Source organism: Bufo gargarizans, chromosome 3 (assembly GCF_014858855.1).
Source record: "Bufo gargarizans isolate SCDJY-AF-19 chromosome 3, ASM1485885v1, whole genome shotgun sequence".
Taxonomy (NCBI): Eukaryota; Metazoa; Chordata; class Amphibia; order Anura; family Bufonidae; genus Bufo; species Bufo gargarizans.
In genome coordinates, this window is record NC_058082.1 from 313626740 (window position 1) to 313698828 (window position 72089).

At 42.8% G+C, this 72089-nt stretch overlaps 1 pseudogene; it reads left to right on the forward strand.

Moving 5' to 3' along the window:
• The first annotated feature begins 43023 nt into the window (after window positions 1-43023).
• On the forward strand, window positions 43024-43931 carry LOC122931561 (annotated as a pseudogene).
• The last annotated feature ends 28158 nt before the right edge of the window (window positions 43932-72089 follow it).

The following is a 72089-nucleotide window of genomic DNA, read 5'->3' on the forward strand; positions in this document are numbered from 1 at the left end:
AAGACTGTCAGGCTTCATTGCATGTTTTTTTTTCGATGCAAAAATTCCTCCTAGAAGTCAGTGGAGGCTAAAAAATTGAATGAGGGTCTCTGGACCCATGAGAAGATCCAGGACAGATACCATATCAGAAGGGTCAGACTCGCCCACCAGAAGAACCAGAGGATCCTCTGTTGGGCCCATTCTCAGAAGCCATAGTGGGACCCAAAAGGTCCAGAAGAAAAATTCCATTTGAAGCTGCTTTTGGATCTAATCACTTGCTACTAGGGTCTATTTCTTTCATTCAAAACCTATTAGACCTTATTAATTATATAGAGCTTGGGGTCAGAGAATAATTTCTTCAGGGCGCAAGGAGCCCCAGTCCATCACTGCATATTAGTGCTGTTTCTTATTTTGAAGCTTCAGGTGCATTCATTGGAAAACTGTTGCCTGTCTTCATATGGTACACATACAGAAGTCATAGGACACTTCCAGAATGTGGCATATCATTTCTGATACAAAATTTGTCACAAATCTGCTGCAGATCTGCAACAAATCCATTGAAAATCCACAGCCTGCTCCAATTTCTGTGTAGAATTTTTTGACTACATGAGGATAAGGTTTTGAACATTGTACTGTTACTTGCTGCAGACCTTTGGTACTAAGTTCACAGTGCGAATCACAAACACTGACCCATTAAGGTCAATGGGTTAATTCACATGAGCAGTTTTCTACATGGACCATTGGTCACAGTATGCGCTATCCTGCTCTGATTTTACAGCAAGACTCATTCCCTCAAATGAATGAGTCTATAAGAAAAACAGACCACATGGGGACACCGCCCATGTGCAGTCTGTTTAAAAGCACATCCTATCCTTTGTCTGAATTCAGTCTAACAGAGAACTTCAGTGGAAAAGTTTGTATATGCTCGGGGTGCCTGTTGGTTGTGTACACGAAGTCCAAGGGTATGGACTTGTGATTAGGTTTCCTGATGCAGTTTTGGGAGCCAAAATTAGGAGTGGATCATAAAAGGAGAGAAAGTGTAAAGGATAGATACGACTTCTCTTTTTTTTTTTATTTTTTTTTTTTATTCACTCCTGATTTAGACTTCCAAAACTGCATCAGGATACCTGAACATGTGGCCATACCCTATGTGTATAGGGGAACAGAGGATCAGAAAGAAAGAAAAAGGTTAATCGCTATATTATAGAAATGGTAAATTGTACAAAAATGATCCTTTTTAAAAAAACACTTTTTTGCTGTTTTCTAAATAAACAACCACTATAATAATGAAATGTGTGATACTGCCCAAGCTTGCCCAGCTCTCTGCTTACAGATACACAGATGCATAGTAATTGGGTCCTTTTTCATAAAATGTATTCCAGTATTCTATAGTGAAAATATAAAGAACATAAAGGGCTGTTTGGCTATGTTGAGCTTTAAAAATAGACATTGCCTTATTTTGCATGCCTACATTTTTAAATGATGTTCAAGACATTGTCCTAGATTTTTAAACTGGTATAGAAAGTGGGTGGCTGATTTATATGGCAGGTGGCTTTTCTCAAGTACAAATTTTGATAAATGTAGGTCACTATTATAGCAAACACTTCTAATGTGCATTGTAACCCATAAAATACTTGCATGCACACTCCATTTAAAGTTTAGACACATTTTTAACCCACTTTGAGGAAAGATGATTAGTTCTTGTCTTGAACAAAAGATGACTATCTCCATAGGGTTCATGGCACAATCAGTAATGTCATGGAAACTGTTTATATATTGCAATTTTTAAGGCAATATGGCTGCTGTGTAAAACTATTTGCCCATTACAATTTTCTTTTGTTTTTGCACATTTGTCACACTTAAATGTTTCAGATTGTCAAACAAAGATAACCTGAGTAAATACAAAAAGCAGTTTTTAATTGATGATTTCATTTATTCAGGGAAAAAAGCTATTTTTGGAAAGCTGAGTTCAATTTTACTAGCCACACCAGGCCTCATTACTGTCTGACCCGTAGAATCAAGAAATCACTTAAGTAGAACCTGACAACATGAAGTAGGCTAAAAGATCTCAAAAAGCAACATATCATGCCCGATCTGAAGAAATTCTAGAACAGATGAGAAAGAAAATCATTGACATCATCAGTCTGGAAAGGTTGAAAAGCCATTTGCAAGGCTTTGGGACTGCAGCGAACTACAGTGAGAGCTTTTATCCACAAATGGAAAAAAAAATGGAACAGTGGTAAAGCTTCCCAGGAGTTTCCAGCCTACCAAAATTAGTCCAAGAGCACATCCACTACTCATCCAGGAGGTCACACAAGAACCCAGAACAACAGTCAGTGTTCATGATTACACAATAATAAAGAGACTGGGCAAAAATGGTATCCATGGGAGAGTTCCAAGGTGAAAACCACTGCTGACCAAAATTAACACAAAGGCCCATCTCACATTTGCCCAAAAACATCTTGATAATCCCCAAGCCTTTTGGAAAAATATTCTTTGGACTGACAAGACAAAAGTGGAACTTTTTAGAAGGTATGTGTCCTGTAACATCTGGCCTAAAACTAACACAGTATTTCAGAACATCATACTGGCAATCAAAGATGGTGGTGGTAGTGTGATGGCCTGGGCATGCTTTGTTGCTTCAGGACCTGGACGACTTGCTATAATTGATAGAACCATGAATTCTGGTCTTTACCAGAAAATCATGAATGTGAATGTCCAGCCATAAGTTCGTCAAGGGTATTTAGGTTCTGCAGCAGGACAATGATCCAAAGCACACCAGCAAGCCCACCTCTAAATGGCTGGAGAAAAAACAAAATGAAGGTTTTGAAGTGGCCTAGTCTAAGTCCAAAGTCCTATTAAGATGCTGTGGCATGACCTTAAACAGGCCGTTCATGCTTGAAAACTCTCCAATGTGGCTGAATTAAAACAATTATGCAAAGTGTGGGCCTATATTCATCCATAGACATGTCAAAGACTCATGGCATGTTGTGGCAAATGCTTAATTGCAGTTGTTGCCCCCAAGGGTGGCAAAGCAGTTATTAGGTTAAGAAGGCAATTGCTTTTTCACATAGGGCCAGGTTGGTTTGGATAGCTTTTTTCCTGAATAAATAAATTCATAATTTTAAAAACTACATTATTGTATTTACTTAGGTTATCTTTTACTGACATTCAAATTAGTTTGATAATCTGAAACATTTGAAGGGGTTATGACACTTGGCAGATGGCATTTATCATGTAGAGAAAGTTAATACAAGGCACTTACTAATGTATTGTTATTATACATATTGCTTCCTTTGCTGACTGGATTAATTTTTCCATTGCATTATACCATGCTCATTTCCGACCCTGCAATCCATCAGCGGTGGCCGTGCTTGTACAATATAGAAGAAAGCACCAGCCTATGTGTGCTCCAATGGTCCCAGCAACTTTTTCCTATAGTGTGCAAGCAGGGCCACCGCTGCAGGGTTGCAGGGTGGTCGTAACCATAGAAACAAACAGTATATAATGCGATGGAAGAATGAATCCAGCCAGCAAAGTAGTCAATGTGGTCAATCACAATACATTAGTAAGTGCCTTGTATTTACTTTGTGGTCGGGGCACTCACGAAAGAAGGACTCCTACCTGCTGGCTAGCTAAAGCGGTTAGAGTTATGCCGGAACCGCGACGTTGAAGGAATAGCTGAAGGAGGCCATCCCCTTGGTGTGAAGCTGAGAATGAGGGTGGGTAGGGTGGGAGAGTTTGACACGTCGTTCATTGAAGGAGGGGCAGAGGTGCCATGATATAGGCAACCGTGCCCCTCCCACAAATACAGGCCAATGAATCGGCCTTAACACTTGTGGTCGGGGCACTCACGAAAGAAGGACTCCTACCTGCTGGCTAGCTAAAGCGGTTAGAGTTATGCCGGAACCGCGACGTTGAAGGAATAGCTGAAGGAGGCCAAAAAGAGCAACAATTCCTATCATATCGGAACGCTACAAACATTTATTCATAACACCAAATTCTGACAAGCAAGACTCATTTCAGTATATGGACAAGGAATGTAGCGGCTGAAACATGACGAACGCCAACGACCTAGTCTTATGATTATATGTGCTGGAACCCGATTCCGAACCCGCATATTGAGGACGGGTCTACTGCCAGATTAGTCAGTAAAACGCGAATATGAGTTATGAATTGGGTACAGGTAAGGTGAGTATTATGGAATGGTAGCAAAGGACTGTCGGGCGGTTTGTTTGGCAGAGAGGACAGAAGCTGTTGCAGCACGCGCACGGGGCCCCATTGATGAGAGGTCGGGAAGAAACACCTGGGTCGGGGTGCCTACCTGAGAGGTCTTGGTGATGAGTAGCGAGAGTATGTAACCATCTCTGGAAGCCGAGAGCTGACCGAGAGTGACGTATCTGCTACTGTTAGCCAGGGAGGTAAACTCGGCCGGTCTCAACCCGTAAAAGGCCAGGTACATGGCAGCTTAATTATCAACTATGCAGTGCACCGAATGGTTTTGTCTAGCAGGTCGGAAAGGTCGCGGAAAAGCTGGCCAGTGACGGGTAGCCGGCGAGTGCGTGTCTCGCAGTCGCTTCTCTCGAGACCCCTCAGAGTAGCTTTAATGGCATGGATTGAAAACAACGAACCTGGCTGGGTGAAACTCATGGCTCTAAAATGTTGCACCCCTGCGAGGTAGGACTTGACCGCGGCGTGGGATAGTTTCAGATTGGGGTGACAGTAACCTATAAACGCCAGGATGTACGGAACGAACTCAGTGTCACCTTGCGGACAGGAGTCCTGAAATCTCTGGAAGGCTCTCCAACCTGTCTGGTAGGCTCTGGCTGTATTGGGTGAGAGGGACTTGTCTAACAGTGACCGAGCGGTGGCGAGATGAGCGTCTATGGAAGGAATAGAGCAGCGTATGGCGGGACTGGACTCCCGATGACATCGGCTTCTGGACAGATCTGTGAAAAGAGGGTAATAAACGAGATAATGCGTCGTCTGCTGCGTTGTGGTTACCGGCTATGTGAAGCTATGTAACGAAACTGGTGTTGTAATGACAGAAGGACCAGGCGCCTAAGAAATAACATGACATACAGACTTAGAAGAACCACTATTGAGAAACTCGATGACGGCTGCATTATCGGACGCGAAGGACGTTGTCTGACCTGACCAACTTTGACCCCAGGTATGGGATGCTGCCACTAAGGGCTAGAGTACAAAACTGCTGAGGTACGGAAAACCCAGGAATGGAACTGACTTCGATTGGCCATCTGTCTGCTAACCAATGATTGCCAAAAATAGCTGCGAAACCTGTATTGGCAGCGGCGTCGGACAAAATTACGGGGGAGTTGCCGGATATTGTGGGAACAAAGAGCGAGATGCCATTCCATTGCGTGAGAAATGATTCCACATGTTCAAGTCAGCTATGACCATATCGCCCAGACCTATGCTGCTATCCTGGGAAGGGGCTGTAGGAAGGAGTGAAAGTAACGAGATACGAATGCCCTACCTTGCGGAATTGTACGCATGGCAAAGTTCAACATACCTAACAGGGACTGAAGCTGAACTTTATAATCACTCTAGTGGATGTGAAACTATGAACGACTTCCCTGATTCTCTGTAATTTGTCCCTTGGCAACCATGTTCTGGGTGTCCAATACTATACCAAGGAATGTGATGACTGCGGAGGGACCTTCCACTTTCTTGGGAGAGACAGGAACCCCTAATTGTCTGAAACACTCCAGTAGCAACGAAGGTCTTTGGGGGGAGCGTCAGGACGCTCAGTAATTAAAAACTATTCAGGAAGTGAATAACATAGCTACAGTGGAATTCATGGACTAAATCCAGTGGAGAGCCTTGGCTAATTGGTCAAATAACCACAGGCTACTCTTAGACCCGAATGTGAGATTGAAAGCAAAATAATAAAGGTCCCTCCATTTGATGCCATGCCATTGCCAGAGGGATGGTTTGATCGGTAGTAATTTGAAGGCGTCTGCAATATCAGCTTTAGAAAGGATGGTGCTGGGACCTAACTGTAAGATAAGAGCGATGGCTTGATCTATGGTGACATATCTCATGCTAACCTCTTCTGATGGGACGAGAGTTGATGTTAAGTATGGGAACTGCTGCAACCGAACTATATTGACAACACACATGTAATTATTATCTTCTTTTAATGAACAGACTACTTAGGGTGGGCTCTGAAGCAGTTAGTACATATGTGTAGCAAGCGGCACTGACTGAAGTTACAGGACGCATGGTTGAAATTATTACAATTTGTGACCTGCCGAGTAGTTTGATGGGTCTACCCAGCTTGTCACCTAAACCAGAGGATCTGTGTGAATCGGACGGGCCGGAAACAGGACCTGTAGAACTAGACCCCTCACTCTGGGCAGCCTTATGACACCACACCGTAGAATGGTCAATTGACTGGCACAGGGAGCATGATAGTGCTTTAAGCCCGGCGAAATGCCTACAAATCTCTGAATCAATATTGGCCCAGTTAGTAAGAAACTGGAACTGACTTGAGGTGGCAGCTGCCTTGACCGAGAAGAACAATGGTAGTCGTAGAAGGAACTCCCACCGTACTTGTAGCCCAACTCTGTTATCCTGAACAAGTATAAATCCAGTTCAACCCTTCTCTCGGGACGAACTGAACAGACTACGTCTCTGTACAAACTAAAAACGAGCACAAACTCAGGTACCGTGAGCTTGCGGTTCAGCCTGTGGTCCCGGCCTTCCAGGACCACTGACACATCCCGACAGGCAATTACCCTACTGTTTTCAACAACAGATGGATCTGTGTCAGCGAGTTCTGAACAGTGACCACTGAGACTTCTACCTGCTGCTGAGGGCCTTAGTTAATGACAATAACCGGTATAACTTAGCCTTCCCAGCAGAAGCGGGATGCGAAACACCCCGTCTGGACATCTCCGTCATCAGCCTAGGGACGGTCCAAGTGCGAGGAGACGACACATTGCCCCCTTCTGACATCCTGGCGGGGTTCTTGTCGACCGAAGCCTCCACTATGTCTGAAGCGCGTGACATATCCTGTAAATACAGCATGCACAAATCAATTTCTGACTGCCAACCGACACCGGGATCATGTGACGTAAGCTGTGGGAAGGTCGAGACCCATGCAACTGTGAAGAATACGAGTGAAAAGGGACGAGAGGACCTGAGCCGAGGAGAAGCGATAGCTGAACCTAGAACACCCCAGTGATTGATGAGTCTGACGGTGGCACAACTGACCCACCACCAGAAGGAGAGAAGAGGAATAGTGACACGACACAGCTACTGCCATACTGTACCCTGATGGTTGAACAACGTGCAGAATATATTGGAAGAAGGACGACACAGATCCTGGAATAATTCATATGTAAGATCCCTGCGTACGACATACCGCCAAGCGTAGAGGCGTGTGCCCAACAATACGGAGATCCTCTAACTAGCACTGAACAAGTATATCGCCCCTTCCTTAAACTCCATCAGTGAAGCATGGGTAACACTCTATAATGATTCTTTTCTCCCCCTTTTTTTTTTTCTTAAATGTATATGTATATATATATATATATATATATATATATATACACACACACACACACCATTTCTCAACACTCCCTTTTTTTTTTTTTGTGGTCATAACCCCTGGTGGCCACTAGATGGAGCCAACACAGGGCACAGCACCATGGACTGTACAGCCGGCAGACGCCACCAGAGGGAGCCTGTGACAACCAACACTGCTCCATGGACTGCATTGACTCCGGCGGCCACCAGGGGGAGCTCACACAGCGCCGGCCACCTGCAGCACGGGCAGACAGCGGAGGAGACAGCAAGCAGGACGCTGAGGTGAGTGTGCGGCTGACATGACAAGGGCCAGAGCGGACATGGGGGACATGAGGGGCATGAGGGGAAAGAATTAACTACAGCTACCGAGAGCCCTACCTAGCTAATGGCACAGCGGCCCGTGCCAGACATTAGGGGAGGAGAGACGTATGAATCGGGATCGCGCTGATCCCTGCACCCTACGATTCATGCCACGTGGGAGTCGGGGCTCCTGGCAGACGCTCCGGTGCAGTGTGGCCCCCTCTTACCTAAGGGAGCCGGCACTGCCGGCCGGACTTGTGAGCCGAGACTGCAATTGTGGCAGCCACTTACCTGATCTAGTAGCTTGCTTTGCGTGGAAACGAACTTCCAGGACCAGACGCAACTTCACGCACCGAACGAGGCCAGCGTTTGACACGTCGTTCATTGAAGGAGGGGCAGAGGTGCCATGATATAGGCAACCGTGCCCCTCCCACAAATACAGGCCAATGAATCGGCCTTAACACTTGTCTACGTGATAAATGCAACTTGTGGAAGTGAGACAACCCCTTTCCTTCCTACTTTCACACTAGTGGCAGCCTGCCAGATCCGTGCTGCTGCTAGTGCACCATGCCGCCGGAAGTCCGCTCCGACCCCATTCACTATAAGGGGGGTGGGCCGGAGGTCCGACCACAGCACGGCAAACATGCTGAGAGGCGGCCGGAGTAAAACTACGACATGTTGTAGCATTTCTAGACAAAAGTGTTAGGTTTAAAGATAAGCAAAGTTTAATAAAGAATGTGCAACACTGGATACATTTGGTGCAAAGTACGCCAACACAGTCAAATAAAACGTAAAAAATTACGCTCATGATACATATTTTCCCCATGGTCCTCTGAACAGGGGTAGCCACCAACTGCAGAGCGCCTCCATGCAAGCACAGATTATTAACCTAATACTATTGAATAGCTTGTCATAGGAAAAAACTCTTTAAGGGCTCATGCACACAAACGTATATTCTTTCCGTGTCCGTTCCGGTTTTTTCAATGGGTCCGCAAAAAAATGGAAGTTACTCTGTGTGCATTCTCTTTCCATATGTCCATATTTCCGTTCCGCAAAAAAATACAACATGTCCTATTATTGTCCCCATTACGGACAAGGATAGAACTGTTCTATCAGGGGCCAGCTGCTCCGTTCCGCAAAATACAGAATGCACACGGATGTCATCCGTATTTTTTGCGGATCTGTTTTTTTCGGACCGCAAAATACATATGGTCGTGTGCATGAGCCCTAAAGCAGTTATGTCTTGATTGATGTAAAAATAAAAACCAGGCAGTACACAACAGTGTCTTTCTAATAAGCTACCACCAGACCTGTATCTCGCATGGATACAGAGATCTCCCCTTTTATTACTCCAGCTTAGCTGCTCGGGGGGTGTCCTTTCTGCTGCAGCTCTCTCCCTGTAACTGCCACAGCTTCTAACAGAACATATGGCTGGTGACAAATGAAGATTTAAACTGAGCACGTTCAACCAGCTCAGTGAGACGGACAAAATAAATAAGGAAAATAACAAACAGCAGGTGGCGCTATACAGATAGATTTTATTGAATAGATCACTGGTTATACAAAATTTTTAATTACATGCAATTGCAAAAGAATTCAGATCCAAGTGCTGGTATGAAAAATGTAGGAACATGCTTCATGACACAACCCCTTTAAACAGGACCTAACAGCGATCCTTTTATTTCTCTTTTAATGAATACCTGTATTATGAAATAACAATTCTGGAGAATTGTTCCATTCCTCTGTTATTCTTATTATAAATGTTTAAATAAATTGACAAATAATAACAAATTAGTCAATTTACAACTGTTTGGAATGTGTTCCTACACAGTTTGGCACTGCCCAATCAGACACATTACTTTGACCAAGTTGTCACCTTCTTTTTCATTTCTACAAGAAATAATAGAGAAACGGCACAGCAGCTTAAGGGCTCGTTTCTTGCGTTCTGTATAGGGTCCGTTTTTTGCGTTCCGTATACGGTCTGTATATGGAACCATTCATTTCTATGGGTCCGCAAAAAAAACAACTAAATGTACTCCGTGAGCATTCCGTTTCCGTATGTCCGCATTTCCGTCCCGCTACATTTTGAGTCTTGTCCTAATATTGTCCACAAATCACGTTCTGTGGCTCCATTCAAGTCAATGGGTCCGCAAAAAAACGAAACACATTCGGAAATGCATCCGTATGTCTTCCGTATCTGTTCCGTTTTTGCGGAACCATCTATTGAAAATGTTATGCCCAGCCCAATTTTTTCTATGTAATTACTCTATACTGTGCAACTACATGGTGTACAGTATGTCTGCTCTGCATTGGCTTTAGATACAGAGCAATTTAATAATAAAAAACTGATTTTTATGGTAAAATAAATGCCTAGATAAGAGGGTTTCTGGGTGCATTCAACTGATGGCCCAAAACAGCGAGGGTTTCTTTTATAGTTTAGGACCATTGCTAGTAATTAACCTCTATCTGCCTCCTGCAAATTACAGCATGAGAACACATATGTGACTGGTTTCGATGGGTAACTTCAAATTCACACCTTTGAGCCCTGAGCCTGCATTTCTGTATAGCAGGCGCAGGCATAACACTACCATTTTGTAGTTAGTTTTGCTTGAGCGGTAGCACAGCTCTTAACAGTCGCCACCGAGGTGGCTCATTTTGGAATTAAATCTAGATTAAACATTTTTTTTATAATCAGTGATGTCATTTGTGGGCAGCAAACCTGCAAACAGAGTTTTAGAGGCATGTGTTGTGCCCTCGAAACACTTGCAACTATTCAAATTCAAAGGCTTCCCTTCAAGTTGTAATCATTTGCTAGGTGGATAGAGAAACCACTCGGTAAACTGCCAGTCGTTGTGATTGTATCAGCCTGTGCCCTGGTGCTTGTAATTAGGCTATTGAATGAGTACAATACTGGAGAAGAAAAAAAATAAAAAAATATTGCAGGACAATCTTCTACAACAAAGTCGAGATTCTTAGTACATATTACAGGGCTCTTCTTCTCCCGGAAAGCTTTTCGCTAAGAGCATTCTGATGCCACAATGAAACGTAAAATAGCAAGAATCAGACAGCTTCCGAAGGCTATTTATATGCTAATGCAAATTCCCCAAGCTGATGCAGGCACCTTAGTCCTACAGCGTCTACTAATGATGATTATGCTTTAACCTCTGCGGAAGAAAGAAAAGTATTTTCCGTAAGAAAACAACTCATTCGCTTGAAGATGAAATGTAATTATCTATTATCTGATGTCCCTTAAGCTGTATGGGCTATTAAACCTGCTAAAAATATTGAAGCCCTAATTTCTCCATAATAGCATTTTAATTTCAGCAAATCATCATTTCATTGTTAAGGAGCGTCTTGTTTGAAGGTGTGTGTGAAAGGTCCAGCATTGTGCTTTTCTTCTTCTCTTTCACAGCTCACTCATATAACACTTTCTATTCTCTGTGAAGTGCTATTAAGTTATTTTCTGACTTTTTTTCTTGCATTTTTTCAGCAATCACCTAAACTCTCCTGACATCATTTTTTTACTCCTGAAAAACAAGCAGTATTTGCATATTAATGATTTGTTTTTTAAGGTGGCAAAAGTTTGCTTAGCCTCGGAATGATATCAGACTGCAAAAAAGACAGGGTGAAACGACAAGGATATATGTTTTGTTATAAATAGATGATGATGTTAGGAGTGCATTATGGCACATGATATTCTGTAGAATTCACTGACCCCGAACAGTGGCTTTCCTAAGGATGGTTACGCACATAGATTTTTTTTTAAAAAAAAAAAATTGTGGTCGGACGTTACAGATTTTGAGGCAGTTTTTGATGCAGTTTTTTGAGCTAATGTCAGAAGTGGATTCGAAAAAAAAATAAAAAATATAAAGGAAGGACTTTCCCTTTCCTCTCTGCTGGATCCACTCCTGGCTTTGCCTAAAAACTACAGTTTCTTTTTCCAATAAAAGCTGTGTGTGAAACCACTGTAAAAGGTAGTTGCCCAGGAGCATTTATTTTTATATCTTCCCCCAGCTAGCTGAATCGGTGAAAAATCCCCACCTGCTCCTAGCTGCTACATTTCAGCTCTGTGACTCCCTGTCTCTCTTCACTGGTCTTCCTGCTCCTGTCTGCAACTTCACGTGCGTCACTGCAACCAATGACTGGCCTCGGTGGTGACATGTCCCCGTGTGGAAGTTGACAGAAACCAAGGACTGAGGAATGTGCTTTGAAGTGAAGGCTTTTGGAGGATGGTATGGTGTCAAGAAGCCACTTCTCACCAAGAACAACATCAGACTTACATTCTGCAGAAAGTACAAGGATTGGTCTGCAGAGTACTGGGGTAAAGTTATCTTCTCTGATGAAGGTCACTTCACACTGTTTGGGGCCTGTGGAAAAATGATTGGAGAAGAAAAGGTGAGCACCACTATGAGCCCTGTGTCATGCCAGCAGTAAAGCATCGTAAGACCTCTAATGTGAGTGGTTCCTTCTCTTCTAAGAGAGTAGGCTCACTCACAATTTTGCCTAAGAACACTGCCACAAGTAAAGAATTGTATGAGCAATTTGGTGCCGAATAATGTTTTTTCCAGCATAATGGACCACCATGTCACAAGGTAAAAAATGATAACTAAGTGGCTTGGTGAATAAAACATTTTGTTCCATGGCCAGGAAAGTCCCCAGATCTCAATCCCATTGAGAACCTATGGTCAATTCTAAAAAAGCTAATGGACAAGCAAAAGCAGTGATTAGGCATGAGTAGGGTGCTATCCAGGGCCGGCGTCAGCACCCCACTGCTCCTGGGGGGGGGGGGGGGGGGGGTCATTGTGCCCGCTCACTCCTGCAGCTGTGTCCTGGTCTTCATTAAACTGCCTGTTCTGAATTCTAGGGCAGCTTACCCCAGCAATGCAGACAATTTTCGCCATGTGCACTGCAGGAGTGGGCGGCCCCAGGACTCAGAACAAGGTAGATGGAGTTTCCTACAGGGCTAAAGGACCTTCCTGAAGTTCCTAAAGTTATCCTCCCATGTGACCAGTGGGGTAGGAGCCGGAGGAGCAGAGAGCTGTGTTCCTGGACAGAGAAGAGCAAGGCTGGAATGTGGTGAGTCCTAGCTGTGTGTGTACTCCATACCACAGTCTAGCCAGTTCCTAATGGATAACAGTTTAGACCACCTTCTGGTATATGTTAATTCCTTTTTAAACCCCAGTCCATGTCCCCTCAGTACTGGGAATCAGTGGGAGTTATATTAGAAGGTAACAAAAGATTGGAGCATAACAAAGGTGGAATTCCCTTTTAATGCCCCCTAAAGTAGGTTCATGATTTCACCATCACATGAGTGTCTGTCCATATGTATCTGTCTGTTCCTGTGTGTGTGTCTGTCCCTGTGTGTGTGTGTCTGTCCCTGTGTGTATGTGTCCCCCTGTGTATCTGTTCCTGTGTGTGTATCTGTCCCTGTGTGTATTTGACCATCCCAGTGTATATGTCCTTGTGTGTGTCCCTGTGTGTTTTTCCCTGTGTGTGTGTGTCTGTCCCTGTGTATGTTTCTATCCCTGTGTATGTGTCTCTCCCTGTGTGCGTGTGTGTGTCCTTGTGTGTGTGCGTGTGTCTGTCCCCAGTGGCGTAGCGTGGGTTGCCAGCACCCAGGGCAAGCCAAAAATTGCACCCCCCTACCCCGGGCATGCCCCTTTTTTAACAGATAATGTAGTAGATCACTTGCAGTCACACGTAACACCACAGATAACACAGTGATAACTCTCTGACTACAGTGAATGTAGTAGATGGGTGTGAGGCCCCAGAATTCAGAACACACACAGTGTGACCTGAAGTCTGGGGCCAGGATGCGGCAGGGTGGGCCAAATTCCCAATCTCCTTCCCCCAAACCTACAATGAAACAGATATGTGCATAGAATACAGCACCATACCTGTTATATCCAGTGACGTCTCCTGTGATGTAGACTTTCCTCAACGTCTTCATTCAGAGATAAGACCGCCATGATACCTTCTTTCAGCCGCTTCTCGCCTCTGCAGAGTTTCACATAATTTTTTTTAGGTTCCTCACTTTACTTTCATCCTCTCCTTACTGGCGTCTCAACAACTCATCCTGCTGTCCTCCAATATTGTGCTAGAGCCAAACAGATAGTCCCCCATTCCCCATAATATTATTCCCCCTGTATATTATAATGGCCCCTTCTGTATTATTATAATGGCCCCCTCTGTATTAGTATTATTAATGTAATGGCCCCCTCTTTATTATTAATGTATTGGACCCCTCTTTATTATTAATATAAATGGACCCCTCTTTATTAATGTAATGGCCCCCTCTTTATTATTAATATAATGGCCCCTCTTTATTAATATATTGGCCCCCTCTTTATTATTAATATAATGGCCCCCTCTTTATTATTAATGTGATGGCCCCCTCTTTGTTATTAATATATTGGCCCCTCGTTATTATTAATATAATGGCCCCCTCTTTGTTATTAATGTGATGGCCCCTCTTTATTATTAATGTAATGGCCCCTTTTTATTATTAATATATTGGGCCCCTCTTTATTATTAATGTAATGGCCCTTTTTTATTATTAATATATTGGCCCCCTCTTTGTTATTAATATATTGGCCCCTCTTTATTATTAATGTAATGGCCCCCTCTTTATTATTAATACAGGGAGTGCAGAATTATTAGGCAAGTTGTATTTTTGAGGATTAATTTTATTATTGAACAACAACCATGTTCTCAATGAACCCAAAAAACTCATTAATATCAAAGCTGAATATTTTTGGAAGTAGTTTTTAGTTTGTTTTTAGTTTTAGCTATTTTAGGGGGATATCTGTGTGTGCAGGTGACTATTACTGTACATAATTATTAGGCAACTTAACAAAAAACAAATATATACCCATTTCAATTATTTATTTTTACCAGTGAAACCAATATAACATCTAAACATTCACAAATATACATTTCTGACATTCAAAAACAAAACAAAAACAAATCAGTGACCAATATAGCCACCTTTCTTTGCAAGGACACTCAAAAGCCTGCCATCCATGGATTCTGTCAGTGTTTTGATCTGTTCACCATCAACATTGCGTGCAGCAGCAACCACAGCCTCCTAGACACTGTTCAGAGAGGTGTACTGTTTTCCCTCCTTGTAAATCTCACATTTGATGATGGACCACAGGTTCTCAATGGGGTTCAGATCAGGTGAACAAGGAGGCCATGTCATTAGATTTTCTTCTTTTATACCCTTTCTTGCCAGCCACGTTGTGGAGTACTTGGACGCGTGTGATGGAGCATTGTCCTGCATGAAAATCATGTTTTTCTTACCTTGCAGACTTCTTCCTGTACCACTGCTTGAAGAAGGTGTCTTCCAGAAACTGGCAGTAGGACTGGGAGTTGAGCTTGACTCCATCCTCAACCCAAAAAGGTCCCACAAGCTCATCTTTGATGATACCAGCCCAAACCAGTACTCCACCTCCACCTTGCTGGCGTCTGAGTCGGACTGGAGCTCTCTGCCCTTTACCAATCCAGCCATCTGGCCCATCAAGACTCACTCTCATTTCATCAGTCCATAAAACCTTAGAAAAATCAGTCTTGTGATATTTCTTGGCCCAGTATTGACTTTTTAGCTTGTGTGTCTTGTTCAGTGGTGGTCGTCTTTCAGCCTTTCTTACCTTGGCCATGTCTCTGAGTATTGCACACCTTGTGCTTTTGGGCACTCCAGTGATGTTGCAGCTCTGAAATATGGCCAAACTGGTGGCAAGTGGCATCTTGGCAGCTGCACGCTTGACTTTTCTCAGTTCATGGGCAGTTATTTTGCGCCTTGGTTTTTCCACACGCTTCTTGCGACCCTGTTGACTATTTTGAATGAAACGCTTGATTGTTCGATGATCACGCTTCAGAAGCTTTGCAATTTTAAGAGTGCTGCATCCCATTGCAAGATATCTCACTATTTTTGACTTTTCTGAGCCTGTCAAGTCCTTCTTTTGACCCATTTTGCCAAAGGAAAGGAAGTTGCCTAATAATTATGTACACCTGATATAGGGTGTTGATGTCATTAGACCACACCCCTTCTCATTACAGAGATGCACATCACCTAATATGCTTAATTGGTAGTAGGCTTTCGAGCCTATACAGCTTGGAGTAAGACAACATGCATAAAGAGGATGATGTGGTCAAAATACTCATTTGCCTAATAATTCTGCACGTAGTGTATAATGGTTCCCTCTTTATTATTAATATAATGGCCCCCTCTTTGTTATTAATATATTGGCCCCTCTTTATTATTAATGTAATGGCCCCCTCTTTGTTAAAAATGTGATGGCCCCTCTTTATTATTAATATAATGGCCCCCTCTTTATTATTAATATAATGGCCCCTCTTTATTATTAATATAATGGTCCCCTCTTTGTTATTAATGTGATGGCCCCTCTTTAATAACAATAAGGGGGCCATTATAATAATAATAAAGAGGGGTCATTATATTAATAATAAAGAGGGGCCATTATATTAATAATAATATAATGTCCCCCTCTTTGTTATTAATGTCCCCCTCTTTATTATTAATGTAATGGCCGCCTCTCCACCCTTATTACTATGATGTCCAGTCAGTGGTCCTCCTCTTTCTGCTCCTCCCCCACCCCCATAGTGCCCCCAGTACCTCTGCAATTAGGGTAGGGTACAAAAAAAAAAAGAATACTTACCTCTCTCCATCACAGCTTGTGACGTCCCGGCGCAGGCAGTCACGAACGCCTCACTGTGCCTTCCCGCGCCGCGTAATCTCGCAAGATCCAATGCAGGAGGTCACAGTGAAGTAATTGATTCGTGACCGAGTCTTGCGTCGCTCTACTGCCTAGTGGCCTGAAGCCTATGAGGCATAACGGAGGGGACGGGAGCCATAGGCTCATTGAAATTTCAGCTGCCTGACGCCCCCTGCAATTTGGCGCCCGGGGCAACCGTCCCCCCCCCAGCCACCACCCACGCTACGCCCCTGTCTGTCCCTGTGTACGTGTCTATCCCTGTGTGTGTGTGTGTGTCACCATCACCATGCCCACAGTGTTCCTATGCCTTGATGCAGCTGCATCAGGACGTTCTGTGTGGGGCAAGAAGATGGAAGAGGAGGCAGTGCTGCCAGCATGGAGTCCGTGGGAGAGACACAGGAAAACACACTAAGGACATACAGTGCTACCCCTGGCAAATTTTGACTTAAAGTTACTTTTATTCAACCAGCAAGTAATTTTGTGACGGGAAATGACATAGGTGTCTCCCAAAAGATAATAAGACGATGTATAAGAGGCATTATTGTGGAAAAAACATTTCTCAGCTTTTATTTACATTTGAGCAAAAAATACAAGATGTTCCGCACGGTGGAAAATCTCAGAGGACGTGGTCGGAAGCCAAAAGTGACACCTGTGCTGGCCAGGAGGATAGTTAGAGAGGTAAAAAAGAATCTAAGGATCACCACCAAGGCCATCCTGGTATATCTGGGCTCTGTTGGTGGCAATGTCTCAAGGCAGACAATCCAACGGACACTGCACAATGCAGACCAAGGAGGACGCCACTTCTCCAGATATGGCACACAAAAGCTCGCTTGGCCTTTGCAAAAGCTCATCTGGACAAAGAAGAAGACTTCTGGTCTTCTGTGTTATGGTCAGATGAAACAAAAATTTTATTGTTTGGTCACAATAATGTTTCCTTCATTTGGCGTAAAAAAGGAGAAGCCTTCAACCTAAAGAACACATCCCCACTGTCAAACATGGTGGTGGGAACATTATGCTTTGGGGATGTTTTTCAGCCAATGGACCAGGGAACCTAATCACAGTAAACGGCACCATGAAAAAAAAGCAATACATGAGGATTCTCAACGACAACATCAGGCAGTCTGCAGAGAAACTTGGCCTTGGGCACCAGTGGACATTTCAGCATGACAATGATCCAAAACACAGCAAAAGTGGTGAAGAAATGGTTAGCAGACAACAACATTAAAGTTTTGGAGTGGCCCAGCCAGAGTCCAGACTTGAATCCAATTGAGAATCTGTGGAGGGAGCTAAAGATCAGGGTGATGGCAAGAAGACCCTCCAACCTGAAAGATTTGGAGCTCATTGCTAAAGATGAATGGGCAAAAATACCTGTGGAGACATGCAAACAAAAAGCTGGTCTGCAATTATGGGAAGCGTTTGATTGCTGTTATAGCCAATAAAGGCTTTTCTATTGATTATTGAGAAGGGTATGAATAATTTTGGACTGGACACTTTTTGCTCAAATGTAAATAAAAGCTGAAAATATTTTTTTCCCCCCACAATAATGCATCTTGTACATCGTCTTATTATCTTTTGTCATTTCCCGTCAAAAAATTACTTGCTGGTTGAATAAAAGTAACTTTAAGTCAAAATTTGCCTGGGGTATGAATAATTATGGGCAGCACTGTAAGTAACACTACCACATGATCTACACTAGTGTTAGGCTACTTTTACACTTGCGTTTTGTGCGGCTCCATCATGGACGGATCCGTTCAGATATTACAACCGTTTGCATCTGTTCAGAATGGATCCGTTTGTATTATCTGTAACATAGGCAAGACGGATCCGTTTTGAACACCATTGAAAGTCATTGGAGGACGGATCCGTTTTCTATTGCACCAGATTGTGTCAGTGAAAACGGATCCGTCCCCATTGACTTACATTGTGTGTCAGAACGGATCCATTTGGCTCAGTTTCATCAGACAGACAGCAAAACGCTGAAAGCAGCGTTTTGGTGTCCGTCTCCAAAGTGGAAGGGTGACTGAACGGAGGCAAACTGAAGCATTCTGAGCGGATCCTTTTCTATTCAGAATGCATTAGAATGCAAATGATCCGTTTTGGACCGCTTGTGAGAGCCCTGAACGGACATCACAAACGGAAAGCCAAATCGCGAGTGTGAAAGTAGAGTTATCTGTGGTTTTACATAGGACTGCAGATAACGCCACCACATTATCAGCACTAGTGTTATCTGTTATTTTTACATAGGACTGCAGGTAAAACTCCCACATTATCAGCACTAGTGTTATCTGTGGTTTTACATAGGACTGCAGGTAACATTACCACATTATCAGCACAAGTGTTTTCTGTGGTTTTACATAGGACTGCAGGTGACACTAACACATTATTAGCACAAGTGTTATCTGTGGTTTTACATAGGACTGCAGGTAACACTACTACATTTTCTGTACTCTACTATGTTATCACTGGGTAAGGTGGCCCACTGAGACTTTATCGCTCAAGGGCCCACATGAACCTGAAGCCGGCCCTGATGCCATCAGTCAGAATTTGGCACAGAAGCTTATATTCAGCATGCCTGGGCAATTCTTAAAAAAGAAGGGTCAACAATAGAAAGATGGGTCTTTACATAAACTCGATGTATTTGTCAATAAAGGTTTAAAAAAAAGATATAAAAACACTGACTCACTGCATCAAACGTTGTGAAAACCAATATTTGTTTCAGTCTCAAAACTTTTGGCCACAACTATATATGTGGGACACAATCCAAACGTTCCAGATCTTGGTGGATGGGTATAATGCCAAGATCAAACTATTTATATGATCCCTTTATATAAATTGATATGATCTGAAATATATGATTCATATATTATGCCTATATTGGACTTTTGATAGGTTAGTGGTTGTATTATTGTTGTAATTCACAATGTGGCTAACCTGGCAAGAAAGTGTGCCATTATAGAGATTTATTGTATGACATTGTACCAATAAATTAGGTGACAGCCTTTATGCTGACCTTGGTAATGTGATTTATATTGTAGTATAGGAAGTATAAAATCTGCTTAAAATGTCTGGGGTGTATACTCTATGTATTGTCTGCCATGGTTTGTATGGCTGTATGCCTAGCCCTTTAAAAAACAAGCACATTTACTATCACAATACTATAAGAAAATTGATTCATTTAATAAGGAACTTTTTTATTGCCTCCAAATTGTTAACAAATTACTCACCAAAGAATTATTTGCTAGAAATTATAACTCATAACATACAAAAATAGATTCCCTCACCAACATAAACATATACCTTAACTTATTTTTTGCATTCTTCAAAGTAGTGGTTTGTAAAATAACACACAGCTCACATAGCACAATTGCATGAGTGACAGTAATTGTGTGCGTTACACTAATAGTCCCATGTAACGTTCAATTACATATATGCCTACTCTCTATCTACTTTCTCACTTTAACTGTCATTTTCATGTTTTGTGTAATTTTTCCTTCTGCTAATAATGTGCATTTTAACCAATTTGATTCTGAAATGAGTTGGAGAAGTTCTATTCTGTCTTCCTTGTCATTGGGCACATTGTAGCTGAAATTAACTATACAAGGGTCAACAATTATCAAGGTTTGTTGTACAGCTTTCTCCATATCTTTGGATGCTTCAGAACTGTATTACAATTTTGGAAATACAAAGGCGATTTGTAATTTTGGTGTTTTCTGTCATATAATTAAAAAATATCAGAAGATCTCAGAACAGACCTACATCCCAAAAATAAGTGTTGAAAAGCCCCAATATAGTGAATAAAATATATATTTAATTCTATATTAAAACAATGTTATAAGGAATAGAAAGCGAGCCCCACAGTAATAAACAAGGCAACATCAAACGGTCAGTATAGGTATATTATAGCTTAGTAGCTAGAATTATAACTAGTAGGAAGAGAGAGATTGTAATCCTACGGTATAAAATGCTAGTGAGACCACATCTGGTAGAAACCCCCATCAAATGTGGTTAGGAAATCTACAGTAAACACATGTCTATCCTAAGATAAATAAGAAGTAGAGTTGAGCGAACACCTGGATGTTCGGGTTCGAGAAGTTCGGCCGAACATCCCGGAAATGTTCGGGTTCGGGATCCGAACCCGATCCGAACTTCGTCCCGAACCCGAACCCCATTGAAGTCAATGGGGACCCGAACTTTTCGGCACTAAAAAGGCTGTAAAACAGCCCAGGAAAGAGCTAGAGGGCTGCAAAAGGCAGCAACATGTAGGTAAATCCCCTGCAAACAAATGTGGATAGGGAAATGAATTAAAATAAAAATTAAATAAATAAAAATTAACCAAAATCAATTGGAGAGAGGTTCCATAGCAGAGAATCTGGCTTCCCGTCACCCACCACTGGAACAGTCCATTCTCAGATATTTAGGCCCCGGCACCCAGGCAGAGGAGAGAGGTCCCGTAACAGAGAATCTGTCTTCATGTCAGCAGAGAATTAGTCTGCATGTCATAGCAGAGAATGAGGCTTCACGTCAGCCACCACTGCAACAGTCCATTGGCATATATTTAGGCCCAGCACACACACAGGCAGAGGAGAGAGGTCCCGTAACAGAGAATCTGGCTTCATGTCAGCAGAGAATCAGTCTGCATGTCATAGCAGAGAATCAGGCTTCACGTCAGCCACCACTGCAACAGTCCATTGTCATAAATTTAGGCCCAGCACCCAGGCAGAGGAGAGAGGTCCCGTAACAGAGAATCTGGCTTCATGTCAGCAGAGAATCAGTCTTCATATCATAGCAGAGAATCAGGCTTCACGTCACCCACCACTGTAAGAGTCAATTTTCATAAATTTAGGCCCAGAACCCAGGCAGAGGAGAAAGGTCCCGTAACAGACAATCTGGCTTCATGTCAGCAGAGAATCAGTCTTCATATCATAGCAGAGAATCAGGCTTCACGTCACCCACCACTGTAAGAGTCAATTTTCATAAATTTAGGCCCAGAACCCAGGCAGAGGAGAAAGGTCCCGTAACAGACAATCTGGCTTCATGTCAGCAGAGAATCAGTCTTCATATCATAGCAGAGAATCAGGCTTCACGTCACCCACCACTGTAAGAGTCAATTTTCATAAATTTAGGCCCAGAACCCAGGCAGAGGAGAAAGGTCCCGTAACAGACAATCTGGCTTCATGTCAGCAGAGAATCAGTCTTCATATCATAGCAGAGAATCAGGCTTCACGTCACCCACCACTGTAAGAGTCAATTTTCATAAATTTAGGCCCAGAACCCAGGCAGAGGAGAAAGGTCCCGTAACAGACAATCTGGCTTCATGTCAGCAGAGAATCAGTCTTCATATCATAGCAGAGAATCAGGCTTCACGTCACCCACCACTGTAAGAGTCAATTTTCATAAATTTAGGCCCAGAACCCAGGCAGAGGAGAAAGGTCCCGTAACAGACAATCTGGCTTCATGTCAGCAGAGAATCAGTCTTCATATCATAGCAGAGAATCAGGCTTCACGTCACCCACCACTGTAAGAGTCAATTTTCATAAATTTAGGCCCAGAACCCAGGCAGAGGAGAAAGGTCCCGTAACAGACAATCTGGCTTCATGTCAGCAGAGAATCAGTCTTCATATCATAGCAGAGAATCAGGCTTCACGTCACCCACCACTGTAAGAGTCAATTTTCATAAATTTAGGCCCAGAACCCAGGTAGAGGAGAAAGGTCCCGTAACAGACAATCTGGCTTCATGACAGCAGAGAATCAGTCTGCATGTCATAGCAGAGAATCAGGCTTCACGTCAGCCACCACTGCAACAGTCCATTGTCATAAATTTAGGCCCAGCACCCAGGCAGAGGAGAGAGGTCCCGTAAAAGAGGATCTGGCTTCATGTCAGCAGAGAATCAGTCTGCATGTCATAGCAGAGAATCAGGCTTCACGTCAGCCACCACTGCAACAGTCCATTGTCATAAATTTAGGCCCAGCACCCAGGCAGAGGAGAGAGGTCCCGTAACAGAGGATCTGGCTTCATGTCAGCAGAGAATCAGTCTGCATGTCATAGCAGAGAATCAGGCTTCACGTCAGCCACCACTGCAACAGTCCATTGTCATAAATTTAGGCCCAGCACCCAGGCAGAGGAGAGAGGTCCCGTAACAGACAATCTGGCTTCATGTCAGCAGAGAATTAGTCTGCATGTCATAGCAGAGAATCAGGCTTCATGTCAGCCACCACTGCAACAGTCCATTGGCATATATTTAGGCCTAGCACACAGGCAGAGGAGAGGTTCATTCAACTTTGGGTAGCATCGCAATATAATGGTAAAATGAAAATAAAAATAGGATTGAATGAGGAAGTGCCCTGGAGTCCAATAATATATGGTTATGGGGAGGTAGTTAATGTCTAATCTGGACAAGGGACGGACAGGTCCTGTGGGATCCATGCCTGGTTCATTTTTATGAACGTCAGCTTGTCCACATTGGCTGTAGACAGGCGGCTGCGTTTGTCTGTAATGACGCCCCCTGCCGTGCTGAATACACGTTCAGACAAAACGCTGGCTGCCGGGCAGGCCAGCACCTCCAAGGCATAAAAGGCTAGCTCTGGCCACGTGGACAATTTAGAGACCCAGAAGTTGAATGGGGCCGAACCATCAGTCAGTACGTGGAGGGGTGTGCACACGTACTGTTCCACCATGTTAGTGAAATGTTGCCTCCTGCTAACACGTTGCGTATCAGGTGGTGGTGCAGTTAGCTGTGGCGTGTTGACAAAAGTTTTCCACATCTCTGCCATGCTAACCCTGCCCTCAGAGGAGCTGGCCGTGACACAGCTGCCTTGGCGACCTCTTGCTCCTCCTCTGCCTTGGCCTTGGGCTTCCACTTGTTCCCCTGTGACATTTGGGAATGCTCTCAGTAGCGCGTCTACCAACGTGCGCTTGTACTCGCGCATCTTCCTATCACGCTCCAGTGCAGGAAGTAAGGTGGGCACATTGTCTTTGTAGCGTGGATCCAGCAGGGTGGCAACCCAGTAGTCCGCACAGGTTAAAATGTGGGCAACTCTGCTGTCGTTGCGCAGGCACTGCAGCATGTAGTCGCTCATGTGTGCCAGGCTGCCCAGGGGTAAGGACAAGCTGTCCTCTGTGGGAGGCGTATCGTCATCGTCCTGCCTTTCCCCCCAGCCACGCACCAGTGATGGACCCGAGCTGCGTTGGGTGCCACCCCGCTGTGACCATGCTTCATCCTCATCCTCCTCCACCTCCTCCTCATCCTCGTCCTCCTCGTCCTCCAGTAGTGGGCCCTGGCTGGCCACATTTGTACCTGGCCTCTGCTGTTGCAAAAAACCTCCCTCTGAGTCACTTCGAAGAGACTGGCCTGAAAGTGCTAAAAATGACCCCTCTTCCTCATCCTCCTCCTCCTCCTCCTGGGCCACCTCCTGTTCCATCATCGCCCTAAGTGTTTTCTCAAGGAGACATAGAAGTGGTATTGTAACGCTGATAACGGTGTCATCGCCACTGGCCATGTTGGTGGAGTACTCGAAACAGCGCAACAGGGCACACAGGTCTCGCATGGAGGCCCAGTCATTGGTGGTGAAGTGGTGCTGTTCTGTAGTGCGACTGACCCGTGCGTGCTGCAGCTGAAACTCCACTATGGCCTGCTGCTGCTCGCACAGTCTGTCCAGCATGTGCAAGGTGGAGTTCCACCTGGTGGGCACGTCGCATATGAGGCGGTGAGCGGGAAGGCCGAAGTTACGCTGTAGCGCAGACAGGCGAGCAGCGGCAGGATGTGAACGCCGGAAGCGCGAACAGACGGCCCGCACTTTATGCAGCAGCTCTGACATGTCGGGGTAGTTGTGAATGAACTTCTGCACCACCAAATTCAGCACATGCGCCAAGCAAGGGATGTGCGTCAAATTGGCTAGTCCCAGAGCTGCAACGAGATTTCGCCCATTATCACACACCACCAGGCCGGGCTTGAGGCTCACCGGCAGCAACCACTCGTCGGTCTGTTGTTCAATACCCCGCCACAACTCCTGTGCGGTGTGGGGCCTGTCCCCCAAACATATGAGTTTCAGAATGGCCTGCTGACGTTTACCCCGGGCTGTGCTGAAGTTGGTGGTGAAGGTGTGTGGCTGACTGGATGAGCAGGTGGAAGAAGAGGAGGAGGAAGCCGAGAAGGAGGAGGTGGCAACAGGAGGCAAAGAATGTTGCCCTGCGATCCTTGGCGGCGGCAGGACGTGCGCCAAACAGCTCTCCGCCTGGGGCCCAGCTGCCACTACATTTACCCAGTGTGCAGTTAGGGAGATATAGCGTCCCTGGCCGTGCTTACTGGTCCACGTATCTGTGGTTAGGTGGACCTTGCTACAGATGGCGTTGCGCAGTGCACACTTGATTTTATCGGATACTTGGTTGTGCAGGGAAGGCACGGCTCTCTTGGAGAAGTAGTGCCGGCTGGGAACAACATACTGTGGGACAGCAAGCGACATGAGCTGTTTGAAGCTGTCTGTGTCCACCAGCCTAAATGACAGCATTTCATAGGCCAGTAGTTTAGAAATGCTGGCATTCAGGGCCAGGGATCGAGGGTGGCTAGGTGGGAATTTACGCTTTCTATCAAATGTTTGTGAGATGGAGAGCTGAACGCTGGCGTGTGACATGGTTGAGACGCTTGGTGACGGAGGTGGTGGTGGTGGTGTTGGTGGTACATCCCCTGTTTGCTGGGCGGCAGGTGCCAACGTTCCTCCAGAGGCGGAGGAAGAGGCCGAGGCGGCAGCAGCAGAATAGGCCGAGGCGGCAGCAGCAGAAGAGGTAGCAGGGGGAGCCTGAGTGACTTCCTTGGTTTTAAGGTGTTTACTCCACTGCAGTTCATGCTTTGCATGCAGGTGCCTGGTCATGCAGGTTGTGCTCAGGTTCAGAACGTTAATGCCTCGCTTCAGGCTCTGATGGCACAGCGTGCAAACCACTCGGGTCTTGTCGTCAGCACATTGTTTGAAGAAGTGCCATGCCAGGGAACTCCTTGAAGCTGCCTTTGGGGTGCTCGGTCCCAGATGGCGGCGGTCAGTAGCAGGCGGAGTCTCTTGGCGGCGGGTGTTCTGCTTTTGCCCACTGCTCCCTCTTTTGCTACGCTGTTGGCTCGGTCTCACCACTGCCTCTTCCTCCGAACTGTGAAAGTCAGTGGCACGACCTTCATTCCATGTGGGGTCTAGGACCTCATCGTCCCCTGCATCGTCTTCCACCCAGTCTTGATCCCTGACCTCCTGTTCAGTCTGCACACTGCAGAAAGACGCAGCAGTTGGCACCTGTGTTTCGTCATCATCAGAGACATGCTGAGGTGGTATTCCCATGTCCTCATCATCAGGAAACATAAGTGGTTGTGCGTCAGTGCATTCTATGTCTTTCACCGCTGGGGAAGGGCTAGGTGGATGCCCTTGGGAAACCCTGCCAGCGGAGTCTTCAAACAGCATAAGAGACTGCTGCATAACTTGAGGCTGAGACAGTTTCCCTGGTATGCATGGGGGTGATGTGACAGACTGATGGGGTTGGTTTTCAGGCGCCATCTGTGCGCTTTCTGCAGAAGACTGGGTGGGAGATAATGTGAACGTGCTGGATCCACTGTCGGCCACCCAATTGACTAATGCCTGTACCTGCTCAGGCCTTACCATCCTTAGAACGGCATTGGGCCCCACCATATATCGCTGTAAATTCTGGCGGCTACTGGGACCTGAGGTAGTTGGTACACTAGGACGTGTGGATGTGGCAGAACGGCCACGTCCTCTCCCAGCACCAGAGGGTCCACTAACACCACCACGACCATGTCCACGTCCGCGTCCCTTACTAGATGTTTTTCTCATTGTTATGGTTCACCACAACAACAAATATATTATTTGGCCCAATGTATTGTATTCAAATTCAGCGGGATATAAATTTGAGGCCTAGTATTTAGGCGCTGGGTGACCGGTATGGATTTAGTGACAGAATTAGACTTGGAAATGCACAGAAGCGTGTGTGTGAAGTTATTCTGAATGACCCAATGTGCACCTTGAATATTATATACCCTTTTTGGGATAGATTTCAAATAGCTCTGATATAGCAGGAACCACTAAATTATGAAATTGCTAAATTGGGAATTGTACTTCAACCCAGAACAAAAAATGTGCTTTGACGGGCACTAAATAACTTTCCCAGCTACAACAGGACAGCGGTAACGAGAGATTTAGAGGGATTTAAATTTGAGGCCTAGTATTTAGGCGCTGGGTGACAGGTATGGGTTTAGTGACAGAATTAGACTTGGAAATACACAGTAGCGGGTGTGTGTGAAGTTATTCTGAATGACCCAATGTGCACCTTCAATATTATATACCCTTTTTGGGATAGATTTCAAATAGCTCTGATATAGCAGGAACCACTAAATTATGAAATTGCTAAATTGGGAATTGTACTTCAACCCAGAACAAAAAATGTGCTTTGACGGACACTAAATATCTTGCCCAGCAACAACAGTACAGCGGTAACGAGAGATTTAGAGGGATATAAATTTGAGGCCTAGTATTTAGGCGCTGGGTCACCGGTATGGATTTAGTGACAGAATTAGACTTGGAAATGCACAGAAGCGTGTGTGTGAAGTTATTCTGAATGACCCTATGTGCACCTTCAATATTATATACCCTTTTAGGGATAGATTTCAAATAGCTCTGATATAGCAGAAACCACTAAATTATGAAACTGCTAAATTGGGAATTGTACTTCAACCCAGAACAAAAAATGTGCTTTGACGGACACTAAATATCTTGCCCAGCAACAACAGTACAGCGGTGGGTAACGAGAGATTTAGAGGGATTTAAATTTGAGGCCTAGTATTTAGGCGCTGGGTCACCGGTATGGATTTAGTGACAGAATTAGACTTGGAAATGCACAGAAGCGTGTGTGTGAAGTTATTCTGAATGACCCTATGTGCACCTTCAATATTATATACCCTTTTAGGGATAGATTTCAAATAGCTCTGATATAGCAGAAACCACTAAATTATGAAATTGCTAAATTGGGAATTGTACTTCAACCCAGAACAAAAAATGTGCTTTGACGGACACTAAATATCTTGCCCAGCAACAACAGTACAGCGGTGGGTAACGAGAGATTTAGAGGGATTTAAATTTGAGGCCTAGTATTTAGGCGCTGGGTCACCGGTATGGATTTAGTGACAGAATTAGACTTGGAAATGCACAGAAGCGTGTGTGTGAAGTTATTCTGAATGACCCTATGTGCACCTTCAATATTATATACCCTTTTAGGGATAGATTTCAAATAGCTCTGATATAGCAGAAACCACTAAATTATGAAATTGCTAAATTGGGAATTGTACTTCAACCCAGAACAAAAAATGTGCTTTGACGGACACTAAATATCTTGCCCAGCAACAACAGTACAGCGGTGGGTAACGAGAGATTTAGAGGGATTTAAATTTGAGGCCTAGTATTTAGGCGCTGGGTCACCGGTATGGATTTAGTGACAGAATTAGACTTGGAAATGCACAGAAGCGTGTGTGTGAAGTTATTCTGAATGACCCAATGTGCACCTTCAATATTATATACCCTTTTAGGGATAGATTTCAAATAGCTCTGATATAGCAGAAACCACTAAATTATGAAATTGCTAAATTGGGAATTGTACTTCAACCCAGAACAAAAAATGTGCTTTGACGGACACTAAATATCTTGCCCAGCAACAACAGTACAGCGGTGGGTAACGAGAGATTTAGAGGGATTTAAATTTGAGGCCTAGTATTTAGGCGCTGGGTGACAGGTATGGGTTTAGTGACAGAATTAGACTTGGAAATACACAGTAGCGGGTGTGTGTGAAGTTATTCTGAATGACCCTATGTGCACCTTCAATATTATATACCCTTTTAGGGATAGATTTCAAATAGCTCTGATATAGCAGAAACCACTAAATTATGAAATTGCTAAATTGGGAATTGTACTTCAACCCAGAACAAAAAATGTGCTTTGACGGACACTAAATATCTTGCCCAGCAACAACAGTACAGCGGTGGGTAACGAGAGATTTAGAGGGATTTAAATTTGAGGCCTAGTATTTAGGCGCTGGGTGACAGGTATGGGTTTAGTGACAGAATTAGACTTGGAAATACACAGTAGCGGGTGTGTGTGAAGTTATTCTGAATGACCCAATGTGCACCTTCAATATTATATACCCTTTTAGGGATAGATTCCAAATAGCTCTGATATAGCAGGAACCACTAAATTATGAAATTGCTAAATTGGGAATTGTACTTCAACCCAGAACAAAAAATGTGCTTTGACGGACACTAAATATCTTGCCCAGCAACAACAGTACAGCGGTAACGAGAGATTTAGAGGGATTTAAATTTGAGGCCTAGTATTTAGGCGCTGGGTGACAGGTATGGGTTTAGTGACAGAATTAGACTTGGAAATACACAGTAGCGGGTGTGTGTGAAGTTATTCTGAATGACCCAATGTGCACCTTCAATATTATATACCCTTTTTGGGATAGATTTCAAATAGCTCTGATATAGCAGGAACCACTAAATTATGAAATTGCTAAATTGGGAATTGTATTTCAACCCAGAACAAGAAATGTGCTTGAACGGACACTAAATAACTCGCCCAGCTACAGCACTAGGGACAGATTTAGCTGGATATAAATTTGAGGCCTAGTATTTAGGCGCTGGGTGACCGGTATGGATTTAGTGACAGAATTAGACTGGGATATGGCCAAAAAATAAACAGACTATTGCTGGTTAAATGCACTTGGTGTGACAGCTTCACCCTGATGTAGGCTTTAGCCAAAAAACAACCACACCATTGAGGGTTAAATGCACTTGGTGACAGGCGCAGCTTGCCCCTGATTTTGTATATGGCCAAAAAATGAACAGACTATTGCTGGTTAAATGCACTTGGTGTGACAGCTTCACCCTGATGTAGGCTTTAGCCAAAAAACAACCACACCATTGAGGGTTAAATGCACTTGGTGACAGGCGCAGCTTGCCCCTGATTTTGTATATGGCCAAAAAATGAACAGACTATTGCTGGTTAAATGCACTTGGTGTCACAGCTTCACCCTGATGTAGGCTTTAGCCAAAAAACAACCACACCATTGAGGGTTAAATGCACTTGGTGACAGGCGCAGCTTGCCCCTGATTTTGTATATGGCCAAAAAATGAACAGACTATTGCTGGTTAAATGCACTTGGTGTGACAGCTTCACCCTGATGTAGGCTTTAGCCAAAAAACAACCACACCATTGAGGGTTAAATGCACTTGGTCGCAGCTTGTGCTGGCGCACCACAAGACACAAAATGGCCGCCGATCACCCCAGAAAAATGAGACTGACAAACGGTCTGTGCAGCCTAAAAACAGTGAGCAATTGAGGATCAGCAGCTCAATGATCCACAGCTGCAGATCGATCAGTTAATCAAGTCCTTTGGAGGAGTTAATCTGCCTAATCTCGCCCTACTGTCGCAGCCGCAACCTCTCCCTACGCTAATCAGAGCAGAGTGACGGGCGGCGCTATGTGACTCCAGCTTAAATAGAGGCTGGGTCACATGGTGCTCTGGCCAATCACAGCCATGCCAATAGTAGGCATGGCTGTGATGGCCTCTTGGGGCAAGTAGTATGACGCTTGTTGATTGGCTGCTTTGCAGCCTTTCAAAAAGCGCCAAGAAAGCGTCACAAAAGCGCCAAGAAAGCGACGAACACCGAACCCGAACCCGGACTTTTACGAAAATGTCCGGGTTCGGGTCCGTGTCACGGACACCCCAAAATTCGGTACGAACCCGAACTATACAGTTCGAGTTCGCTCATCCCTAATAAGAAGTCAACGTGTTTCAGGGGCGAACGGCCCCCTTCATCGGGACAATAAAACATCTATAGGCATATAGAAGTTTTATTGTCCTGATGAAGAGGGCCGTTCGCCTCTGAAACGCGTCGATTTTGAATATAAGATTGCTAATTTGGTAACATTAGAATACGTAGTCCATCAGCACCACTCGGAATGGTCTGAATTCTTCCTTCACTGCATCTTTCTTTATCCCACTAACCGCGACTCACGGAAAAGGGCACAGACCTGGGCAGCAGACGCAGATTTCCCCGCAAGCTGGATGCGAAAAATCCAACAAGGCGATCCATAGGTGTTGTGACTCATCACAACCCTATCTGGTAAGCTAAATCAGTGTATTTATATTATCAATACTTGTAAGGTTCTACACACGAGGCGCTGCCTCCTCTCCCTTCTTTTTTCATTTAAGATAAATAAGAATGAATATAAGGGTCAACTAGATGGACCGAAATGTCTTCTTCTGCCGTCAATTTGCTATGTTTCTATGTGACTATCTGTAACAATATAGTTCAACATTCAATGTTGAGAGGAACACAACCATATCAAATACTGTACAGTCATAGAACAATAAATACTCTCAAGCAACAACCAAATAACAGTACACAATATGTTAACGATAGCAAAAAAGATTAACCAACCTATGTATGAAGGACCACAGAGATGGCACCCACCCCAATGTGCATTTCAGCTGGATATTCATTGTCTGTATAGATTTTATTCACTGCACTGTGGCTTTTCAGCACTTAGTAGATCTTTTCTGTCATTCATAAGTGCAGCCCAATATTCATATTTACGGTTCAAAGGGATTTTTATTCAGTATCCAATCATAAACAATAGATACAGCCATTCACAGTGTAAGCAAAGCCAAGATACAGTTCAAAAACACAGTAATCAAGATATATGGTGAATGTCTGTGGATAATGTTCCTTGAAAAAAGATATAAACAAATGTAAGCAAGCATACAAAAGAAACACACGAAGAACTAGGAGGGAGAATGAGAGGGAAAGAAAGGGAAAGAGAAAAGCCATGCCTCTTGGCAGAAAATATAAAGCCATCAAGTCATGAAAAAAAAAAATGGCCCCAGTCAACCAAATTGTTAGAGCTGGGGAGTCTTTAAATTGGGACTAAGCGTGCCAGATGGGATAAAAGTCATGCAAGGCATTTAGAGAAATCTTACGTTCCTCCAAATATTTCAAGGTATCCACATCCTCTACCCAATGTAGTCTTGACAGGGAGTTGCTTGATCCCCACTTCCCTAGGGATCATTTGTCTCATAACAAGTACAAAGAAGCATAAGAGACCCTTCTTAATTTTCCATAAAGGACGCAGGACATATTTAGGCTACTTTCACATTAGCGGCAGTCTTCTCCGGCAGGCTGTTCCGGTATGTGAACAGCCTGCCGGATCCGTGCTGCTGCTTGTGCACACGTGCCACAGTAGGTCCGCTCCGGCCCCATCAACTATAATGGGAGCGGGCCAGAGGTTGATGGGTTCAAAAGTGTCGTAGTTTTATTCCGGCCGCCTCTCGGCATGTTTGCCGTGCTGCTTCCGGACCCCTGGCCCGCCTCCATTATAGTCAATGGGGCAGGAGTGGACCTCCGGCGGCACGCGTGCACTAGCGGCAGTGCAAAGCGGTCTACGTGTTTCGACGTAAAGTCTTAATCATGACCCGGTCGGGCTAATGTATTTTAAGAAGATGCAATGAACGTGGGGGATTTTAACCGTGGCCTGGAATTTTTTACATTTTGCACTTTGGCTGGATTTCTCCCTGGTCGGGGTGTCTGTGCATGGCCGTGGCATGTAAGGGTGAGCTGAAGTTATTTGTATGTATAATGTGCTAGGCTGTAGCAAAATTGTTACCTGAATAGGCAGTGTTAGTATAGGGTTAAAAAGTATAGAGTATGTGGGTTTTACTTATAATTGAACAAGAAAGTAACTCTGATCTATACCTTAAAGTCCTTTTGATTAACCGCTCAAGATGGAACATACTTTCTCTTTTTACCAAATCACAACCTAAAGCTGCATTTTCTCTTTTGAAATTCAGCCTGGATTTTCTGCAAACAGATCACGATTTCATGCATATCTCTACAAGCAAGATCGCACTGTAAAACACTCAGTGCATTAAGAGCTTGTGAAGTATCCCAGCATTTGATCCCCTTTGTCCACTAGGCATTACGATTTATTTTATTAGACGCTGCTATAATTTCCTTATCTTGGTCCCTAATTACTGCAGTCTGGCTTAATCTCACTCAGCAATAAAGCTGTTTGCCTTCCGAACCTACTATCATGTCACTGCTGATAAATGACTCCCTCTGGCTAAAGGAGCACAGATAAAATACGCTTGGTCCATGTGATACTCGGCTGAGCTAAATGAAGTCTAATGTGTGTTCATGTGTGCTACTAAGCATATTATATATTATTCATACTTGCCAGCGTTACATGCCAAACAAGTAGAGCCAAGCCTTCCACAACACATTATTCAAAGCGTTCTCTCGTATTGTCTTGCCCATGCAATTTATTATTTTAATACAAAAAGATTGGAGTTTTTATTCCACATGTACATACAGTAATAGGCACATATAATATTTTATTACCCGCTATTCTTAATAAGAAGACGATGATTCTTCTGAACAAATGAAATGAAAATATAACCTATAATGTTATCAACGCTAGGCATTATGTAAATGTAAGATAAGTGTGATACTACAGTAGAATATCGATATTTGTGTATATTACAATGCTGCCTCTAGAAGCCCAATTTTCCAATGTAATTTTTTGGGGGGGATGCTTCACTTTGTATATTATATTCTTTGTATTATATGTATGCCATATTTGCATATTGAGGTTCCTGCAAAGCCACCTTAATTATAGAGAACAATCTTGTAAGAAAAATCTTGTAGCATACTTAGGCTAGTTTCACATCTACGACAGCAATTCCGGCAGAGAATTCTCTGGATCCGGCATTGCCGGACGAAACCGGAATGTCCACCGGCCCTATTAACTATTAGCAATCTGGCAAAAATGGCATGCTGCGGTTTGTGTCCGGCCGATTCCTGGCATTCTCTGCCGGAACTGCCGTCTGGATCACAATACCGTAGATGTGAAAGTAATCTAACTGTTCTGAAGGTATGTGGATTAAACTCTTCAGCGCCCAGTCATGTGATGCTCCTTTTCTGAAAATTCAGTTGCCACTGACGTTTCATCCTTTACCGGGTGCCCAGTCTGAGCTATGGGTGGGAAGCCACCTTCGCTGTGGACAGGGCCAGAACTATTCCTCTTCCTGGTGCATGTCGATTATATGAAATGTTCAACTGATGGTGGTACCACTTGGGGGTTAAAGTGGCACTCCTGGCAAATTCTGAAGTTGTTAAATCATACCACTGGGTTCATTTAAAATATCATAGTTATTTTTTCTCTGGTTTGAAAAATGCTCTGAAATCAAGAGCAATAACAACTAATGCTGCACATTGCTAAATTTGCATCATTGCTCATGAAAACCACACTCTTTTGTGACATCAGTGATTGTTCTGCAGCTTTTAGCTGACGCTGTTCAGCATTAGCTTCATGTTCCTCCCACCTCCCACATATTAGTAGTAGCCACTAATGCTTCCTTTCAGCTGCAGCTATCTGAGTGGATTACCTATTAAACTAACACCATAGCCCACCTTTAAATGGACATAAACTAATCTAGGGACGATGTGCAGTACCCCATACCAGAAGACTTGAAAACTCTTCTTTTTTTGTAATATTATTTAATGTCATTTAATATGTTAATACCTTCTGATGTACCAGCATATCTCTATATGGCTCAGTTGAGGTTAAAGGGGTTCTCCGCTTTCCCTATACTGACCTAGGCTTATGGTGCCTGACTGCTGGTGTAATACCCCAGAGTGATGTATTATAATGACTGATGTCCCAAAAGAGTGTGGTTTCCATAAGCAATGATGCAAATTTAGCAATGTGCAGCACTAGTTGTTATTGCTCTTGATTTCAGGAAATATTACTTTGCTGAGAGAGTAGTGGATGCATGGAATAGCCTTCCTGCAGAAGTGGTAGCTGCAAATACAGTGAAGGAGTTTAAGCATGCATGGGATAGGCATAAGGCCATCCATCATATAAGATAGGGCCAGGGGCTATCCATAGTCAGGGCCGGTGCAAGGATTTTTGCCAACACAAGCGAAGCTACATTTTGGCGCCCCCCCACCCACGCTTTTCCTCTCTGTGGTCCTGGTATCTTCTCTCTGATTCAGACAATGGCTTGTTTAAGGACCATATTTTTCACCCTCTAAGACAAACCTAGGTTTTAGAGGAGGATAATAAGAAAAAAATATTTTCCATTACACCTCAGGTCAGACCAGCAATCAGACCCCCAATGTTGGTCAGACCTCAGCTCACAGCCCCAATCAGACCCCCAATGTTGGTCAGACCTCAGCTCACAGCCCCACTCAGACCCCCAATGTTAATCAGACCTCAGATCAGAACCCCATGTCAGACATCATCCCCCAGCCATCAACCCACAATGTCAGCCATCAGACCCCCATGTCACATTTCTCCCCCTCCATGTCACATTTTTCCGCCCTCCCCCAGGGTGCGCCCTAAGGCGGCCGCTTGGTCTGCCTTATGGTAGCACCGGCCCTGTCCATAGTATTCAGTATATTGAGCAGAGTAGATGTGCCAAATGGTTCTTATCTGCCGACACATTCTATGTTTCTATGATGTTACCACTACTGCACCCTGCGACTATCTCTAATGGGCTAGTATAATGTCATCCTATGTATGTCTTTCCAGCTCCTCCACAATGTGCACTCGTAATCTTGTTATGTAACTGTTTATTGTTTATCGTTGGCCTTGTCTGGAAGTAATCTAGGTGATGGGTGTCTGAGTTATAGTCTCTCACCTGCAGCATGGTCTGTAAAGCTCTGGCTTGCTGGTCACTTCATTGACTGTAAATTCTGTAACATTGAACATATCTGTAGTTTTGGTATTCTTGCAGTCTCTCTGGAGTAGTGGTCTCACAGTAGATCTTTTGTTGATCCCCAAGACCTTTGAAGTAGGAGCTCTTAACTGTGCTTCCTCTCTCCACACTAACTAAACTAGAACTGCCTCTCCTGGCAGGAAATGGGACCAGCCCACTCCTACCAAGAGGGGGGTGCAGGGTGGTTAACCCTGTCCCCGCCAACCATACCTCTTAATACTTCAATAACATAACATATAGAAATTCCAGATGCCCCAGGTCTGATGTACTGCACTCACTCCCCAGAGAACTAGGCCTTCAGCTCTAGAGAACCACTATCTCAGAGATCTACAAAAAGGAAACCATCTCTATGTACTTCACAGTACTCTAGGAAAAGAGAAAGGAAAGAACTAAAAGGTCCAGAATCTGCACAGCCGAGCACTGGTGGTAGTCAGTAAGGAATTTGCTGTTTAAAGCTGAGTTACTTATAATATATATATTTTTATATATATATATATATATATATATAGAAAAGGAAAAGTCCAGCGGGAGCACCAACCCAGGTGTGGGTGCAAAGTCCAACGTGGGGTAACGGCAATCCCCAATAATATAAGCAGAAGAAGTAGGACTGCACTCCAAAATAGTGGTGGAAGTAAAAGATTTTTTTCACCCATAATGTGGCAAATCTTGCGACGTTTCAGCTCATACGAGCCTTCCTCAAGCTTGAGGAAGGCTCGTATGAGCTGAAACGTCGCTAGATTTGCCACATTATGGGTGAATAAAATCTTTTACTTCTACCATTATTTTGGAGTGCAGTCCTACTTCTTCTGCTTATATATATATATATATATATATATATATATATACACACACACAGTATATATATATAAATATATATATATATAAATATATATAATATATAAAGCTGAGTGTACGTATGTACTGTATGTATGTCAGCTAAAGGAATCCGCACCGTTGCATTTGCAATTACAATATTTGGCACACAGGTACATCAGGTGTCCAGAAGGTTTTAGACCGGGTCTCAGCTCTCTAGCACGTACCTGTAACGGACCGTTTCAGCAGACAAGGGGTTAAAATCCATTTAGGCGATATGCCCCTTTCCGAGAGACAGGCACAGCTACTGCAGAACACCAACCTCCCGAACTGGATACAAAATAGCACTCCAAACTGGAACCTCGCAAATAGCTGTCAGCAGACGAACAGGAAAAGCGTACAGTCAGCTTACACTCCTGGCAATCAGTCTCCAACAGCATACAGGGAATCCCCCCAATAACGAGACAAGGCTCCGTCTTGAGGGTCAGCAGTGGTCTGATGTGCTGGCACACCCAGCCTGGTTTTTATTACAGTTGTTATATACAGATATAACCTGCAAATACAGGTCCGCCCACAGGGTTTTGAAATACAACCAATCAGTAATTTACAACACATACAATGTAAATACAGCAACCAATCGTTCACACCCTCAGAGGATCAGAAGGGAGACTGCGACACAGGACAGATACAACATATCCCCACATTGCATCATGGTTTCCTCCTCTCTGTCCCGGAGACAACCGAAGGCAATCCAATTATCTCTCAGAACAAAGGGAGATCACCAATACACATGTGGAGACAACAGGACAGACATCACCATTTAAACACACAATGGCACACCCCCACAGCAAACACAGACATTTAACATATCCCCAGATAGCTCAAGTCTGAGTGCATATCATTAGGTGAATGGCACTCAGAATACACAAATACAATAATATTAGCTATCTGGGTACCCTCACATAACATACAATTTAACCGAACGCATAATAACATAAAATACAATCCCACAGACAGATTTAAGCTGTGCGGCCGGTCTGTCTTCTCCTTTAAAGTTACTATGGACCATAATCCTGAGGCAAGAGGCTTTTAAACAGCCCTCTCCAAAACCCAGTGGCGAGGTTGGTTTCGCCACAGTACCGTTTCTGAGATATTCCCCAAAAATGCAAATATGGCACCATTAAATAACCTAGATTAGCCAAAAGAAGCCTGCAGGTCTTTCTCCTCATATCCCAACTGCCATACACACGGTCACATGACCCTTATCAGCCAATAGAAGCTTGCAGGCCCTTAGTCTCCACATGCACACAGTTTTACACCAGGTTTCCATAACAACCCAGCCATTTTTCTTCACTGCTGTAGGTCAGCTTTAAAGGGGCAGGGCACTGTGGATGACACTGTTAAGGGAGCCGACTGCTCTGGAGGTCACAGTTAAGGGGGTAGACAGCTGTGGAGGTCACAGTTAAGGGGACGGTCTGCTATGGAGGTCAATGTTAAGGGGCAGATTGCTGTAGAGGCCACTGTTTAGGGGCGGTGTGTTTTGTAAATCACTGTTAAGGAGATGGGGTACTGTGGAGGTCAATAATAAAGGGGTGGTCTCTGAGGAGGTCTCTGTTAAGGGGGCAGGGAACAGTGGAGGTCACAGTTAAGGGGACGGTCCGCTATGGAGGTCAGTGCTAAGGTGCGGGGTGCTGTAGAGGTCACTGTTAAGGGGACAGGGTGTTGTGGAGGTCACATTTTAAGGGAATGGAGCTCTGTGGAAGTCACTGTTAAGGGGGTGGGTTATTGTGAAAATCACTGTTAAGAAGACGGGGTACTGTGCAGGTCACTAATAAAGGTGCAGCTGCTGTGGAGGTCACTGTTAAATGGGAATGTGCTGTGGATGTTACTGTTAAGGGGACATATTTACTATTTTTTACCCCTGGAAACAGATGTAAAAGCTGAATGAAAACTACACCAGTCAGGGGCCAAAATGAATCATTCTGTAAAGCCTGACCCGTTTACACACTTCCTCACTGAGGCAGGCTGTGGCATATACAACATCTGATATCCAGCAAGAAGCAGGACATGTAGACAAAAAGTTGGACAATGCTGGTGTGATCAACCTAATAATATCAAGGATAATATTTATTATGAATTTTTTCCTATAGGGATCTTGCTAAGTAGATTAAGGCACTCTTGTTTAGTCTGAGTAGAGTAGATGCCTCATGTATCGTTTGGCTCATGGTTAGCGATTAGCGAATCGAAGCTGACGAAAAAATTTAATTTCCTCGCGCTTCATGGTAACAAATCACATTTTTTCCTTGCCCCATGTGTGAGGACATGGGGCAAGGAACTCTGGGAAGGCGGGCTCACCCACAATGCCATGCATGTATCCAATCAGCAGCCAGCCAGCCCTGTGATGTCACAGCCCTATAAATAGCTGCAGCCATCTTAGAATCTGCCATTTACCAGTGCAGGGAGAGACTTCTGCAGGCGCTAGGGACAGTGATAGAAAAAATTTCAATTACAGGGAAAGATTATTCAAGGTGTGGGGAAAGGATAGGGAGAAATCAATCCACATCATTTATATTGAACAGGGTACATTCGTGGAGGTGACAGCCTGGGTAATAGGAACAATCCTATTACACCTTGCAGCAATGGCTGGGGATCCAAATTGCCATCCCTTTGGAATGATATGGATTTCTGCACAAATTGGTCATAAAATGTTATCTGATCTTCATCTAAGTCATAACAATAGACAATCACAGTCTGCTTAAACTAATAACACACAAAGAATTAAATGTTACCATGTTTTTATTGAACACACCATGCAAACATTCACAGTGCAGGTGGAAAAAGTATGTGAACCCTTGGATTTAATAACTGGTTGAACCTCTTTCGGCAGCAATTACTTCAACCAAACATTTCCTGTAGTTGCAGATCAGACATGCACAACGGTCAGGAGTAATTCTTGACCATTCCTCTTTACAGAACTGTTTCAGTTCAGCAATATTCTTGGGATGTCTGGTGTGAACAGCTTTCTTCAGGTCATGCCACAGCATCTCAATCGGGTTGAGGTCAGGACTCTGACTGGGCCACTCCAGAAGGTGTATTTTCTTCTGTTTAAGCCATTCTGTCGCTGATTTACTTCTATGCTTTGGGTCGTTGTCCTGTTGCAACACCCATCTTCTGTTGAGCTTCAGCTGGTGAACAGATGGCCTTAAGTTCTCCTGAAAAATGTCTTGATAAACTTGGGAATTCATTTTTCCTTCGATGATAGCAATCCGTCTAGGCCCTGACACAGCAAAGCAGCCCCAAACCATGATGCAGCATTGTTTTTTTTTGGACAGCAGTGGCTTCCTCTACGGTATCCTCCTCTGAAATCCATTCTTGTTTAGTGTTTTACGTATCGTAGATTCGCTAACAGGGATGTTAGCATATGCCAGAGAGTTTTGTAAGTCTTTAGCTGACACTCTAGGATTCTTCTTCACCTCATTGAGCAGTCTGCGCTGTGCTATTACAGTCATCTTAACAGGACGGCCACTCCTAGGTAGAGTAGCAGTAGTGCTGAACTTTCTCCATTTATAGACAATTTGTCTTACTGTGGACTGATGAACAGCAAGGCTTTTGGAGATACTTTTATAACCCTTTCCAGCTTTATGCAAGCCAAGAATTCTTAATCGTAGGTCTTCTGAGAGCTCTTTTTGGCGAGGCATCATTCACATCAGGCAATGCTTCTTGTGAAAAGCAAACCCAGAACTGGTGAGTGTTTTTTTATAGGGCAGCTGTAACCAACACCTCCAATCTCATCTCATTAAATGGACTCCAGTTGGCTGACACCTCACTCCAATTAGCTCTTGGAGATGTCATTAGTATAGGGGTTCACATACTTTTTCCACCTGCACTGTGAATGTTTACATGGTGTGTTCAATAAAAACATGGTAACATTAAATTCTTTGTGTGTTATTAGTTTAAGCAGACTGTGATTGTCTATTGTTGTGACTTAGATGAAGATTAGATCATATTTTATGACGAATTTGTGTAGAAATCCATATCATTCCAAAGGGTTCACATACTTTTTCTTGCAACTGTATCTGTTGAAAAGCCTGTTGTGTTCTGTAAAAGTATAAAAAAACTAGGGCCTAATTGCCCTTGTGAGGTGCAGTGCTATACTCTAAAGCCCAGTTTGCCGTGTATTAATGGCAAAATAAAAATATATTTGCCGTCCTGCTTTGCTCTTATCTATTGAAAATCCTGTTGTGTTCTGTAAAAGTATAAAAAAAAGGTGCAGTGTTATACTCTTAAGCCCAGTTTGCTGTGTATTACTGGCGAAATAAAAATATATTCACCGTTCATCATTGCACTTATCTGTTGAAAAGCCTTTTGTGTAAAAATAGAAAGAAATTAGGGCCTAATCGCCCTTGTGCGGTGCAGTGAGATATTTGACAGCCCAGTTTGCCGTCTATTACTGGCGAAATAAAAATATATTCGCCGTTCATCGTTGCACTTATCTGTTGAAAAGCCTTTTGTGTAAAAAAAAACCAGGGCCTAACTGTCGTTCTGCGGTGCAGTTATATGTGGTGAAAATTTTTTGTGGGATGGACCGAATTACGTAGTGGTGAAATTTGGGGCTTTTTTGGGGAAAATTGATGAGTGGTAGTAGACTTTCTTCTGTATGAACTTCCATTATACTTTCATTAATGACATTTTTTATTTCAACCAATTTTTCTTCTCGAAAATTGATGGGTGATTGTACACCTCCTTTTGTGGTATGGCCCGAATTATGTCGTCATGGGTCCTGCAGTAAACATAATGAAAACGCTGATGACAACACACCAGCAGACTTTGCCTTTACCATCTATTCGCAATTAAATCAAGCAGCTTCACTAAGTTTAAAACATTTATGTGTTTTTATCTGCTCTGCTCTGTCTACATTCGATCTCCACAGCACACAAGACATGACAGGAGGACCTCTGCTTTGGAGTCCAAGTCCAGTTTCTTAAGATCAGGAATTCCATCAGAATTGTGTGTAACAAACTTGCTCCCTGTGCAAAGCCATAACAAAAGGACTCTGTATGCATACACATCAGAGGAAGCTGAAGCTGGTTGCCCCAATTTTTATTCAGGAGCAGTAAACAGCGGGAAGCAAATAGAGGTGGCTAAACTCCGCTGCTCTGTATATCTTGTGAAGTTAATGTCTCCAGCAATGCCCCTCTCGCAATTTACAGCAAATACATTATTTTCATGTAGAGATCCAAGAATTATGTTGGAGGCATGTAGTGTATGCAAGTCATGTGTGAACCCTCTTAATTAAGGGCCTACTTGCCATTCAGCAGTACAGTTATATGTGGTAAAGCCCTTTTTGCTGTGAAATTTTTTATGTGACTGGCTTTTTTTCGGAAAATTTATGGGTAAATGTACACCTCCTTTTGCGGTATGGGCTGTAGAACTTAGTGGTGAAATTCTTTATGTGACACTGGCTTTTTCTCTGAAAATGTATGGGTGAATGTACATCTCCTTTTGCGGTATGGAACGACTTACTTAGTGGTGAAATTCTTTATGCGAAAAGTGGCTTTTTTTCGAAAAATGTATGGGCGAATGTACATCTCCTTTTGCGGTATGGAACAACTTACTTAGTGGTAAAATTCTTTATGTGACACTGGCTTTTTTTTTGAAAATGTATGGGTGAATGTACACCTCCTTTTGCGGTATGGACTGAAGTACTTATTGGTGAAATTCTTTGTGTGACACTTTTTTTAATTTTTAATTATGGGTGATTGTACACCTCCTTTTATAGTATGGGCCGAATTACGTAGTGGTGAAATGTGTTAAGTGAAATGGGCTTTTTTAGGGAAAATTGATGGGTGACTGTACACCTCCTTTTGCTGTATGGGCTGAATTCAGCAGTGTTGAAATTTTAGCAAGTAAACTCCGCTGCTCTGTAGTTCTTGTGAAGTCAATGTCTCCAAATATGCCCCTTGAGCGATTTACACCAAATACATTATTTTCATGTAGAGATCCAAGAATTATGGAGGCATGTAGTGTATGCAAGACATGTGCGACCCCTCTCATCACTCTCACGCTGTTCTGCACCTGGTTTGCCTGGGTGAACACAGTCACACAGGGGAGGAACTGCTCCATGTCCTTCAGCAAAAAATCGAATCCTGGCTTTCTCCACAACAACTGAAAATCAGAACCATGGTGACCGACAACGGGAAGAACATGGTGTCGGCGCTGTGTCAAGGATGGCTGAGCCATGAGCCCTGCATGGCATCTGTGTTCAAGAGGTTCCTGAAGTCTTACACCCATCTGCAAGACATCCGAAAAATGTCCAGGAAACTTTGCATGCACTTCAGCCACTCGTACACCGCAAAGCACACCCTCCTTGAGCTGCAGCGACAGAACGGCATCCCCCAACATAGGCTGATATGCAACATTTCCAACCATTGGAATTCCACCCTCCATATGTTGGACCGACTGTGCGAACAGAGAGAGGCCATAAACAATTTATTGATGATCCAAGCAGACAGGAGTAGTCCCCTGTGTAACTTTGATGTAACTTCCAGTGTCAGCCAGTGTCAGCTCATGTGTGACACTGCCGTTTGCTCAGGCCCTTTGAGAAGGCCACGTTATTTTTCAGTTGCCAGGACTAAGGGATGAACGATGTAATTCCACTGCTTCATGTCCTGGAACAGATGCTGGTAAATCTGGCTAGTCAGGGGACTGGAGACGTGGCGCATTGAAAGATGGCGGCAGAGTTTGATACGTTTGTCTGTCAATATCTCTGTTTACAGTCAGTGAACGGGAACATAATTTATCGCAAGAATATGCAAACACCAACCGATGGGGGTGTTAACTGCCAGAAGTAGGTCATCGGCACAAAGGAGCAGTCATTTTCACAGCTCAAGGTATCCTCCTGGAAGCTTGACCTCTGCACGTCGATGGTCTGCATTGCGAAGCTTGTCTAAAAGAAAAATCCTGCAGTGTACCCCCTTGGAGGAAACTCTTGATCCAGCACAGGCTGCTTTTCTCCTTCAAAAACAATGTACTCAGTACAGCAAGACACCGATGTATAATTTCTCATACACCAGACTGAAAGAGTATTCCAAGCACCTGTCTGCCCGCATAGCTGCCAAGAAGCAGAAGGGTCTTGCCATTGAAGTGGGCTCAGAGCTGAACCTAAAAGCCACATTTTCCTGTTTATCTGGAAAGGAGAGAGATACACTGGCTGTGCTCATACAGATTTCATCAAAGCCTCCACTCACCAATGCAAGCACAGAGGACTGGATTGTGTGGACAAGTTGGTTCTGCAGGACATACACAGAGGACGATCTATTGGAGGTGTTACCAAAGACATTTATTTGCCTCCCGCTCTTCCTGTATAACGGCTCCAAGGCACTCACGGCTATTGTAGGGGCGTGGTTCCAAAGATACTTTGACTGTTGTTTGGGTAAGCTGGTGATCAGTTCTCAGGACCTTACTTGGCTACCAGCAATGTGGACTGGGTATGAAGTGTCTGAATCATTGTCGGCTTGGCCACAGAGCTTGTTTTCTCTGTGCCTGTTGAACCTTGCATGGATATTTCTTATGCCATCCTTGCAGAGGACTTCAAGACTTTATGGAATGATATTCATAAATCAAAGGACCAGGTCACGTTGGAGGAAGTGGACTATTTATTCCCATGTCTTTATTCACATTTCTTCAGACACTTTAGAATCGACTTATCAGCAACCCAGCTCGTCACAGAATGAGCTGGAGTCGGCTTGTTTGCTGGTCTGTCCTCCAGTTATCAGCCATAACCCCATACATTTTTTGATCTGTATGCATTATAATCATGGTCACCCCGACACTGGTCGTTAATCCATTCTTGTTGATGAAGCACTTCGTTTTTACAGTTTGTCTTTTAAATCTTGTGGTTTCGCCCCATCTGTGTTGTATTTTATGTGTTAATATCCTGCTTGTTAAATAAACGTTTTTTCTCCCCTGTTTAAAAATAAATAAATTGGCTTGGGATTTGGTAGTCAAAAGCGGGAGTGGGTACAAAACAAACAAGACATGCAACTATTCTGTTCACCTGTCATCTCTGTTGTTTTTTGGGCATTAGCAATACTAAAGGATTACTGACCAAATGCTGACTGAGTGAAGGCAGATGCTCCACAGACAGGATCCGTTTTTTGGGGGTTATTGTTCTGATGGATCAGAGGAAGGGCAAATTAATCAGCGACGTCAACACAAACTTACTGCTGACACCCTCTCCACTGTGTCGGGGGGCTCTATTTGTATAAGCGTTTAATAGAACAGGTTCTGTAGACATCTATGTGGAATTCAGCTGATGACGGTGTAAAAGGAGTGCGCTTCTTCTTGGTGCTAACATCGACCTGTAAGGCTGAGTTCATACTTGAGTTATTTGGTCAGTTTTGGCCTCGTGACTGCCCAAATAAGTGAAGTGTGCAGTAATTCTAAGTGTGACGCCTGTCATTTGCATGTCATACGGACTCACAGTATTATTTCACTACCACAGCAGACTCCCTATGCATGTTACTGCAAGGCACAGTGTTCTACACCACTATAAAGGCTCTCTGCAGCCAGGAATTTATTCGGATCAAAGCAAATTTTTCAAAAAAACTAGGCGAACCGGCGAAAAATTTGCTCATCTCTAGTCATGGTGACATTTATAGCAAGGCCAATGTGATTTGCCCATTTACCATAGTCAACAGCAGGTAGAGCTATCCCAATTCATTTTCCTGACTGAAGAAATGTATGTGAGAAAAAAACCAGCACTGCTGTATTCCAAATTGGTCACTTTATTGGAAGAAAAGACACTCAAGGAATAAAAAACATAACCTTTTTGACGCATTTTGGGCACCCAGGCCCTTTGTCAAAAGAATGACATGATCATGAAAAACTGGAGTTAAAATACATGTTAGAAAATAGATTTACCTATCAAGAGAAGACACGTCATCAACAGGTGGGAGTAAACCTGGTGTTAAATTAGCTCCAAGGTAATAGGCATCTGTGGATGGAATGGGCTTCAACAATTGTTCAGCACAAGTGAATAGAACACTGTTCAGACACACACAGGATGCATTATCAACACCATTGAAAAGATACTAGAAATAACGATGGTAAATTAATATATGTATAATTTCCAACATCAAAAATAATAAATAACATCCTGTCTCCTATTTAAACCTGTTGGAAATCTAGTCTCAAGCATATTATTTCAAAAGGTTTCCCTTGCCAATAACATTTTTCCTGTGATCATCCTCTCTGTATGATTTAAAGCGAACCTGTCATCAACTTTATTCTGACCTCGCTGAGGATAGCATAAAATAGTGACAGAAGTGCTGATCTCAGTGATGTGTCACTCATGAGCTAAACGTAAGTGGTTGCTGAGACCCAGCATCATAATCATTGCAGCCCAGGCCTTGGAAAGAGTCAAATCTACCTGAGAAGAGTCCTGGTTATACATAATCTCCTGCTCTCCCGCCCATCTGCTGCTGATTGGCAGTTCTCTCCTAGAGAGAAAGGGAGACAACTAGGTAGAAGACTGTCAGCCATCAGCAGGTGGGCGAGGAGAGCAGGAAGTCATGAATAACCAGGACTCTTCTCAGGTGGATGTGCATCCCACGTACTGCATTCTACAAGAGGTGCAGCAGATGAGGTACACAACTTATTTCGTATTGCAATTAATATAAGAGGATATTTTATAACTGATGTTAGTTTTATATTATGAAAAGGTTTCTGTTGTTTCTCTTGATAGGTAAATTTATTTTCTAACATGTATTTTATTTAACTCCAGCTTTTCATGATCATGCCATTCTTTTGACAAAGGGCCTGGGTGCCCGAAACACATCAAGAAGGTTATGTTTTTTTATTGCTTTAGTGTTTTTTCTTCCAATAAAGTGACCAGTTTGGAATACGGCAGTGCTGTTTTTATTCTCACTTGGATTCAAGAGTCTCTACTCACCGTGACACTCCGAAAGCCTTGTGGATATTGTGGTTCTCTAATTGAGCTGGTAAGGGGGAGATTCCCTGTGTTGAAAAATGCATGAAAACTTTAAATGCAGCTTAATTTGGTTAACCAAAGTTATTAGAATTAAATTTGTGGTTAAAATAGATATACTGTACTATACTATTGTTTTGCCTGTTCTCTATTGAACGGTACAAAGAAGTATAGAGAGGTTTGTTCTTACCATATCAAGTGCCAGTAGGCTAGGGTTGCTATTGTATTTTCTTGTATCCCCCATGAGAAACAATTCTGGAGCATCATTTCTTACAACTTTATGTTGTGGTGTTACTCTGTTATTCTTCCTAGATATTATGAATTAATTTACAGCTGGGTGTCACCATTATAATTGTTAAAGTGGTGTGTTCCTACGCAGTCTGACACCCTGATGTTAAGCCTTATTCACAGAGTTAGTGTTTGGTCAGTGAATTCCATCAGTGATTGTGAGCCAAAACCAGATGAAAACACAAAACAGGCGCAAATCTTTCCATTATACCCTACCTATGTGTAGCATCCACTCCTGCTTTTGGCTCACAATCAATGATGGAAATCACTGACCAAACACTGACTGTGTGAATACGGCCTTAGAGTTGCATGCAGGCCCAGCGCTATAATAAGGCAGACCGAGTGGTTGCCTCAGGGCGCAGGGACGCCGAGCCAAGGGGGGGGGGGGGGGGGGGGAATGAAGCTTTTTTTTTATATATCTGTATATGTAGCTAGACGCCCAGGGATCTCACTACACTTACTATTATTCCTGGGCACCGCTCCATTCGCCCGCTGTGGCCTCCGTTACTGTCTCCCACGCCGTATGCTAATTACTACTAACTTCGCAACAGGAGAAGACAACAGCTTCTCTCCTTGGGCATTCCTTCTCCCTGGCTGTAGCGCTGTCCAATCGCAGCGCAGAGCGTCACAGCCAGGGAGAAATAAAACTCACCTTCTCCCTGGCTATGACGTTCTGCGCTGCGATTAGACAGCGCTACAGCCAGGGAGAAGGAATGCCCAGGAGAGAAGCTGATGTCTCCTCCCCATTGCTCCGATAGTGGTAATTATCATACAGCGCCGGAGACGGTAACGGTGGACACAGCGGCGAACGGAGAGGCGCCCTGGAATAATAGTAAGTGCAGGGAGACCCCTGGGCGGCGCACTACATATACAGATAGTTATCTTACAATGTTTGGACCCATGAAAGGTCCTCTTTAAATAAATCACGATGGAGGGGGAGAAATGTAACATGGGGGCGGATTATGTGCCACAAAGGGGGTGTTGTAAAAAGGAGGGGGTGATGTGACATGGAGGGGGAGAAATGTGACATTGAGGGGGAGAAATGTGACATTGAGGGGGAGAAATGTGACATGGAGTGGAGGGGGAGAAATGTGACATTGAGGGTGTGAAATCTGACCTGGGGGGAGAAATGTGACATGGGGGAACGATGTGACGAAGGGGCGGGGGGGGGGGGGGCGCCAAAATTTAGCTTCACTTGTGTTGGCAAAAATCCTTGCACCGTCCCTGGTTGCATGGTGGCCTTTAGCGGACCCACTGTCCTCTCTCCCCTCCTTTGTGAAGGGCCCAGCTGCTAGAGTAGCTCTGTCCCTCCATGCAGGCTGTGGCTTGAGTCTTGCTGGGTAGGCCTCTCATTCCATCTCTGTCGCACCCAAATCTTCACCAGCCAATGGCTGCTCACCTTGGGGTATTTAAGGCACCTTCCCCTGTGGGAAGGTGCCAGAACAGTAATTTCTAATCTGCAAGTGTCCTGCAAAGATGTGCTGTTCTATATTTGTCTGTCCCTGTACCAACTTCTGCCTGTTTCCCAGATTTCACACTTTTGACCCTGAGCTACATTCCCTGACCTTGAACTGTTTATCGAATAACATGAACTCTTCTTACCCTGACCTTTGCCTGTCCCTAATCACAGTTTTGCCTTGTCCCTAAGTGCTCTGCACTGGGGTCTCTTCACTCCCATGGGTTAGCAGTCACTTGAACAGAGACCACTCGATGGTGGCCTGATGGTTCCCCTGTAAGGAAGTCTAGATGTCTGTACAGGGGTTAAAAGCGGTCCCAAGTCAAATTTGTTCAAGTGGCACATTGGATCCACATCCGCTTCATAATGTGAGCACTGATTGGACAGTGTCAGATTGATAAGGACACACTACATCTGGTAACAGGCAGTTGCCAATGTATTCATTTTTTTTCTAGCATGAATAACAACAACACTACAGTTCCCAAATTCTCAAATAAAATGCATTAGAAGTGTTATTTCATGGGGAATATAAGTACTTACTATAGCAGACATGTCAGGAGTAGGGAGCGACAGCACTTTAACTAGGTTAATAAAAAGAAACAGTTATTAATATTGCCCAGATAATTGCTTTGATCACAATTGTGACCGTATAGGGCATAACACTTTTCTGAAGCAATAATACATAATTTAAACACAAGACATGACCTTGCAAACTCTTCTGTAGACAATTTACATGCTAAAAGTAAAGAATCATTGTTTATTACTACTTCTTCATAACCTTAAAGCAGCTCAAATGATACATCTTGCTGTAGTCACTTGTCTTCTGATATCATGTTAAGATGGATGGGGCAGGAAAAACAACAGATGGGTGATGAATTTCTACGTGTAAATGGATTGGAAGCCTTAGGAGATAACAATCCATTAAAAAGCCCTATCTTCGTACTATTGGAAATTAAGACCACTCAACCAGCTAACACTCCTCTGCTTTCACCATAGGGGGTTATGGGTGTCACCTTAGTATAGCAAATGTATTGCAATCTGCATGAAATAATGTGTTAACTTGTTGTGGTCCTGTTTGTAAAAGTCATATGTATGTGTCAGTCACCGAAAGAGAAATGTCTTTCATACTCTCTTCTTCCACTCTCTTATACATAAGCATAAATACTGTGAATTGAATACATATCTCATGATCTCAGATCCATAATTTCGTAGGTGAGGGGGAGGCATGTGGGCGGGCGTACCTAGGTGACGCACGCTCCTCCCTCCGACGCCGTACTCCCGGCCCGATGTGAGATCGTACCCTGAGTGAAGCAGCCCCAGCCGCCACTACCTCCCTTCCACTCTCCTTCGCCTGCTGCCAGAGTACAGGACGCCAGGACGTGGTCATCTCGTGGATCTTCTGCTCAGCTTCCCCTCCGTCTGGCTGCGGTGTCGGCTCCCCCTCCTGAGGGGCCGATACGTGACGGGTGAGGTGAGCTATGGGGAAGTTTTTGCCCCCTCCCCCGCTTCGAGGATAAGGTGAGCTGTACCGTGCCCGTTTTTCTCTTCCTCTGCAAACCAGAGTGCAATAAGTCGATAGGGGTGGGGGGGTTTGGGGTGGGCTTAGGGGTGGAGGGGGTTTGGGGTGGGCTTAGGGGTGGAGGGGGTTTGGGGTGGGCTTAGGGGTGGGGGGGTTGGGGTGGGAATTTTGAAGTGCCGCTTGTTTTTTTCCTCTGTGTTTTGTTCCTCTTCTCTCCTCCTCTCTCTCTCCCCTCCCCCCTGGGGGTCTTCCAATATCTTGAGATGGGCAGATATATAAATAATAAATCACAGAAGAAATGCACCAAACGGATATGCCACTGACTATACTGGCTAGTCATAAATGCAGATATTAAAAGCTGAGACTTTTGCCAATATATTCCTGTCAGGAAGATATCGGAGCCCACATGCACCACGTCACGGCTCTCAGCATGGCAAGGGGTCCTACCACTACGCTACCTATGGTGTGAACAAGGTCTGAAGGTGATGTAATCCAGCTCACAGCCAAGCTTCCACACAACCGCCTAGCAGGACAACTAGTGCAATGTGAACAAAGCCAGACTGTAAGCCAGTATAGTCAGTGGCATATCCGTTTGGTGCATTTCTTCTGTGATTTATGATTATATTTTCATCCGCACAATGCTCCGTTTTGTGTAGGATGCCTTTGTGGTGCATGTGGACCGCGCCGACATCCTCCACCGTATGCAAAATATTTTTTGCTGGGGATAGTCGTTTGCTGCGGTCCACATGCGGTGGGACTGCTCCCCCAATGAAAAACACGCTTCAGTGTTAGGGGTTGAGCAGCTCCCCCAGATTTGCCACTATATTTCTGTGTTTTTGTCTTATTTTATATGTAGTGTATGTGCCTTTACCTGGCATTCAAACACTCTCCTTTGCACCTGGTGGCCTCCATCACATGGTCTCATATGGGTGTGGCTTACAGTCTGGCTTTGTTCACATTGCACTAGTTGTCCTGCTAGGCGGTTGTGTGGAAGCTTGGCTGTGAGCTGGATTACATCACCTTCAGACCTTGTTCACACCATAGGTAGCATAGTGGTAGGACCCCTTGCCATGCTGAGAGCCGTGACGTGGTGCATGTGGGCTCCGATATCTTCCTGACAGGAATATATTGGCAAAAGCCTCAGCTTTTAATATCTGCATTTATGACTAGCCAGTATAGTCAGTGGCATATCCGTTTGGTGCATTTCTTCTGTGATTTATGATTATATTTTCATCCGCACAATGCTCCGTTTTGTGTAGGATGCCTTTGTGGTGCATGTGGACCGCGCCGACATCCTCCACCGTATGCAAAATATTTTTTGCTGGGGATAGTCATTTGCTGCGGTCCACATGCGGTGGGACTGCTCCCCCAATGAAAAACACGCTACAGTGTTAGGGGTTGAGCAGCTCCCCCAGATTTGCCACTATATTTCTGTGTTTTTGTCAGATATATAAATAGCCTTCTTTGAGAATTATATCTTGGAATATTAGGGGTTTGAGTAGGGGTGTAAAGAGAGTGGCAGTTTTTGATGCAATACATAGATTTTTACCTGCGATAGTTTGTTTACAAGAAAAGGCATCTGACAGGTGAAACGATAAATGGATTGGTTAGATCGTGGATACAGCACTCCTTCCACTCAGTCTACTCATCATATACCAGAGGGGTGAGTGTATTAATACACCGGGATGTGGATATTAAAATAGGGGAATTAGACATACATGGGGAGGGGCGATATGTTTTGATCGACTGTCTCGTGGAAGGAAGACCATGGGTAATTGCAAATGCCTATATACCGCCACCTTTCAGGTTTTATCAAAAATTCACAATTTTTTACTTAAGGTAGGGGATAAACCACTTGTAGTTATGGGTGATTTCAATAACATTATGAAGAGCAAAATGGATAGATGTAGAGTTGGGAACGTTCAAATTTTTAGCACGGGATCAAAATTTAAAAATATCACAGAGAAATTGGGCTGGACAGATATTTGGAGGGTAATGCACCCGAAATTGAAAAAGTATTCATGTTTTTCAAAGACTCATAAAAGTCACTAATTTATTTAGTTTTCACTAATGATATGGGTTCGTCCGAAATTGAAAAGGTCAAATATGGACAGCGTGGGATTTCGGATCATAACCCAAATCATCATAAATATAAAAACAAACAAAAAAAAAGAAGAGGGATGCACATAAATTTTGGGTGGATAAATATAACGGGCATACACGATAAGGTTTTGAAAGAGGTAACAGAGTTTTTTGATTGGAATGACGGTTCAGCAGCAACCAATATAGTATGGAAGGCCGCAAAGGCATATATCAGAGGGATTGTCACACAAAATACACAGCAGGGTATAAAAAAGGGACAAAATACTGGACATGGAACAAGAGGCGGAAAGATATGAAAATAAGTACACTGGAAACCCCACAACCCCACAGATAAAAATTATAAGGAATGGATAGAGGTAGTATCCAAATAGGAAGGTGAGCGGCTTCTACTGGCCCAACAACAGAAAGAAAACTATGTGAGGGATAATTATGTTTTTGCACATATACCGGGTAAAAAGTTAGCGGCCTTGTTGGGGACCCAGATAAAAAAAATATATATATATATATTCACTGTTTAGCAGATAAATTAGGCCACAAAACCACTGAACAAGCGGCTAAAATAGAACTGCTTAAAGAATACTTTCAAGATACAATACAGACCAAAAGTTTGGACACACCTTCTCATTCAAAGAGTTTTCTTTATTTTCATGACTATGAAAATTGTAGATTCACACTGAAGGCATCAAAACTATGAATTAACACATGTGGAATTATATACATTACAACTGAAAATATGTCATATTCTAGGTTCTTCAAAGTAGCCACCTTTTGCTTTGATTACTGCTTTGCACACTCTTGGCATTCTCTTGATGAGCTTCAAGAGGTAGTCAACTGAAATGGTTTTCACTTCACAGGTGTGCCCTGTCAGGTTTAATAAGTGGGAATTCTTGCCTTATAAATGGGGTTGGGACCATCAGTTGCGTTGTGGAGAAGTCAGGTGGATACACAGCTGATAGTCCTACTGAATAAACTGTATTATGGCAAGAAAAAAGCAGCTAAGTAAAGAAAAACGAGTGGCCATCATTACTTTAAGAAATGAAGGTCAGTCAGTCCAAAAAATTGGGAAAACTTTGAAAGTGTCCCCAAGTGCAGTCACAAAAACCATCAAGCGCTACAAAGAAACTGTCTCACATGCGGACCGCCCCAGGAAAGGAAGACCAAGAGTCACCTCTGCTGCAAAGGATAAGTTTATCCGAGTCACCAGCCTCAGAAATCGCAGGTTAACAGCAGCTCAGATTAGAGACCAGGTCAATGCCACACAGAGTTCTAGCAGCAGACACATCTCTAGAACAACTGTTAAGAGGAGACTGTGTGAATCAGGCCTTCATGGTAGAATATCTGCTAGGAAACCACTGCTAAGGACAGGCAACAAGCAGAAGAGACTTGTTTGGGCTAAAGAACACAAGGAATGGACATTAGACCAGTGGAAATCTGTGCTTTGGTCTGATGAGTCCAAATTTGAGATCTTTGGTTCCAACCACCGTGTCTTTGTGCGACGCAGAAAAGGTGAACGGATGGACTCTACGTGCCTGGTTCCCACCGTGAAGCATGGAGGAGGAGGTGTGATGGTGTGGGGGTGTTTTGCTGGTGACACTGTTGGGGATTTATTCAAAATTGAAGGCATACTGAACCAGCATGGCTACCACAGCATCTTGCAGCGACATGCTATTCCATCCGGTTTGCATTTAGTTGGACCATCATTTATTTTTCAACAGGACAATGACCCCAAACACACCTCCAGGCTGTGTAAGGGTACTTTCACACTTGCGTTTTTCTTTTCCGGCATAGAGTTCCATCACAGGGGCTCTATACCGGAAAAGAACTGATCAGTTTTATCCCCATGCATTCTAAATGGAGAGTAATCCGTTCAGTTTGCATCAGGATGTCTTCAGTTCAGTCGTTTTGACTGATCAGGCAAAAGAGAAAACCGCAGCATGCTACGGTTTTATCTCCGGTGAAAAAAACTGAAGACTTGCCTGAACGCCGGATCCAGCATTTTTTCCCATAGGGATGTATTAGTGCCGGATCCGTTGTTCCGTTATGCGCATGCGCAGACTGAAAAAAAGGTGAAAAAAATAAATGCCGGATCCGTTTTGCCGGATGACACCGGAACGACGGATCCGGCATTTCAATGCATTTTTTCGACTGATCAGGCATTTTTAAGACTGATAAGGATCCTGATCAGTCTTACTAATGCCATTAGTTAGCATACATTTTGCCTGATCCGGCAGGCAGTTCCGGCGACGGAACTGCTTGCCGGATCTCTCTGCCGCAAGTGTGAAAGTAGCCTTAGGGCTACTAGACCATGAATGAGAGTGATGGGGTGCTGCGCCAGATGACCTGGCCTCCACAGTCACCGGACCTGAACCCAATCGAGATGGTTTGGGCTGAGCTGGACCGCAGAGTGAAGGAAAAAGGGCCAACAAGTGCTAAGCATCTCTGGGAACTCCTTCAAGACTGTTGGAAGACCATTTCAGGTGACTACCTCTTGAAGCTCATCAAGAGAATGCCAAGAGCAGTAATCAAAGCAAAAGGTGGCTACTTTGAAGAACCTAGAATATGACATATTTTCAGTTGTTTCACACTTTTTTGTTATGTATATAATTCCACATGTGTTAATTCATAGTTTTGATGCCTTCAGTGTGAATCTACAATTTTCATAGTCATGAAAATAAAGAAAACTCTTTGAATGAGAAGGTGTGTCCAAACTTTATAGTAGTAAGATAATTAAGAACTCGATACAAATACAATACTTTCTGGAGGTTACTACTATCTCTACGCTAACAAAAGAGCAAAGTGATAAATTGGAGGCCCCCCTAAATGCCCTGGAAGTGGATAAAATACTGTCTAGCATCACCAACAATAAGGCCCCAGGAATAGACGACATCACGTTCGAAGTGTATGCTCAATATAAAAAAATACTAATCCCCAAATTACTGGCGATGTGGGAGGACTCGAGGAAGGTAGGGAAGTTGCCAGAATCATTGAGAGAAGCGCTAATTACATTGATTGGAAAGACCCAACCCTCCTGGACTCATACCGTCCCATCTCACTAATTAATACCGACAATAAAATTTTGGCCAGGATCTTGGCAGCTAGACTTAGAAGTGTGGTCACGGGACTTGTTCATGAGGATCAGATGGGATTTATGTCGGGCAAGACTACAACCGATAATGTTATGCGCTATTTTGTGAACACCCAGCTTGAACCCACGAATTGCTTACTAATTGTTACCATAAATGCCTCAAAGGCATTTGACACTGTAGAATGGCCTTTCTATTTATAACATTGAAGAAAATGAGCTTTGGAGATAGCTTTATATCATGGGTAAGGCTGTTGTATACTGAAATTTCAGCAAAAGTTATACTAAATGGGGAATATTCTGATAATATTGGTATTGGTAGGGGGGTTAGACAGGGGTGTCCCCTTTCCCCCCTGCTTTTTGCTATAGCTATGGAGCCGTTGGCAGATATGATTAGGCAAGATGAAGAAATCGTGGGTTTCAGGTTTGGTGCGCATGAGGAAAAAATTGCTTTGTATGCGGATGATATTATGCTGTTTGTAGGTTCACATAGATCACTTATGAAGATTTTCCAGGTATTTGATCAGTACGGCAAACATGCCGGTCTTAAGATAAATTGGTCAAAATCGGGCTGCGTCCCGATTGATCCTCTGAACAATTTTATACCAGGAGCATTGGAAATTAAGAAGAGCAATGAACCTGTTAAATATCTGGGTATTCAAATAACTCCAAATACTAAGGAATATGTCCAACTGAATGTGATCTCTAAAATACAAGAAATTAGGAAGAAGATAGACGTATGGAAAAGATTATATGTCTCGATGGCAGGTCGGATCTCCTTAGTGAAAATGTGCTTATTACCCTCCCTGAATTATATTCTGTGGAATGCACCGTCAATAATCCCAAAAAAATATTCAAAATAATTGCCAGTCTTTTAATGAATTTGATATGGCGAGGGAAAAAAACAAGGATAAAAGCACAAATATTGTACATCCATGAGAGGGAGGGGGGACCATTAGTCCCAGGCTTGGAATTATATTTTATTCCCGGCCATATAAAAAACATGATAACGTGGAGTAACACACAAAGATATAAGTCCATGATAGTAGGGATTAATGCAAGGTTGGAGAACTGTACTATCTTTCAGCACATAGAAGTAGGTGTGTTGGCACAACAGGGAAGTAGAAAGATACCGCTGTTTGAGCTGATGGAAAGGGTTTGGAAGGAAGCAAGGGCCTTCTAGACCCAGGCTGGACTACATGCTGACACCATACTGTGGGATAATACCCACTTAATAGAATTAAAATAAATTGAACAAGAGGTTTGGTGGAGGCATGGAGTCTATACACTGGGCCAGATATGGAGACAGGGCGATATAATATTATATGAAGATCTTAAAAGGGAGTATGGTCTGGGTAATACAGAACTGTGGTTTTTCCACTTACAAATAAAACAAGTATTGAGAAAGCTGTTGGGGCAGGGTACATTGATATCTACCCTTCCGCAGCCGTTAGCTGACATTTCTGGTTTAAAAACAGGGGGGAAATTAGTCTCTAAAAGATCATGTGATGACAGGAGTGACATCACCACAGGTCCTGTTCCTCCACACAGCTAAGATGAAGACAGAAGGAGATGCCGGCTGCGCGAACAAGTGGAATAAGGTGAGTTACATTTTTATTTTATTTTTTAACCCCTCCAGCGCTTTTTTACTATGCATTCTGTATTCAGAATGCTATTATTTTCCCTTATAACCATGTTATAAGGGAAAATAATACAATCTACTGAACAACGATCCCATAGCCAAACATGCCAAACATGCGTGATTTTTCTCATGCGAGTGCAAAACGCATTACAATGTTTTGCACTCGCGCAGAAAAATCGTGCGTGTTCCCGCAACGCACCCACACATTTTCCAGCAACGCCCGTGTGAAAGAGGCCTTAGTGTTTCCATAGTCTGATAGCCATAAGTTTTTGGGCGATTACCTTGGGTAGGGTATGATTTTTGCGGGATGAGATGACAGTTTTATTTGCACTATTTTGAGGTGCGTGTGACTTTTTAAACGCTTGCTATTACACTTTTTGTGATGTAAGGTGACAAAAAATGGTTTATTTAGCACAGTTTTTATATAATTTTTTTTACGGTGTTCATCTGAGGGGTTAGGTCATGTGATATTTTTATAGAGTCGGTCGATACAGATGCGGCGATACCTAATATGTATACTTTTTTTTAATTTATGTAAGTTTTACACAATAATATCATTTTTGAAACAAAAAAAAAATCTGGTTTTAGTGTCTCAATATTCTAAGCGACATAGTTTTTTCAGTTTTTAGGCGATTATCTTAGGTAGATAAAAATGTTAATGAGCAGGCACTCTATTTATGGGTTCATGGAGGACAATTTATTAAATATTTAAAATATTGACATAAAACAATCACAATACTCATATAAAAAATGATTAAATGTGGGATTAGTTTTAACAGCAATAGCAATATGACAATAGTAAATAACAATAATGGCAATAACAATTACAGGATAATAGCAATATTATAACAATGAATATATGTATAAGTAAAATGCAGGAACATTTTTAAAAACTTGGATTAGTGGCAATGGTTCCATGTATCAGTCCCCATATGGCATATTCCACTCTTTAGATAACTCAGCGATGTAGCAGCAATATAGCAACAATGTTATTATAGCAATTGTAGCAGTTGTAGCTTTGCTATTTACTTGCCAGCAGTTAGTCGCTAAATAACTTTCTCTTTATGTGGACAAGACATTCAGGTATAGTCTCACTTGTTTAATATATGTGAAGATAGGGAATGTTCCGTTGGTGCACAATTCAGTGCTTGAATTACTCACAGTTCAGCTGTTCTCTGGTGCGGCGTCCCGCTCCTGATATGAAAACAGACTGACCTCTGTTTTCATATCAGGAGCGGGACGCCGCACCAGAGAACAGCTGAACTGTGAGTAATTCAAGCACTGAATTGTGCACCAACGGAACATTCCCTATCTTCACATATATTAAACAAGTGAGACTATACCTGAATGTCTTGTCCACATAAAGAGAAAGTTATTTAGCGACTAACTGCTGGCAAGTAAATAGCAAAGCTACAACTGCTACAATTGCTATAATAACATTGTTGCTATATTGCTGCTACATCGCTGAGTTATCTAAAGAGTGGAATATGCCATATGGGGACTGATACATGGAACCATTGCCACTAATCCAAGTTTTTAAAAATGTTCCTGCATTTTACTTATACATATATTCATTGTTATAATATTGCTATTATCCTGTAATTGTTATTGCCATTATTGTTATTTACTATTGTCATATTGCTATTGCTGTTAAAACTAATCCCACATTTAATCATTTTTTATATGAGTATTGTGATTGTTTTATGTCAATATTTTAAATATTTAATAAATTGTCCTCCATGAACCCATAAATAGAGTGCCTGCTCATTAACATTTTTATCTCCAATTATTCGCAAGTGACGAGGGTGAGTCACCATTGAGCAAGAGCACCTGTTTCCAGAAAACCAGTGGAGAGCCGCCTTTTTTGTAATATGATTATCTTAGGTAGGGTATCATTTTTTGTGGGATGAGATGACAGTTTTATTGGGACTATTTTGGGGTGCATATGACTTTTTGATTGCTTACTGTTACACTTTTTGTGATTTAAGGTGACAAAAAATTGTTTATTTAGCAGTTTTAATTTTTAACTTTTTACGGTGTTCATCTGAGGGGAAATGTCATGTGATATTTTTATAGACCCGGTCGATACGGACGCGGCGATACCTAATATGTATACTTTTTTTTATTTATGTAAGTTTTACACAATAACAGCTTTTTTAAAACAAAAAAATGATGTTTTAGTGTCTCCATATTCTGAGCCATAGTTTTTTTTTTTTGGGCGATTGTCTCAGGTAGGGGCTCATTTTTTGCGAGATGAGGTGACGGTTAGATTGGTACTTTTTGATCGCTTGCTGTTGTACGTTTTGTGATGTAAGGTGACAAAAAAATGGTTTATTTAGCACAGTTAAATTTTTTTTTTTTTTACGGTGTTCATCTGAGCGGTTAGATCATGTGATATGTTTATAGAACCGGTCGATACGGACGTGGTGTTACCTAATATGTATACATCCCCCCCCTATTTTTTACCAATTTTTTAAACTTTATTTGGGGAAAATTACATTTTTGTTTACTTTTACTTAAAACTTTTAATTTATTTGGGGGAAAACTTTATTTTCAACTTTTTCTTTCACTTTATTTCTTGTCCCACTTTGGGACTTGAACTTTTGGGGGTCTAATCCTTTGCAATGCATTCCAATACTTCTGTATTGGAATGCATTTGCTGTATGAGTTATAATATATGTATTACTCATACAGCTTCAGGCCTGTGAGATCCAGGGGGCTGGATCTTACAGGCTCGTCACCGAAAAGACAGCGAGACGCCTTCCTTAGGCATCGCGCTGCCTTCCATGCCATCGGGTCCCCCTACAGCCGCATGGGGACCCGATGGCACCGCTGATCGCCACCGCAAACCGCAGGTCTGAATTGACCTGCGGTTTGCAGCGATCGCCAACATGGGGGGTCACGGAACCCCCCCGCGCATTTAGCCAAGGTACCTGCTCAATGATTTGAACAGGCACTGGGTTCCGATCACCGCCCGCCAGTGATCGGAAATACACAGGACGTTCCCGTACGCCCTGTGTCCTTAAGTACCAGGACATCAGGGCGTACCGGTACGCCCTGTGTCCTGAAGAGGTTAAAGAATAGTATGAGTATGTACCTGTATGTTGCCATGGTTTTATATAATTAGTGGGGACTCACTGCGTCATAACAGATATGCCTTGGGAATAAACCTTGAAGTGGAGAAAAAGGAATTCCCTGGTATTCCCTTTAACCGCTGCAAATGGATCTAGACTTCGCTACAGGGAACACCCAAGTCACAACCACAGGAGCATTCTCTGTTAGCAACAGTTCATATCATGCTAGCATTAGACATCAGGATGCAGTACAAAATTAGTAGGCAGACTTAGTAAAGTGGGCCGAAGTCAGGGCTAACAGATATTGGCCAGCAGAAGGTTCAGCAGGACACTATAGCAGGGTACAGAAACCAAACAAGACTGGGTGTGCCAAACAGTGACTCTTCGAAAGGGCCATGGTGCGAGCTGGACCTTTATGAGCATTGAGAAAATGTACAAGAAGAATGGAAAGAGACACTGAACAATGGGAAGTGGCAGAACAGTGGTTCCCAGACTGAATTGTGGGAAAGAGGGTATGGGGGCATCTGCAAGCACAAAAAAAGGATGTTTCATCTAAACATTGCTGATGGGACACTCAGAAATCTGCAGCATGTGAGAATGGAAATTCATCCAGTGAAATGTCAAAGTCCCTAGGGGCAGGCTAGACGCGTAGCTAAAGGGCAAGCTACATGGACATGTTTCCAGGGTGCTGGGATCCAAGAATGGACATCGTAAAGCCACTTTGCCCTGGCCAGGGTATTGCTTTTGGTGAGGGTATTTAGATAGGGTAGGACAGCAAACTGAACCTGAATGGAATTTGGCATTCTCCAGGTTGTCCTGCTTTATTTTCAGATTGCTCTTATAATAAATGGAGCAGTTCTTTTTAAAGCACCATATTAAGGAATTGCTATTTAGGTAATTCTGCAGTATAATCTGTAAGGTGCTGCCAGAGGTTTACCAATGATTTAGGTAGTAAACTGTAGTTAAGTAATAGCCAATAAAAGTAAGGAGCTTACATAAGATGAAAAGAGAAATGTGTGAGCCACCAAAGTTATGACTGCCAAGGTACTTACATTATACGCATGGTAAGAATCGCAGAAACATCAGATTAAGATTTAACTAGCGTCTTTAGTACTCCCAACATGAAGATATACTTTACACAGCTGACAGCTACTTAGCTTTCGCTGTGTCACACATGACAGTATAGTTTACAGGGTCTGAGCAGATCAGTAGATGTAAAGCTTTATTAAATGCACACTCTTCATTTTTCTATGTTGGAAGTCACACAGTCACTTTCTGCAGTATTTACTGCAATAAGGTACAAGAGTAAAATACAAGATTTCAATATTCTGCTCAAATTTCTTAAAAGTTACTTGTTCACTTTTTTTGCAAAATGATACCTCTTCAGCTGGTGCCTCCCATGATGAAGAGCTGATTGCCGTGGGTCCCATAATCAGCTGCGCATCATTTGGGAAGTGGCTGCTAAGTATTTGTTTCCTTTACACCAAACAGGAACTATGATCTAAGGAGAAGAACTTCTGATGACTGTCATTGACAGTTCATGGGCAGAGAATACAATTCATAGCACTTTTGTGGAACTAGTTGGTATAATTGTATACTGAAGGTTGGTGACCCAATAACACGTTGAAAGATCACACATGCCATAGAAGTCAGCCCAGGTTTGATACATCACCTTATTCACATCATGTCTGGCAATACCCTTAGTGCACCAATATATTTGTATGGGCAGACATATGTCAAAAGTGTTTACTTTTCACATCATTTTTGCATTTTTACTCGTGTTCATGTGGTTTTTTGCTGTCTTGGAATAGAATTTTTTTCTATGTTATAATTTTATAGCATTTTATAGGTGGTAAACTAAGGTCACATATTATGAAAATCGCTTTAAATGTAAAATAAAGAATACTGTTTATTAGATAAAACAATTCATCTACAAAATAAACATGACAACAGTTTCACTCTGCAAGACAGTTAACATTTACCATAGTACTAGGCACCAGAAGAATTAATTGGGGCACTGAGGTTTATATTTTTCTTTAGATAAGAAACATGACCTGAGCCACAATGAATCAGAAATCTGTGCTAATAAACAAGCTTCAACTCCACAATAAATTGAGCCTCAAGTTTCAGGTTGGCCAACGGTAAAATTTAGCTGTGAATTAGAAAGCCACAAAGAAAAATAGTTTTTGTTTTTTTTCCAAAAGCATATTTAAATGACCTTGAATGAAGGCCATCGACTCTGTTTATCTTAAAATCATCATTTTCAGCAATTGAAAATCAATCCAATTGTGAACAGTTCCAATGTAATACCAACTCTGTCCTCACTCACTTAACATCTAAGCTGAAAAAGAACAGTGATCTGAACTCTCCCTAAACTGGATGAAATGCATTTGGAGTTAATTCATGATCTAGTATGGCCTTATTGTAGTGAGCCCCTGAGGAGCCGGTGCAGAGGATGGGAGTGTTAGTGGCACTGATGAAGTGGTGTTGTGTCATGGTGTCCTACCTCAGGCCGTCACTCCCTCAGGACATCGCAGTGCAAAAGGTGATGATGAAAGGAACCAAGCAGAGATGAATAAACATAGTGTATTTCTCTACTGAGTTCAAGAAACAGATAGCAGCACATCCAGTAGTGGTTTGTGCAAAGTGCAATTTCTCTCCTGCCAGATGGTGTGGTATGATGGTTGGCAATACGGCATTAGCTGACACTTTCTCTGGATTCCCTTCCCTATAGCTTTACTCTGGCACCTGTAGCTGTAGGTGTCCACTTCTGATGCAGGCTTCTAGCTATGCCTGTCCTGAATTGTGGTGATGGTGTCTTCACCTTGTAGCAGAGTTTTGACAGCTTGATCACTCCACTGACTCAAATATGCTGTTGTTTACAAATCTTCCATGGTCTAGGACCCTACAGATTCTCTGGGGTAATGATGCCCCCCCTAAATAAGCAATCTCTGTGGTCCACTTGGCCTGTAGGAGTGGGAGATGGATCACATGCTCCCTCACTCCTCACGTTCTACATTCTGAACAACTGACTCTAACCAGCCCACGACTACCAAGAGGAGAGGAATGTAATGGCAAGTTGCATTCTTACTGCCAAAAACTGTACTGCCAACTGTACCCCATCTGCTGGTAAACAAGATATATAGCATGACATCATATTACATTGAATTTACGTTACTAGCCAATTGTAGTACCCAAGGTCCTGGGATATTACATTAGCAGGTCATGGGATACTACATTTGCTCTCTGAAGGGTTGTGCTTTACAGAGTGGGGTGTCCTGTGGAGGTGCTAATTTTGGTCTGTATATTTGCTTATGCATTGTATACTACTTTGGCTTGTGTTATACTTTTAACACTTGCTTTCTAACTTTTACATTTCATTGTACTAGTAATATGACCACATTGTATGCACCTTCTAGTGGTTTTGGAGTATGATACCATACATATGTATCTGAATGCATTGCTTGTTCAATAAAATGTATTATATACATTGTATATTAATTTGGTTAAGCGGAGTGCTTTTTTGTTGGAATTTTCAGAGGGGTTACTTTGCTGATTCCATGTAGAGGGTAAGGCCTCTTTCACACGTCAGTGATTTGCTTCCCATTGGTATATTTCAGTTCATTTATAGGTGATATGTAGAAACAAGAGATATTATTTAGTCCAATAACAATATGGTAGATTTCAATGTGGCTTTAATAGGAGGAGGCTAGTTTCAGAGCATTACAGCAATCCAGAACTATACCGTTTGGTCAGATTGGTCAGTTATGGACTGTGGCAAGAGAAAATGTGATGTCCTATAAAATAGTGATATTTTCCTCTGTTCATAGTGATATATTTAGAAGAGAAGGGGCCCAAAACCAACAATCAAAATGTTAGGTTAGGACCCACTCATAGAGGCAACCTTGGCGTGGTGAGTGGGCTTATGCCTTTTGATCAAAATGTACACTAATGTCTCATTTAGCATGTAGCATGGAGGTGGTACACATGCGCTATTTAGTGCTGTCTCCTGCAGGAATGCAGGGATGAGATCATAGCATTAGCAGTGGATGTGCGATTCATTTCTTCTTTTCTCCCTTTATCTAATGTATAGAGATTCTGTCCCTGGATCAGCACTCGTTCCATAAGCCAGGTGATTTTAATTAGCCTAGTATTCTGCAGTAGGGGTTAAATTAGCCTATCATGCCCTCAGTTGGAGTTCCTGTGAGCTTCAGAGGAGGTGAGCTTTGACAACTGTTCACATGGTGCGGTGCTGCACGGGGGCACTGTGCTGTTTTTCTGGCTGGTTGGTGGGGCCCAGAGCTAGGTTTGGCATGGTCAGACAGCAGGGGTGCTGTTTGGCTGCTGGTTCCCGCCACCGGCCGGGATGGCGCAGCAGCGTAGTTTTTTTTTTTTATGTTAGGTTAGGACCCACTCATAGAGGCAACCTTGGCGTGGTGAGTGGGCTTATGCCTTTTGATCAAAATGTACACTAATGCCTCATTTAGCGTGTAGCATGGAGGTAGTACCCATGCGCTATTTAGTGCTGTCTCCTGCAGGAATGTAGGGATGAGATCATAGCATTAGCAGTGGATGTGCGATTCATTTCTTCTTTTCTCCCTTTATCCAACAATCAAAATGAGATCGGATTATAATACTTGCTTTTGACCTTAAGCTCATTGTGCCCTTTTTACGTCCCTGGGGTCAATTCCCAACCTCCTTTTTTGAAAAAATACATTTCCCCCATGTAAAGAGTCCTACTTCTCACCATCTAAGTGAAAAGGAGATGGGACCAATTAGTGCTAGTATCTCCTTTCTTTAAGGGCCCCAAAACAGCTGCATAATATGCCTTTATAGAATGTATTACCTTCTCTCTTATTGCAGATTGTTGGTGTACTAAAATATTATAGGTTTAATATGTTGCTGTGTTAGACATGTAGTCACTGGGCTAAAGAAATGAGAAGGCAGTGCATGACCTGTCCAGATTGTGTTCTTCAGAAGACTAAGCTACTGATCTTGTTCTGTCTAAGGGGATGCCCCAAGCAGGATGGGAGGTCACAAGATCAGTAGGTGGGATGTCTTTCCACAACACTAAATACCACATTCTTCTGGTGACTTGACCATTTGGGACAACAGGGGTCTGAGCCAAAACTGGTAATAAAGTAAGACAGGTAAGAGCTTTCTATGATCCTGATGCAACATTGCACTAGTTGACCAGACAACCCCTTTAGATAAAATACAATGCATACAGTGCATATAAGTCCCTCTCAAGACAGAAAACATATTTTTCTATTGAGAACTATTTGGTATGGTCCAGAAAATACAATTTCATGGTAATGCATAGAAGCTAGTGGCTATTTGGATAGAGCTATGGAAGTAGCAGTGGCTTACAATGATCCGGGCTAATCTATTGCAAGCCATGTCTGTAGTAAGTTTTGTCTGTACGTCATGCAACATGCCATTGCCTAGTGTAGATAACATTATGGCAACATTCATCCATCAAGGGTGCAGGTCTCTCTTGCAGTTGCTAGGATACTACGTTTATTGTGAACCAGTTCATAGAAATGTTTGTTGCCAGGAAAGTAATGCTGGGATAGAAGAAGAAATGAATTGTTGCAAAAATATAATTCTAATCAAACCCATAAAAGGTGTGGAGGATGGCAAAAAGCTCCTCAAAATTCTGACTGGTAGATTCTAGTTATCTATCAAGTGCAGTGCATGGCAAATTGGCAACAGAGAATTCTCTTCTGCAGCCTTATCACCTAATGCCATACTCCTCCTTCATCCCCTTCAGAATCAAACATTGCACCTCTCTTGTGGTGAAAGACAATACCACATATGGGAAGTATTGTAGTTGTGAAAAGGTTCCTGAAAGCATTATCACTTTCCTGTTCCACTTCACAAATCGCTTTGTGACTATTGCCCATAGTGTACACCATGTTTTCTACATACAGTTCCTCTGGACTTCTCCTTGGCTATTATGTAACTAAGGATGCACCAGGGTTTAAATATCAGTATGCTATGGCATATCTCACACACTTATCTTCAACACGTGATATAAAAGGGGCAGGTGGTAACTTTATTTTTTAAGCAATCTATAGATGGAATGATACCATATACCACATTACTTTAAAGTGTAACATGTTACTACTGGTGCTGCATTATGCATAAAGCAATCTTTAGTTTATTCACATACCACTGTTTTCCTTGAGTTTTTCCCTTAGTTACGGCTGTTTTAACCTCTACAATATGGGGATCTTCTCACGATGGCTCCTCTGCCAGTTCTCTGAGGTCAAAACTGCATTCCCTCAGGTCACATACAAACTTGCTGTAGCCAGCAGCTTCCTGCCAGCCAATTAGATTGGATTACTGATAGACACGCCTCCTCACTCACAAGCCTAATGCATGCATGCAGTGTGAAGGACCGCCCTTCTGTCTTCTGCTTACAATGAGCCGGAGATAGACAAGCCATAGGAACGGTATTTTAAGGCGACCAGTGGAAAGGGACAGGGGACATTAATGAAAGAAGTTATTATAAAGCAATTACAGATCTTTTGACAATCATTGACAGACTAAGTGTGGGTTCACACTAGTGTTAGGGAGTCCGTTATGGCTTCCCGTTATAACATGGTTATAACGGAAAATAACGGAATGTCCAGATAGAATGCAAAACGGAAGCCTTTAAAAGGCATTCCGTTTGCTTTCCATCCTAATAGAAGTCTATGGGAAAGCATAACTGATCCGTCTGGATCCTGTTATGCATGTTTTCCGTCTTGCATAACGGGACCCAGACGTATCCGTTATGCTTTTATTAGTGACACATTTATTAGTGACTATTTTCAGTATAACTTGTATATTTTCAGTGTAACTGTATCTTCCAAACTACTGAACGGATGTGGGTGAATTTTGGACATGTGGTTCACCCAGATCCCCCGGTTCCGAGGATATATTGGTTATGGGGTTATTGCATGTTTTGGGGTTCCTGTGATATGTTTTATAAAACTGTATTTCTCTGCCTTTGATAATTATATTCGCCCTTGTGTTCAAATAATCATCATCGGCAGAGGGGAGGATTTTGTGTGGGTGTGTTTCTATTGTCCCATTGTCCCATTGTGTGTTTAAATGGTGATTTCTGTCCTGTTGTCCCCACATGTGTATTGGCGATCTCCCCTTTGTCCTGAGAGATAATTGGATTATCCCTCGGTTGTCTCTGGGGCAGAGAGGAGGAAACCATGATGCATTGTGGGGATGTGTTGTATCTGTTCGGTGTGTTGCAGTCTCCATTCTGGTCCCCTGGGGGCGTGTCCACCAGATGGGGACCTGCATAAATACGGGCGCGTAGCCCTCAATAAAGTGTTCCTGTTTTATCCTTCATCATGTTGAGACTGGTGTTTGGATAACTGATCAAAACTGGGGGATTGCTATACGCTGACGATTTGCTATACTCCCCTGGCATAACTACTAGCTCTTGTAAGAGCTGTTCCTGCTCTCTGGCTGTAGGAGAGGTTCACCCACTGGAGCCTGGAGCCTTGTCGTAGGTCCAGCGTGGGTGGAGGACGGTGAGACCCCAACCAAGCTGCGGCGGTTCGTGGGGTCTGCAGGGCGTACGGTGTCAAGTGGAGTGCTTGGAGTCCTCGGAAAGCACTAGGAGCATCTATCGACGGAGGTACCCGGTCAGGGTGCTAGGAGATCGGTTACAGCTTCTTTTTTGCATTCTGTCAGATTACAAGTCTACGGGCAGAAGAATGGATCCGTCTTTCCGTCTTATGGATTCCGTTATTTTCCGTTATAACCATGTTATAACAGAAAGCCATAACGGAATCCCTGATGCTAGTGTGAACCCACCCTAACTCAGGTATACATGCCTAGCTCTAAAAAACTAACAACAAAAAAAAATGACAGTTATCCTTTAAAGGTGCTCTGCGGACAGATCCTTCAGTACACATGGCATCAAGCATGAGAACTGCAGAACATTGTGTTAGATGCAAAGTTACATATTTTATTTAACACCTCTTAATTAAGAGATATGTATGCAGCATGGTGGCTCAGCGGTTAGTACTGGTGACTTCCAACTCTGGGGCTTTAGGTTTGATCCAATAGGACAGGCATCCTCAAACTGTGGCCCTCCAGCTGTTGTAAAACTACGACTCCCACAATGCCCTGCTGTAGGCTGATACCTGTAGACTGTTTGGGCATGCTGGGAGTTGTAGTTTTGCAACAGCTGGAGGGCCGCAGTTTGAGGATGCCTGCAATAAGATATTTGCATGGAGTTAATACGTTCCTCTTGTGTTTGCTTGGGTTGTCTCCAGGCACACCTTATCTTTTGTATGAGTAGACTGAAATCTATGGCGGCTCTGAGCTTCTGAATGTTTCACTCTTGATAAATAGTGAATCTTTATTTCAGTAGTCTTACACACATGCTCTGCGTGATCATGTAAAGTAGGTCCTCTTCACACAGTCAATCTGCAGCCTCCGGTATGTGTGATGAACCCTAAGGAAACTCAAGACTAGGATTAAAGAGCATCTATATAATATTAAACTAGGTTTGAGATTCACATTGCTTCTGACCACTTTAAGAAATATCACAACTGTTCTGCTAGAGGATTGAAGTTTTAGGGAATCAAACTAGCCTGTAGTAAATGGAGAGGAGGAGATCCAGTGGTGTATACAACCCAGTGGGTAGTATTTTGGATATACTCCCTGGACGTCCTCCAACCTATGGGCCTGAATGTGGATTTTGATGTATACATTAATTCTAGTTTATATGTTGCAGCGTCTGTTCTACCTATCCCGTTCTGGTTAGTTAATAGCAAAAGCTAGTTCTTTCACAAGATTGGTTAGTCTAAACTTGTGACTGGTCATGTTCTATCTAAAAAAAAAAATAAAAATAAATTATACATATATATATATATATATATATATATATATATATATACATACACAGTATATACCCCCTGTATATATTTCTATTATATGTTTGTTAATTTTGCTTTATATGTTGTAACAGGTTTTTTTTTGTCAAAATGTATAAAATGTGTGTTTTTTTGTAAATTTTTATTAACTAATAAGTGATTTACTCACGCCCGACCATCTGGTAAGATGAAGCAAAGGCGTCATGTATATGTATATACATGTATGAGCCCAGTATGTAAGCTTGTGAGCCCCTGATGAAGTTGGGCAATCTGGAGACCTGATGTTTTTATTGTTATTAATATGCTATTCCTATTTTATCCTGTAAGTAAAATTAATCTTCCATGGCTCAGCCCCCACTACTGGATATCTTTTCATTTTTCCTGCTAAAAGAGTACAGGGAGAAATCCAAAGATAGTGTCCTTGCCAATAACAATGTTGCAAAGTTGGAGGAAGTTGCTTATTATCAGGAGCAACATGGATCCACTTGTATGGAAGATTTCAGTCTTCTTTTACGCCAGAAAACTGTCCCCTTTTTGGAAAAGTTGGCAGGGTGGCATAGAAATGACACTTGGACCTAAATTTAGGAGGAATGGCATTTAAAATGTTGCAAACATGAGGTTTGCAACTTTTTTACACTAGACAATTGGTGAGGGGGAATGATAAATATCCCCATATTCAGTATTATTAGATCCAGATAATAATGTCATACAATGTTTCCTTCAAGAGATCAATCTTTTTCAAGTTGTATCTATTATGGTCTTGGCGGATCACTGCTGTAGGGAAATGATGGCGTTTACATGGCTTACTTTGAAGTGGATGCAGCCCGAGACAGCTGAGAAAGAGGTCACATGAGTAAACCATGTGTGACCATCACCATTTTGATTTCCTTGGATAAGGTGAATATATTGCATTATCTATCTTGTATTGTTCTTGAGTGACACTATTTTAGAATCCAGAGCTGCATTCACAATTCTGCTAGTTACCATTGAAAACTATCAACAAGATTTTTGATGGACATATCTCTCATAACTTAGACTGGGTCCACATCTTGTTTTTGCCATCCGTTTAACGTATACATTGGGAAAAAAAGATACAACAGTGCAGCATACCACACCATGGTAAAAAAACATATACTTTAATGTACACATTTTATTTTACAGTGGAACTCTATAGTGAATGGATGCCACTGTATGGCATTCGTTTGAGGCACCCGTTTAACATTTACGTTATTTGCATGCATTAAATGAATGGCAAAAACGTGATGTGAACCCAGCCTTAGCTGTACTGACATAAGGCTATGCTAGTAGATTTAAGTTTTTTTTGTTTTGTTTTTTACAGAAATTAACATGTAGCTCTTGGTTGTAATGCATGCTCTATCCTAGCTTTAAATAAATGTCCTTTTTACCAGAATATTATATATCAGTCACACTACATTCTTACCATAAGAAGAAATCACTATATTGGAAACAGTATGAGAATTTCAAAGAAAAAACACGTAAAATATTAAATTGTTGTGGGAATTTTTAAAGCCTGGTCTATGGTCTAATTCCAATATTACTTGACAAACCAAAATTTCACAGTAAGCTTCAAGGAGGAGCAGTGGGAAAACATAGGGATTAAACCACACACTAACTATATACCAACTTGGGAGTTACCCGTCTTACTGCAAGATCTTGGCTTCTAAAGCTATAATGAAGCCTCCTTTAGTTTTTACGATTTTTTGTACAGAATACTCTAGAATAAAATAATCTAACAGCATTCTGATCCTGAGTATGCTTGAGTATTATCTGCACCAGTAATTTAATGAAGGTGTTGCTCTCTGAGCCTCCCTGGGTCCTCATGGCCGATTTACCATTACCTCAAATGCCCATGGCTGCAAGTGTGCAGTACATACTGTACATTACCCCAGTGGAAAGGGGTATCTGCAATTGTTAAGTCATTGCACTGGTTGCTCATACAGTACAAGATTTAATTTAAACTGCTCATTTTCACACACAGCTCCCTACAGTGCTGCAGTCACCTACATCTTCCTCATTTCTGTCTGCCACCCTACCCGTACTCTCCGTTCAGCCAATGACTTACGAGTGACATCCACTTACGAGTGACATCCACTATAATGTGAACCTTCCACTTCCATTTCCAAGAATTCTTCTGAGCTGCACCAGTTCTCTGGAAGTCGCTACTCCTAGTAATAAGGTTAATTCATAACATCCACAGTTTTAGGTGCACCCTACATCTTTTTAGAGTAGCCTATTACGTAACCTTATCTTACTTTCTTTCCATTCACTCCTCCCCATCATCCTTCTTCTGAATCTGGTCCATCATCAAATATCCACACCCTATGCACTCAGAAGTAGTGATGAGCGGCAGGGGCAATATTCGAATTTGTGATATTTCACGAATATTTGGGCGAATATTCGCCATATATTCGCAAATTCATTATCTCCAGGAATTATTTTCTTGATTGCGAAAATTCGCATAAAATTCGCATGAACTGGTATTTTCACAAAAATCGAATATTCGCAATTACGAATATATTTTGCGATATTCGAAATATTCGCGAATTCTCGAAGTGCCGATATTCGCAATTAAAATTCACAATTCGAATATTCGTGATCAACACTACTCAGAAGCACTACACATATCGGCTTGTGACTGGTTCATGCAGCCTTATATTTACTTCCATATTGAGTCAAGATGGCTGAATCATTGTACAAATCAAGTACTTGTTACCTTTTGTGTCACCCCTATCTCCTCATAGATTGTAAAATCTTGTGAGCAGGTACCTCATTCCTCTTGATTTCATTGTTGTGGAATATGTTGACACTATATAAATATATGTTTTGTACTGTACTGTAAATGTCATGTTATACACTGCTATGTAACGTGACACATCCAGTATGCTTAAGCATGAGGCATTTCCAGAGTTAATAATCCTGGCGCAGCCCTCTCTGGAACTTAGGGTGTAGGCTGGCTCCCCTCCTTTGTTTTCAGGAGAAGATGCTAGTTGTGCTACGAGGAGAAAGTGTGAGGACGAGCCTGGAAAAAGCAGGGAGAAAATGGTACATGCTCCTCTTCTCAGGCATTCAGCTTCAATGCTTCCGGAGACTAACAGATCCCTGCATGTCCTGCACCATTATCAGAGAGAGAGAGAGAGAAGATTTGGGAGAATTTACATGGCTACAGCATGAGTCTTAGCAAGGTAAGCAGCATGGATCATTATAGACTGCCACTGCTACCAGAAAACAAGTTAAGACACCTAATGCCCACCAGAATAGTGGATTTAAAGGCTACAACATGTTAGTCAGCAAGGTGATCAGCATACAACATTCTCAGACCCTGCTGCATTGGAGGGATAATGAGTTAAGATACCCTTAACAATTCAGGTACAATTTTGGCCAGTTGTATTATTGAAACCGCACGCCAGCACATGAATTGTGGACATTGACATATTGTAGTTGCTAGTCAAATATTCCAATATTAGAGACTGTAGCAAGAGAAAGAGTGATCTGAAAGCCATTGTTTCCAACTACCTGTTTAGCTCATGCTTGGACATTTAGATGGAATTTGTACAGATATTTGCTGGTTGCACTACAACTTTTGTTTGATGCACAATAAAAATATTTTTGTTAAGTTTAATCTGGCCTGGTCACTGATCCTCCTAACTTACTGGCCATTGCTTCACTTTAAGCCCTGCCTTGCCCCCACATGGACATTTAACATCAAGGGCACCCTAAGCTACAATCAGGCAGGAGCTCTAGCTACAGGATGTGCCCCAAAGGTATACAGTAACATATTAATATAGTAACATAGTTTGTAAGGCTGAAAAAAAGATGTGTTCATCTTA